At 44.6% G+C, this 64,306-nt stretch overlaps 6 long non-coding RNA genes and 1 pseudogene across 7 annotated transcripts; all 7 read right to left on the bottom strand.

Moving 5' to 3' along the window:
• Positions 1 to 5,472: 5,472 nt before the first annotated feature.
• Positions 5,473 to 7,044, bottom strand: LOC111946395 (annotated as a pseudogene).
• An 8,055-nt stretch (positions 7,045 to 15,099) lies between these two features.
• Positions 15,100 to 23,848, bottom strand: LOC105353794. Of its 2 annotated transcripts, XR_002872099.1 has the most exons (4): positions 23,806 to 23,848; positions 16,572 to 16,893; positions 16,261 to 16,350; positions 15,100 to 16,129 (listed from the first exon to the last, which is right to left on the bottom strand). It is a non-coding gene; the product is annotated as an uncharacterized LOC105353794 (long non-coding RNA). The 2 variants fall into 2 exon arrangements; XR_002872098.1 differs by lacking the exon at positions 23,806 to 23,848 and having other exon boundaries at positions 16,572 to 17,707.
• LOC111946396 lies at positions 18,318 to 23,511 on the bottom strand. The gene is made up of 3 exons (XR_002872096.1): positions 23,422 to 23,511; positions 23,051 to 23,198; positions 18,318 to 18,449 (listed from the first exon to the last, which is right to left on the bottom strand). It is a non-coding gene; the product is annotated as an uncharacterized LOC111946396 (long non-coding RNA).
• A 2,664-nt stretch (positions 23,849 to 26,512) lies between the features above and the next one.
• On the bottom strand, positions 26,513 to 26,957 carry LOC111946397. The gene is made up of 2 exons (XR_002872100.1): positions 26,873 to 26,957; positions 26,513 to 26,794 (listed from the first exon to the last, which is right to left on the bottom strand). It is a non-coding gene; the product is annotated as an uncharacterized LOC111946397 (long non-coding RNA).
• Positions 26,958 to 47,728: 20,771 nt separating this feature from the next.
• Positions 47,729 to 48,075, bottom strand: LOC111946398. Its single transcript, XR_002872101.1, has 2 exons — positions 47,981 to 48,075; positions 47,729 to 47,898 (listed from the first exon to the last, which is right to left on the bottom strand). It is a non-coding gene; the product is annotated as an uncharacterized LOC111946398 (long non-coding RNA).
• A 4,461-nt stretch (positions 48,076 to 52,536) lies between these two features.
• On the bottom strand, positions 52,537 to 52,934 carry LOC110014862. The gene is made up of 2 exons (XR_002289864.1): positions 52,789 to 52,934; positions 52,537 to 52,706 (listed from the first exon to the last, which is right to left on the bottom strand). It is a non-coding gene; the product is annotated as an uncharacterized LOC110014862 (long non-coding RNA).
• Positions 52,935 to 59,690: 6,756 nt separating this feature from the next.
• Positions 59,691 to 61,066, bottom strand: LOC105353793. Its single transcript, XR_002872097.1, has 3 exons — positions 60,987 to 61,066; positions 60,676 to 60,765; positions 59,691 to 60,545 (listed from the first exon to the last, which is right to left on the bottom strand). It is a non-coding gene; the product is annotated as an uncharacterized LOC105353793 (long non-coding RNA).
• Positions 61,067 to 64,306: the final 3,240 nt, after the last annotated feature.

The raw sequence follows: 64,306 nt of genomic DNA, 5'->3' as shown, positions 1-64,306 counted from the left end.
TAGCCTGAGGCCTATGCTTCACCTGAAGGCAAAGTGACATGACTCTCTCCTCCACCTGGGTGGACTCCAACACTTGAGGACTGTGTTTCAGAGTCCAGACTGTGCGTGGAGTAGAGTGACAGCAGTGGGGGCCATGTAACAGAATCTTGATGACACATACAGCGGGGAAAATAAGTATTGAACACATCAACATTTCTCTCAAAAAACACATTTCTAATCGAGCTATTGACACGAAATTTTCACCAGATGTCAGCATCAACCCAAGTAATGCACACATAGAAAGAAATCCAAACATTTATGTCCATAAATGAAGTTATGAATAATAAAGTGAAATGGGAATAAGTATTGAACACATAAAGAAAAGGAGGGGTAAAAAGGTCTGGCAAGCCAAGAAAGCAGCTGGAGTTTGTCAGTATTCAGAAGGTTAACCTGCCCCCTAATAGTACAAAGTAATATCAGCTGGTATAGTCTTGATTGATGCCTCTTAAAAAGGTTTCTCACCAGCAAGGTGTTAGACAGAGGAGTCAGAACAATCATCAGAAGGGTTCTCCAACAGCCCAGGACCACTCGTGGAGAGCTTCAGAAGGACCTGGAATCAGCAGGTACCGTTGTTTCAAAGAAAACAATAAGTAATGCACTCAACCGCCATGGCCTCCATGCACGCACACCACGCAAGACTCCATTTTTGAAGAAGAAGCATGTTGAAGCTCGTTTGGAGTTTGCGACACAACATTTGGATAAACCCATGACATTCTGGGAGAAGATACTCTGGTCAGATGAGACCAAAATTGAACTCTTCGGGTGTCATGAGACACAACATGTTTGGAGGAAAAATGGCACCGCACATCCCCCCCCAAAACACCATACCAACAGTCAAGTTTGGAGGTGGGAGCATCATGGCGTGGGGCTGTTTTTCAGCATGTGGTACTGGTAGACTTCATATCATTGAAGGAATAATGACTGGAGAAAAGTATGGAGACATTCTTGATCAGAATCTGCTGTCATCTGCCAGGCTGCTGAAGATGAAGAGAGGGTGGATCTTTCAGCAAGACAACCATCCCAAGCACACAGCCAAGGAAACACTCAACTGGTTGAAGAAAAAGAAAAGAAAGCTGCTAGAATGGCCCAGTCAATCACCAGACTTGAATCCTATTGAAAATCTTTGGAAAGAACTGAAGATCCGGGTTCACAGAAGAGACCCCCGAACCTTGAAGATTTGAAGGCAGTTTGTGTGGATGAATGGGCCAAAATCACACCTGAGCAATGTATTCCACTGGTTTCTCCATACAGGAGGCGTCTTGAGGCTGGAATCACCAACAAAGGTTTTTGCACTAAGTATTAAATGCATTTCAGTAAGCGTGTTCAATACTTATTCCCTGTGCCATTTCACTTTATTACACATAACTTCATTTATGGACATAAATGTTTGGATTTCTTTCTATGTGTGCGTTACTTGGGTTGATGCCGACATCTGGTGAAAATCTCGTGTCAATAGCTCGATTAGAAATATGTTTTTTGAGAGAAATGTTGACATGTTCAATACTTATTTTCCCCGCTGTACATAAAGAGAAGTTTGTGAGACATACATGAAGTCATCTGTGTTTTTGATTCACATGTTTCTTTGGTTTTTGCTCTCACACAACCCTCTGCATTTATCCAGACTTGGGACCGGCACAATTAACCACTGGGTTGTGCCCCCTTGTGGTTGCATTACTCATTCATTCTCTCATTCATTCATTTTTTTTAGAGCTTAAATGGCGTAAACTTAAATAGTGCGTTACAGTCACAGACCCATTCACTCATTCACACGCTGATGGCGCTGCTGAACACTGGCGCCAACCTTCCACCAGAGGCGAGGTGTCTTCAGAGTCTTGACCAAGGACAGTTTAAAATATGGGAATTGGACCAGCAATATTCCAATCAGAGGTTGACCGCCCTCCGCTGCGCCACAGTCGCCCCTTTATTCATTCATCCATTCATTTATTCCATCCTCTTTCGTTACTTTTTTCTATCTTCCCACTCTCTGACCCACCAGTATTTTTTAAGGGTGAACCTGAGCTCCATTAGGAAACCCGACTTTGGTTTAGTTCAAGTCTTAGTTTTTTAATCTTCTTGTATCCCTTGTGTTATCTTAGGCACTTTAACATTGGGAGTTGGGTCATCTAGACCCACTAGACAGTGCTCTGAACCTTTTTTCTTCAATGATTTGTGATCTTCACTGGTGTCCATGGATTACATGAAATCTTTCCACCTTTATCCACCTTTGTCATGGTAGGGAGAACATGTCAATGGAAGGGGGGGGTCATCTAAGATAGCACAAGGGTTACACTGGCGTTTTCTCCCTGGGGTGAGCGCCTTTTTAAATCTTCTCCACATGGAAATCTTCTGTCCACTTGTCTTCAGATTGATCAGAACACTTGACATATTCATCATCTGACATTTCTTCTTCATCAGCTGAAGTTTCCTCCTCTTCGTCATCAGACTTTTCTTCGTCTTCAGACATTTCCTCTTCAGCCAATCCAGACTCAGCAGACTGAGAGGCGAGCACTGAGTCTCTGTCTTGATCGTCCACAGATGGACTCTGAAGCAGATCTTCAGCTGCCTCTGAAATCTCTGGACAGCTTTGATCCGGGACGACCACAGGAGTCTCACTCTTGTTCTTCCTCCATCTTGCTGGTTTCAGAGCCTTTTTGAACCTTCTCCAGAGGGAGACCTTTGGCTTTTGGGGGGGGCTCTGATTGGCTGGAACTTTCCACTTCCTCATTCTCATTGTTGGATGGTTCAGTGTTCATTTGGGCTGGAACCTCCTCAGAGAAGTTCTCCAATGTTTGTGGAGGACGAGCATCTAATTCTGGCTCACTCTCTGGGTCGGTAGGAGGTGTGGTTATGCTGACTGTCATCCAGAGGTGGGCTGACCGGTTCACATCTTTTTATCAAATGAATTCTCTTCTCCAGAACCCTGGCATAGACTTACCCAGGTAGGCTGAGGAGTGTGATTCCCCGGTAGTTGGAACACACCCTCCGGCCCCCTTTCTAGAAAAGGGATGTGTCAGCCAGGAGACTCCCACAGCATCCAGAGACTTGAGGTACTCGGGGTAAAGCTTATCCAACCCACTGTCTTGAAAATCAGGGAGCTCTTTTACCGCCTTTATGGTTTCAGCTCAGGTATAGCCGACTCCTCATCCTCTTCTTCCTCATAAGCTTCAACCCTGTGTCAGCAGGATTGAAGAGAGCCTTGATGTATTCAAAGATTTCTGTGGCAGGTGGAGTGCCATTTAGTAAATTGGTTCTTCCTGTGTCCACCAGCTCCTCACCTGCAGAGGGTTTATAAAGGTGGTTTCCCTCTGGGAGTGTGAGGATCAGCATCGACCTGCTGCTTTTGGGTGGAACCGGCTAAGCCCAGCCCCAGGGGTGTGTATTGGCAAGAGTCTGGCAATACGATACGTATCCCGATAACGCGTCCCGTGGTACGATACGTATCCCGATATTTTACCGAAACATATTTTCTTTCTTTTTTTAATATTATTTTTGAATATCCAAAGGTTCTTTATTAGATAAAGATAGATGATGACTTTATTAATCCCACAATGGGGATATTTCATATATCTGTGGCAGCAAAAAACGACATTCAGAAAAAATCTATATTACATCAAAAAAGGACATAAAAAATGACATTCATATTAAATTAATTAAGAATATTAAATTACTAAGTATTATAATTACAATTATTATTGAAATCATTATCAAATGAGATTCATAATAAATAAATAAATACATAAATACATATTAAATACTACTACTACTACTACTACTACTACTACTACTACTACTAATAATAATAATAAAAGAGAGGAAAAATACAATTTCAGGGGAAAAAAATAAATTCTCATACATAAAGCACGTACAAAAAGAAAAAAAGATTTTGTTTTTCAATTTGTGGAGTAAAGCTGTGGAACAGAACCAGTAAACGCTTGAAACAATTTCCAAACATAAAGGAGTTTAAATATAAATACAGAAATATAATCATTGATAAATATGGTCATTCATTCATTTTGTATAATTTTGTCTTGTCTTGTCTACACTTGTTTTCACTTGTCCAAAAAAAAAATCAAATCAAATCAAATCAAATACAACATCACTGAATAGACTTAAGCGCCAAATGAAGGAATCCAGTCATTTATTGCATTTTCGGTCGCTATTGATGAAAGCACCCACATCACAAATGTATACAGCTGTGCATATTTGGTAGAGGTGGTGAAGAGATCGTCACAGCAGAGTTTCTAGAGTTGATGGACACAACAGCTGATGACATAGTCAGCTCTCTAGTTACTGCGCTGGAAAATCTTGAAGTGTACTAGTCCCGTGATGTCAGTCTGGTCACTCATGGCGCCAATTCAGGAAGCCAACCAGGAAAAGATTCTTGGACATTTCATTGTTTTACACACTTGAATGACAGTAAATGTGTTGCTGCACAGGATCTGAATCCTGATATTGATGGCCGGTTGAAGTTTCAGGAAAGAGAAAGGGAAATTAACACCAAATTCTTGTTATGTTCACAAATGTTTGAAAGTTTAATCTAGGTTATACCATGGTCCGGGTGAATACTATATTCTGATTGGCTGCTGGGAGTGCATTAAAAAGTGATAACGCACAGTGATAACCACACGCCCCAAAAAGAAGTTCCGGTCACCTAGCTTAAATGTTCTGTATCACTGCGTTGGCTTCCTTAAAACTAACTTTATCTTCATCATCTGGACAAAAACAAGCGGTAAGAGGTGAACTTTCTCTCTGAACTGATGCTTTATTCAACCCATCGGGACGATCAGCATAGATATATCCCAGAATCTTGACTGCAGCGGTGGTGTGGCGCCTTGTCACGTAGCGTGACAAAGCCTGGCACCACGTAAGAAATACTCCGCTTTTTGTGAAAAAAGCAATCCAAATCGGAAAAGAACCAGAATTAAGGACTAAAACTGGTTTGTGTTTATTTCTTTTGGAAATGACCATGGTCAGCATTAACGCTTCGCGTCAGACGGTTCAGGCTTCCACGCCGTGTCTTAAAAAGTGATAATGCATACTTTGTCGGCCATTTACTTTATATCCTGGCTTATCCAATGCATCCATAGCCAGACTGCAGCTGGTCCAAAATGTAGCAGCCAGATTTATTTGTGGGGCAAAGAAGTTTGACCACATAACACCGATCTTGGTCTCTTTGAACTGGCTGCCAGTGTAATATTTGTTTTTTATTCAAATTCTGGTCCTTACTTTTAGGTCCCTGGAAGGAACAGCACCTTCTTAGCCTTTCAGTCTGCTTTTAAGATATTCCCTCCTAAAGTCCTTACGTTCCTCCGAGCAGCTTGCGTTAACGGTCCCTGAACAAAACTTAAGTTTCGGGGGTATTGTGCGTTTGCTGTGTCGGCTCCTAAGCTGTGGAATCAGTTGCAACCAGCAATTAGAGAGGTCACACTCTGATTTGGTTGAGGTTTTTATTTTCCAAATCATACAGACTAGATGAGCACAAACAGTGATTTGACATGAACTGAAGGGCTTTTTCCAGCGTCCACACCAACAAGATTTACTGATAGAATGCCATTTCCAGAAGAGATGATGAGGACAACAGAAACATTGGATTCCAGTGACAATAACAGGAAAACCATCAGGAGTTTCTCAGTACAGCAGGAAAAATGACAGCAAATCCAAAAATCTGATGCAAACATTCAGAAAACTGCAGTAAAAGTCCAAAGAAAAAACCACAAACCAGATGAAGAAATCAAAGAGAAACCATCAAAGAGGTGATTGTCCCCATCAGCCACAGATGCAGCATGAACACATCTGTTCAAAGATGTCATCTGATTGTTTCAAAGAACCAAACCCTTTTCATGACAGCAGATATCATTAGCTGTTGTCTTTGTCTGGAGGCTAGAAGGTGAAATCATTTCTGTCAAACACATTGATTTCTGTTCTCATCAAGAAGCTGAACCCACACAGGTTGTTGTTTCACCATCTAGCCCTCTAGAACCGGTTCACTAAGAAACTTTGATGAACATGAACCCAAATGCATCAACTTCCCATCCTGACCTGCCCTGAACTCCAAAACACATTCCAGAGCCAACATCTACTGGTGTTGGCGTTATGGCAGACAGACCTCCAGACAGCATCACAGCCTCAAAACTTCGGCCCTTCGTTGTTTAGAATTTAATGGCACCCAGACGATTTTTGGCTTTGTTGGGCCAAAGAGTGAAAGAGGAAAAGAATTCTCCATCCTCAAAAGTGAAAGAGAACAATTTATCACCACCTCTCCCAAATGTCTTTTGAGCACCGTCAGACATCTGGACCGTTATACGTTTCACTTGTTCTGGTCCGACCCACACATCCAGCTTTTTAAGCACAGCTCCATTATGTGCAGAATCAAAACTGAACGGGTCTCCTCCTTGTCCACCAACAATGATGAGTGGTGCTACGTACGGCATGTTGTCGTTGACTTGAAGCCAAGTCTAAAACGGAAAAAAATGTATTTCTTAGAATGACAGTTAATGAAGATAAAGAAGCAGATATTTTGCTTTGTTCATTATAAAAACACAGCAGAACCAAATGACTTTTTCAAACTTGATCCATTTGACAAACCTGAGCTTGTTGCAAAAGGAGCAAAAGTTTCTTCCCTTAGACTTCTGGGAGAAGTTGTTTCCTCTGAAGACGGTCTGGAGCAGGACAAGACTAAAAAATATTAGAAAATCCAACAATCTTAACCAACTCCTAGCCTAAAACACACCAAGATCCTGACATTTGTCTGTAGAAAATACACAAAAACCAAGAACTTTCTAAAGAACTAAAACAGGACAAAGACCACAGCATCATTTGAAAGAAATGGAGACATTCTAGAAGAATGTTTGATGAAAAAATCAAATGAATGAAAGCAGGACATCAAGAAAACTCACCGGAGCAGCTGAAGCTGAAGTTCTGCTGGTTGAGGCTGAGTCTCATCCTTAAATCAGACTCAAAGTGGGCGGGGCTCACATAGAACTTTGTTCCATGTCTGCAGGGAACGCCTTCTTCTCATGACAGCCAAGAACATTTCATCACATATTAAGAGACAGTTGGAGACAAATGGAGCAGAGTTTGAGGTTTTTCATAAGCCACTTTACAACCAACAAGTTATCAGGTCCATTCTTTAAAACCAGTTTCTGTTTTTCTCAGTAAAACTAAATCTTTCTCAGACTCCTCACTGTTTTATGTTGTGCAATAACAAATCCAGAGGTTCCTCTTTCATCAGTTCCAAAGTAGACCATGACTCCTGGAGCCACGTGTAATGACCTGAACACCTTTGGGGTCAAACATGGTGTCTGTTCACGGACAAACCATGACGAGGTCCAACAAGAGAACGCAGCTCCGGTTCAGAGCAGGGAGGCCGTTCACATCACGTCCTTCTGGGCGCCACTGTTGTTCCCCACGTGAGCATTAAAGTCCACATGGTTGAACTGGGGCTGGAGAGTGAGACAACACAGACAGCTGCCTCACACCTTTGGAAACTCCAGAATGGTGGAAAATCCATCACATCTGGAGGGATTGAGTTCAAGAGCCCAGGATGTGGGTGGAGGAGACCTGACTGTACTGTACTAATGTGTGTGTGCGTAGGTTTTGGGGTTAATCCTGTGCTGAACCCTTAACACAATCAGGTAGACAAGTTGTAGGAATGAGAAAGACAGGTGGTGCACATGGACATCACTGAACAGCAGGTGTTTTATCTAATCTAAACTGCTTCCCATTTCCTCCCAGATTTCTTGAGAAGACTAAGGAGGAGCCTCTCTTTATAGCCGATTGATAAGGTCATCAGGAAGGTAGTCAAGAAGTGGTTGGCAATTTTGATAAGATCCTTATCATTCCACCTTAAAGAGGCACTAAGATGTTTCATGGAAATAATTTTCAATGGTCCAGAGGTCAGTGTTGTCATTCAGATAGAGATCAGGTCTGAGCTTCAACAGCAGATACAAGAAATGGAACTGAAATTTACTAAAAAGACAAATTAGTCTTTGGACTTTGGAGAAAATGTTGGAAAAATGTAGATTAAAAGTTAGGAAAGTATAAAAAACATGAACTGATTATAAGTTTAGAGGTGTGTGTGTGTTAGTGTGTGCGTGTACTACTCATTTATTTTTACTTTAGGATAAATGGAATTAAAGGAACAGAGGGGTGTCTCAGATCTTTTCTTCGTCTTTATTCTCCTTTTGGTTTCTTTCTTTTCTAGTCATTTATGATCTCAGCATGAAACTAATCAATAAAAGAGAAACAGATCCAGTGAAACCGTGTGTTTCTGGACCTCAGCTGTCTGCTGGGTTTCTCCTCAGACATCCACAGGAACATGGATCATGTTTCTGCCCTTTTTAGAAGGCGATGCTTCAAAGAACTGACTTAAATTCTGTGATGCCGTCGGAGCAGAAAAGGTCTGCAGATTCCAGCTGTTGGTCAGCTGATCGGAGCGTGGACGTCTGCTTCACGTCCAGATGTTTCTTCAAGAAGAACTTCAGCGTCTGTCTGCATGCACGAAGTCTGAAAGCTGCAGTGAGATGTTTAAAGATGAACATCAGGGAGGATCCTGTAGAAATGCGTCTTCTCATGTCTGGTTCTGTTCTCCCTGCAGACGTCCAGCAGATCCTGCCAGTCAAAGCAGAAGATCCTCATGAATGCAGCTCCAGTTTGGGCCAACAGGACCAGAACCCTGTCCTCATAAAGGAGGAGGTGGATGTTGTTCTAGTGAAGAGTGAAGAAGTTCTCAGCTGCAATCAAACTGAAGACAGCAGAGACGCAGGTCCTCCAAGCAGCAGCTCAGCTCAACAGATGAAACCGTCTGAAGAACCCGACCAGAACCCAGATCCAAGCCGTAGTTCCCAACCTGCTGGAAGAGAGTCGTTCTCCTCTGAGACTGATGTCAGTGATGGAGACCGGCAGGATTCTGGACCCGAGGCCGACGACAGCGAGACTCCAAAGTCTGGAGACTTGGGTTCTGTTTGTGTTAGCGGGTCAGGTCCAGAGGAACATCAGAACTCTTCGTACGGCTGCAACGTTTGTGGCAGAACTTTTACACGGCGTCAAAGTCTGAAGAAGCACCTGATGATGCTTCTTCTACTGGCTGCAGACTGCGCAAACTCTCCTGGCCTCCGTTTGCAGAAGCAGACAAGGTTTCAGTCTCTCCTGTTGTGACCTTCTTCACACGCTGCCATCCCAAAATGTTTTCCTTTAGAGAAAAAGTGGGCGGGGCATCATCAATTTGATTGGATAGACTTATATGTTGTTTTTCCAGCAGAGGTTAATCATCAAAATGTTTCATTTAAATGAGACGTTTAACCCTTTGAGGGGCCGCCTGCAGTTCAGGTACCTGTAGACGTGGTCTTCATCATCTTCATCACTGAAAAACACCCATAATGCACACAGAAAGATTGAGCTACTATGTCTTCTTTTGGTTTCTGCTTCTTTTCTGTTAGGTTGCTGCCTAATTGATGAAATAATCCTTTATTTCAGTGTTTGTATTAAAACTGTGGAGTTTGGTGAAATAAATGCATCAGTTGTTGCTTCTACTTTACTGTGTTTGGTGTTTCAAAGGGTTCATGTTCAGCTGACGTTTCTGCTGAATGACTGATTCTCTGCTCTCCTTAAACATGTGATGGACTCACAGTTTCCTGGAATACGCTCACCAGCCTTTCTGGACATGAACATTTAAAATGTACCAACTTGGAGTTCAGGTTTGGTTCAACCAAGAACAGAAAAACGATCCTTTGTTTCAAAAACGCAAAGTCTATATTCATTTAGAGAATATTTGTTCATGATTAAGACGTGTTTTGTTAATGTACAGTGTAGAAAACGCAGCTTTAGATTTTCATTTTTGTTATTTCTTGAGAAGAATCACGTGAAAAATCAGAGCTGCAAACTGTAATGACACAAACCGAACAGCAGAGGTCAGTGTTGGTCTCTGCCTCATTCACATGGAGATCAGGTCTGAGCAGTTTCAACAGCAGATCCTGGAAATGGAACTGAAATGTAATAAAAAGATAAATTAGTCTGTAAAAAAATCTTTTTTTAATCAGATGATAAAGTTTTAGGCTTCAACTCAAAGCAGGACTTTTAAAACTAACTTCATGAGGAATCCTTCAGGAACAGAAACTACAGAGAAAGATGGAGAGACTTCTAACTCAGGACAGAAATGTTCCTCAGACTTTGACTTCCTGATAAACCAAAACATCATGATATACTTTTGAAAAGTTGATGAACTGTTGAGATGTTTGTATCCAATGAAATAGATCCGTCTGCAGAATTTCCATCTTTGAGGCATCGCTTTAACTCATCTGTCCATTTTGCAGTGACTCTGATCAAATCTAGTTTAGTTTTAGTTTATACTTTTTGATCAACCAGTTTTCTTATCAATGCACTCGTGTTTTTGTTTGTAATGAGATTTTTGTTTTTTTTTCAACCAGACAAAAAGAAAAGCTAATGACTTCTGGAATTTCTGGATGTTAAAATATCCACAGGTTCCTGAAGAACCTCCAGAACTTTACAGCTCTATGGAAAGAACGGATCTATTTAAAACCCTTAAAGAACTGAAAGTGTCTGCTGCTGTCCTCACTCTATAACATTCCCCTTCCTCTTTTCCACCTGTGCAGAAAAAGGCGTAGTTTACCTGGACCTGGATGATTTGCCATCATCTCTCTGAGGTCCGGTGATGGTCCTTCTCCTTGGCCTCAATGAACTCCTTCCAGGACTGAGTCTTTGCTAGCAAAATAGCCTCAGCTGCAGCTCACTAAGACTGCCGGTGATCAGCCGCCAGGAGTTTTAGCACCCAGCCAGGCTTGCTAGAACTGCTTCTTTTGTATCCCTCTTTTTATTGTTTTTTTAACTTGTCCTGTCCAACAGCTGAGCAGACAGATGAGAGCTGAGGGCCTCTTGTGTTGGACATATTTTATTTTAACAAGAGGGGTTATGAATCTTCTGACAAACCAGAGGTATGTCTGAATAAACCCCTTTTGGAATCGAGGAAAAATTTATTTCTATATTTTTTGTCATATTTGAAAATCTTTTGTGTTGGACCGGACGGAAAAGGAAAGAAGGGAAGAAGAGAGAGGGATATGGGGGGGTAAAACCATGAAGCAGCATTAAGCAACAGGTTTCTGGATGGTTGTACTCTTTACAGTGATGTTCAGATGTAATTTAAGTCTATAGGGGCAGGGCCTGTCCACACACACTCAAATGTTATAAACACACCTGTTGGCTCAAAAAAATGTCCACATGTCAACATGTACACAACACAGATAGTGTTCACACACGCATACTTATGCCTTCAAACCAACTAGTGTGAAATCTTTCATTCATTCAATCATGCAAACTATTAGTGCAAAGGTGAGCTAACACCTGTGCTCAGGTGAGTGTTTATGTTCTTCTAAAATGGATGGTGGAACGTGAAAAGAAGGAGGAGGAAGTCACACTTTCATCTTTTGTTACCCTTAATTCTGGGATCCACCTCTGACTTTGGGGCTTCCCACCAGGGGCCCAACTACCTAATTTCATAGGAGTATGCAGCCACATTAACCCCCCCACACACACACACAGACATAAATGCACATAATAATACGCACACAACACCTTCATTGTTTAAATGTATACATCTCATTACTTCTACTGGATTTGACCCAGCAGAACATTTTTGTGATCTATTTTCTACCATGTTTTGTCTCATTGATTCCCCAAATTTGCATGGTGGAAGCCTTTGAGAAGTAATGCCTGGCCCCAGCCCTCTCCTCTGTACCTCTCTGTTCTTCTCCCTCTTCATCATCAGCTGATGGTCTCTCTTTCTCTCAGTCATCATCATCATCATCATCATCTGAATCTCTCTCTTCTCTGTTGGGACTGACTTGTCATGTCTGCACTTGTTTTCCTAAAATCAGTGAACAGGTGATGAGCAGAAGTTTAAACCAGAATGAAAATCTTGTTTTTTGTGATTTAAATATGTAAATTATTCCTCCCTGAATTCATCTCTGCTCTCTTTTCTATTAAATGCATCACCAACCTCACATCTGTCTGCTTCACCTCTTGTCTGTGTTCTTCTCCTCTAAATCAGAGGTGTCAAATATACGACCCGCGGGCCGTATCCGGCCCGCCAGATGGTTCAATCTGGCCCAGTCATGAAGAGTAAAAATTATAAGAATGTTTAAAAAAACAAGCACGTTTCTAATCCATTCCTGTGGCGAGTTATGATTTTTTAAAGAAATAACCGAAATGCGCAATTTCGCCACTAGGGGGGAGTAAAGGCTAAGAGAAACAGTTGAAAATGCTTATCTTTGCACGTGCCAAAAGTGAAACCCAACGGCTTTGTGTCTGAATAAGATGTAGTTTGGTTCCCCGCAAGCCCCCCTACTGTTACATTGTTGTAAGAATGATCAGTAGTGACACCCTAATGACCAAGAGGTTGCCAAAAAGAAAAAAAGGGTTGAAGTGGAGTGCTGAGCTTTCCATGAAAAATGGACAAAGTTTTATTTCTTTACGGAGCTGAATGCAAAACCTGCGTGTTTGTTATGTCATCAACAGGTGGCAGTGCTCAAAGAATATAATGTTCAGCACCACTATGAGACAATGAGGAAACTTTCACCATTTTCCAGTGTGTGAACGAGTGTGTGACTGTGTGTGTGCATGGGCCTTCAAAAGAAGGTAGAAAGCGCTATATAAGTATACGCCATTTACCATTTTCCATTACCATTAGCAGTTAAGAATTGAGAAGATTAACCAACACAAAGCTGGACTGGAAAAAAATGTCTGCATTTACTGCAGCGTGACGTCAGTGATGGAGCAGTGACAGACGCCTGATTGCAGACGAGTTGGAGCAAACATCCAAACCATTTTCAGATGCTGAACCTATTGAAAAATGCTGAAGGCCTCAGAAGTATTGTTCCCTAAAAAGCAGTCTGTCAAGGATTATGATTGCAGATCCAACATCTCTGAGGAGACTTGGGCGCCATATTAAGGAATCCAGTCATTGATTGTATTTTCGGTCACTATTAATGAAAGCACAGATACAGATATTTCACAACTGTGCAAATTTCTTAGAGGTGCTGAAGAGACCGTCATAGCGGAGTTCATGAGTTGATGGTCACAACAGCTGATGACATAGTCAGCTCTCTAGTTACTGTGCTGGACTATGTTGGAGTGAACTGGTCACATGGTGTCAGTCTGGTCACTGATGGCGCCCCATTAAAAGGTCAGGAAGAAGAAAGGTGTTGCCACAAAATTCAGGCAGAAACCAGGAAAAGATTCTTGGACATTTGATTGTGTCTTGCACACTTAAATGACAGCAGATATGTTTCTGCACAGGATGAAATGCATTTTATTTTACATCCATTAGCCTCTGTGAATGAATGTGTAATAATAAGTTATTAGGCTACCATGTTGGCTGAGGCATTTTCTCCAACCGAGTAAAAAAGAAAAGAAAAACTGTTTTTTGCCTTTATGTTACTGGTCCAGCCCACTTGCGATCAGACGCCTTGAATGCGACCCCCGAACAAAAATGAGTTTGACACCGCTGCTCTAAATCATATGACCAACAAACAATTATTTCAAATTTTAAATACATTAAACATCATGCTACTGCATGTTTTTTAAATTGAAAATACGGTTTAAAAATGACTGACTGGGTATGAACTGGCTTTGCCCTGAACCATCAGACCAACCTGATTCTTTCCTCCATCCCCACAGCTGAGGAGAGCTTTGATGGATTCAAAGATTTCTGTGGCAGGTGGAGTACCATTTAGTAAATTGGTTCTTCCTGTGTCCACCAGCTCCTCACCTGCAGAGGGTTTATAAAGGTGACTTCCCTCTGGCAGTCTGAGAATCTGCATCGACCTGCTGCTTTTGGGTGGAACCGGCTAAGCGCAGCCTCAGGCTGTTTTAGCTGAGTCCCGCCTCAAAAGTTGCTCAGCACAGTGAAGATTTGGTCGATTGCAGCCTCAGAAGCTGTGTGTGTAAGTTACATTAGTTATTTAGTATTTATTTAGTATTTTATCTGTTTTCAGATAAAACAGAGCCTGAAGTTTTCCCACACCGGACAACAGAAGGGCGTCAGCTTCTGTTGGTGGATGCCATGGGCATGGCCATTGGACTTGTTGCTGATCTGGGGAGCAAACACTGGAACTGTAGGAGGATGGTGTTCTGGCTTTGGCATGACCTATCATTTGTGGTGTTAGGGTTTGTGTCTTTCTGGGTCTTTTAACAATGGTATATTTATCATTAAATATTTGTGTTTTGTACATAACCTGGCTCAGCTTTCGGTGTGGGAGAGGCCTGCAATCAGTTTAGTTTTAGTTTTCTGGTGGCTCCGCTTTGCAGCAAGTAAAGGGGAAATCATAATGCAGCAATTGAACCTCAGGATGCAAAGAACTGGAATTGAAAAAGAACAGGTGTATTCAGGATGAAGTGGCCTCCACACAACCTTGGCTGAAGCTTCCTTTTGATGGCCGGTACCTGACAGCTCCCCTCTGGAGTCCTACAAGCCAGCCAGACTCGGTTGGACTCCTTCAGCTTGATGGCATCCATCAGGCCCAGTGTCCACCACCGGCTATGGGAATTGCCACTGCAACAGGAACCAGAGACCTCACAACCACAGCTCTGAACAGCAGCAGAGACAATATAGATGGAGACCATGGTCGACTCTGACTTAATGTCTCCAGCCTCCCTTGGTGATTGTTTAATGTTCTCCTGAATGTGGGGGGGGGGAGACCTCCCTGACAGACAGGTCAGCCAGAGGCGCCATTCATTCCCAGTCGTTCCCCAGATCAGCATGTGTGTGTGTACTAGTGTGTGTGTGTGTGTGCTTGTGTGTGTGTGTGTGTGTGTGTGTGTGTGTGGTTGTATTTCTTGAAAGACGTCTCTGTTGACCTCCTTATTGTTCTGGAGCTGTTGAGCTGCCGTCTCTTGTGATTGGTCGGCATCTGCATCATCCAGACGTGACATTGGTGTTGCCGTCACCTTCCTTGTGGGAGGGGTTTAACCCCCTACATCTTTAGGGATGCTCCCAAACTGGTATCAACATGTATTAGTGTTCAGTTTAAGAATTCATAGCACTCCTGATTTGGTTGAGGTTTTTATTTTCCAAATCATACAGACTAGATGAGCACAAACAGTGATTTGACATGAACTGAAGGGCTTTTTCCAGCGTCCACACCAACAAGATTTACTGATAGAATGCCATTTCCAGAAGAGATGATGAGGACAACAGAAACATTGGATTCCAGTGACAATAACAGGAAAACCATCAGGAGTTTCTCAGTACAGCAGGAAAAATGACAGCAAATCCAAAAATCTGATGGAAACATTCAGAAAACTGCAGTAAAAGTCCAAAGAAAAAACCACAAACCAGATGAAGAAATCAAAGAGAAACCATCAAAGAGGTGATTGTCCCCATCAGCCACAGATGCAGCATGAACACATCTGTTCAAAGATGTCATCTGATTGTTTCAAAGAACCAAACCCTTTTCATGACAGCAGATATCATTAGCTGTTGTCTTTGTCTGGAGGCTAGAAGGTGAAATCATTTCTGTCAAACACATTTATTTCTGTTCTCATCAAGAAGCTGAACCCACACAGGTTGTTGTTTCACCATCTAGCCCTCTAGAACCGGTTCACTAAGAAACTTTGATGAACATGAACCCAAGTGCATCAATTTCAGATCCTGACCTGCCCTGAACTCCAAAACACATTCCAGAGCCAACATCTACTGGTGTTGGTGACCTTGTAGGCTCTCCACTTGTCATACAGGCCTTAGAAATTCGACCTTTCGTTGTTTCAAATTTAATGGCACCCAGGTGATCTCCAGCATTGTTGGGCCAAAGAGTGAGAGAGGAAAAATAGTCTCCATTCTCAAAAGTGAAAGACACCATTTTATCCCCGCTTTTCTTTACGGTCCCATATGTCTTTTGAGCACCGTCAGACATCTGGAGCGTTATACATCTCACTTGGTTTGGTCCGACCCACACATCCAGCTTTTTAAGCAGAGCTCCAGTTTCTGCACCAATAAAACTGAATGGGAGTCCTCCTTCTCCACCAACAGTGATAACTGGTGCTAGGTATGACATGTTGTTGTTGACTTGAAGCCAAACGTCTAAAATAGAAAAAAAAAGCCTTTCTTAGAAAGACAGTTAATGAAGATAAAGAAGCAGATATTTTGCTTTGTTCATCATAAAAACACAGCAGAACCAAATGACTTTTTCAAACTTGATCCATTTGACAAACCTGAGCTTGTTGCAAAAGGAGGAAAAGTTTCTTCCCTCAGACTTCTGGGAGAAGTTGTTTCCTCTGAAGACGGTCTGGAGCAGGACCAGACTGAAGAAGATTTGAAAATCCAACAATCTTAACCAACTCCTAGCCTAAAACACACCAAGATCCTAACATTTGTCTGTAGAAAATACACAAAAACCAAGAACTTTCTAAAGAACTAAAGCAAGACAAAGACCACAGCATCATTTGAAAGAAATGGAGACATTCTAGAAGAACGTTTGATGAAAAAATCAAATGAATGAAAGCAGGACATCAAGAAAACTCACCAGAGCAGCTGAAGCTGAAGTTCTGCTGGTTGAGGCTGAGTCTCATCCTTAAATCAGACTCAAAGTGGGCGGGGCTCACAGAGAACTTTGTTCCATGTGTGAAGAACGCCTACAGAGATTGAGTTTTTTTTGTTTGTTTCTTTACAACCGTCAAGATATCAGGTCCGTTCTTTAAAACCAGTTTCTGTTTTTCCCAGTAAATCTAAATCTTTCTCAGACTCCTCACTGTCTTATGTTGTGCAATAACAAATCCAGAGGTTCCTCTTTCATCAGTTCCAAAGTAGACCATGACTCCTGGAGCCACGTGTAATGACCTGAACACCTTTGGGGTCAAACATGGTGTCTGTTCACGGACCAGACAAGAGAACGCAGCTTCGGTTCAGAGCAGGGAGGCCGTTCACATCACGTCCTTCTGGGCGCCACTGTTGTTCCCCCCATGGGCATTAAAGTCCACGGGGTTGAGCGGGGGCTGAACAGTAAGCCCCCACCAGACAGCTGCCTTGCACCTTCAGCAACTCCAGAATGGTGGAAAAACCAACCCGTGTGTGTTTGTTGTTTGTGTGTGTGTGTGTGTGTTTGTTGTTTGTGTGTGTGTGTGTGTGTGTGTGTGTGTGTGTGTGTGCGTGGTTGTCTTTTCTTGAAAGACATCTCTGTTGACCTCCTTATTGTTCTGGAGCTGTTGAGCTGCCGTCTCTTGTGATTGGTCGGCATCTGCATCATCCAGACGTGACATTGGTGTTGCCGTCACCTTCCTTGTGGGAGGGGCTTAACCCCCTACATCTTTAGGGATGCTCACAAACTGGTAGAAATGTTTCAACATGTATTTGTGTTCAGTCTAAGAATTCATAGCACTCCTGATTTGGTTGAGGTTTTTATTTTCCAAATCATACAGACTAGATGAGCACAAACAGTGATTTGACATGAACTGAAGGGCTTTTTCCAGCGTCCACACCAACAAGATTTACTGATAGAATGCCATTTCCAGAAGAGATGATGAGGACAACAGAAACATTGGATTCCAGTGACAATAACAGGAAAATCATCAGGAGTTTCTCAGTACAGCAGGAAAAATGACAGCAAATTCAAAAATCTGATGGAAACATTCAGAAAACTGCAGTAAAAGTCCAAGAAAAAAACACAAACCAGATGAAGAAATCAAAGAGAAACCATCAAAGAGGTGATTGTCCCCATCAGCCACAGATGCAGCATGAACACATCTGTTCAAAGATGTCATCTGATTGTTTCAAAGAACCAAACCCTTTTCATGACAGCAGATATCATTAGCTGTTGTCTTTGTCTGGAGGCTAGAAGGTGAAATCATTTCTGTCAAACACATTGATTTCTATCCTCATCAAGAAGCTGAACCCACACAGGTTGTTGTTTCACCATCTAGCCCTCCAGAACCGGTTCACTAAGAAACTTTGATGAACATGAACCCAAATGCATCAATTTCATATCCTGACCTGCCCTGAACTCCAAAACACATTCCAGAGCCAACATCTACTTTTGTCGGCGGTATTGAAGGCTTTCCACTCGTCATAAAAGCCTCAAAACTTCGGTTCTTGGATGTTGTGAATTTAATGCCACCCAAACGATTTCCAGCATTGTTGGGCCAAAGAGTCAGAGAGGAAAATTTTTCTCCATCCTCAAACATGAAAGAGAAACGATTATCACCGGCTCTCCCAAACATCCTTTCATTGCCGTCAGACATCTGGACCTTTATACATGTCACTTGGGTTGGTCCGGCCCACACATCCAGACGTTAAAGCACAGCTCCATTTTGTGCACCGTCAAAACTGAACGGGGCTCCTCCTTGTCCACCAACAACTTCAACCGGTGCTACGTACGGCATGTTGTCGTTGACTTGAAGCTAAACGTCTAAAATAAGAAAAAAATGTATTTTTTAGAATGACAGTTAATGAAGATAAAGAAGCAGATATTTTGCTTTGTTCATCATAAAAACACAGCAGAACCAAATGACTTTTTCAAACTTGATCCATTTGACAAACCTGAGCTTGTTGCAGAAGGAGCAAAAGTTTCTTCCCTTAGACTTCTGGGTAGGGATGGGTATCGTTAAGATTTTAACGTTACTACTACTCTTATCGATACTGCTTATCGATCCGGTATTTTAACGGTACTCTTATCGATACTTTATGAGGACGAAAAATAAGCAAATAAATAACAAATTAAGAACATAAACCGAGATGTGAACCGAGATGGCGGCGCGAACGCATCGCGAGGCTCAGCGTCTCTCCAGTTTTTGCAATTTTGCAGTATTATTCCTGCTCATTTCGGGTCTGTTCGTACTGAACAGCTTTGCTTTAACATCATACACTCGACACGAGCTTTTGGATATCGGTGAGGACTTTACCAGCAGCTTTATCACCAATCTTCGACTCATCCCTGAGATCGCTAGAACAACCGAGTCTTCGCACTCTACCCGGCCGGACGGAAGTGCTCGCAGGCGGCGTCGGGATCGTAAACAAAGGCGGGGGAAGCGCGGAGGCGTAAGAGCCAAGCTAAAGCTAACACCGCTCCGGCTCTCTTTACCCAGCATCTTCCTCGCTAATGTGCGGTCACTGGTGAACAAAATGGACGAGTTACGACTCCGCATCACCCACAGTAAGAGACTTATGGACTGCAATGTCATGGTTTTCACAGAAACATGGCTACACAACGACGTACCCAACAATGCTATTGAGCTAGCAGGACGCTACATGCTCCGGGCAGATAGAACAGCAGATGACTCCGGCAAGACAAGAGGTGGTGGATTGTGCATTTATGTCAACAAAGCTTGGTGTACAGACACTGTCATTGTTGGAAAACACTGCTCAGCTAACCTAGAGTTTCTCATGGTTAAATGTAGACCTTTTTATCTGCCACGGGAGTTCACTTCCACCATAATAACTGCAGTCTATATTGCACCGGATGCTAATGCCAAGCTTGCTTTGAACGAACTTCATGCAGCCATTAGTAAACAACAGACTGCTCACCCAGAGGCTGCTTTTATTGTTGCGGGTGATTTTAATCACTGCAAATTAAAAAGAGTACTCCCCAAATTTCACCAGCATGTTTCCTGCCACACCAGAGGAGACAAAACTTTGGATCATGTTTATACAAATATCAATGGAGCTTACATCGCGAACCCCCTCACCCACCTCGGACAGTCTGATCACCTTTCTTTGTTTCTCACCCCTAAGTATTCACCCCTCATCAACCGTGTGAAGCCATCAGAGAAGACCATCAAAGTGTGGCCAACTGGAGCAGACACTGTACTTCAAGACAGGTTTCAACACACTGACTGGAGCATGTTTGCTTCACAGGCTGCCTGTGGCTCTCACACGGACATTGATATCTACACCTCCTCTGTACTGGATTACATCAACTCCACCATTGACAGTGTAACAACAGAAAAACAGATAACAACGTACCCTAATCAGAAGCCATGGATGAACAAGGAGGTTCGACTCCTGCTGAAAGACCGCAACGCTGCCTTCAGGTCAGACGACGCTCAGGCCTACAGTAAACCCAGGGCTAACCTGAAAAGGGGCATCAAAAAGGCCAAGTACTGCTACAAGCTGAAGGTAGAGGAACACTTTTCCAACTCTGACCCCCGACGCATGTGGCAGGGCATCCAGATCATCAGTGACTACAAGTCAAGCAACTGCACACCAACAGTCATGGACGTCTCCTTCCTTAACGAGCTAAATGACTTTTATGCTCGCTTCAACAGCGACAGCAAGGGGACGGCCACCAAAATCTCACCCTCAGCAGACCACCAACCCCTTAAACTCACCCCCTCAAATGTCCAAACTGCACTGAGCCGGACCAACGCACGCAAGGCTGCTGGCCCGTATGGCATTCCTGGACATGTGCTTAGGGCATGTGCAGAGCAGCTTGCAGGGGTCTTCACAGACATTTTCAACCTGTCCCTCTCCCAGGCAACTGTGCCAACATGTTTTAAGTCCACATCCATTGTGCCAGTACCGAAACACTCCTCCCCAACGTGCCTGAATGACTATCGCCCCGTGGCACTCACACCCATCATTATGAAGTGCTTCGAGCGACTGGTCCTAGCACACCTCAAAGACTGCCTCCCACCCACACTGGACCCACACCAATTTGCCTACCGCAGAAATAGGAGCACAGAGGATGCAGTATGCACAGTGCTGCACTCTGCACTCACACACCTGGACAATAACAACACATATGTTAGGATGTTGTTTGTTGACTTCAGCTCAGCATTTAACACCGTCATTCCCTCCAAGCTGACCACAAAACTTTGAGACCTGGAAATCAACACCTCCCTCTGCAACTGGATTATGGACTTTCTGACCAACAGGCCTCAGCATGTTCGGTCAGGTCACACCCACTCCACCACCATCACACTTAATACTGGCGTACCACAGGGCTGTGTGCTGAGCATATTCCTCTACCCCCTTTACACCCACGACTGCAAGCCCGTGCATGGATCCAACTCCATCATTAAGTTTGCAGATGACACCACGGTGATTGGCCTCATCAGTGACAACGATGAGACTGCCTACAGGGAAGAGGTACAGCACCTGGCCACATGGTGCGCTGACAATAACCTGCTCCTCAACACCAACAAGACCAAGGAGCTCATTGTGGACTTCAGGAAGAAGAATGGAAGCACTCATGACCCCATCCACATTAACGGGATGGTTGTTGAACGTGTTTCCAGCTTCAAGTTCCTGGGAACCACCATCTCGGAGGAACTGTCCTGGGCCACAAACACCTCCAGCCTGGTCAAGAAGGCTCACCAGCGCCTTTTCTTCCTCGGGACACTGAAGAAGAACCAGCTGTCTTCATACATTCTGGTGAACTTTTACCGGTGTGCGATCGAGAGCATCCTAACGAGTTGCATCTCAGTCTGGTATGGGAACTGCTCAGTGGCTGACCGCAAGGCACTGCAGAGGGTGGTGAAAACTGCGCAGCGCATCACAGGGACACCACTTCCTGCTCTTGAGGACATCCAGAGGAAATGCTGTCTACGTCGAGCTCGCAGCATTCTCAAGGGCTCCTCTCACCCTGACCACGGACTGTTTAACCTCCTCCCCTCCGGGAGGCGTTTCAGGAGCCTCCGGACAAGGACCACAAGATTCAGGAACAGCTTTTTCCCTAAAGCTGTCTCCTTGCTGAACTCTTCCCTCTGACACCCCTAAAACACCCCCCCACACACCACCATAGACTCCTCCCCCCTCTTCAACACTCTGAATCATTTATTTATTCACAACAAGCAAAAACAGTAACTTGTTATTACTTGCACTACTGTCTGTTCATCCAGGAACACTGTATAATCCATCTGCACATTGTAATATTTTCTATGCACTTTACTGTCCATTGCAATACTGTAAATTATGTTCATAGTTCTGCCTATAGTGTTCATACCCTTTTACATAGCCCATCTGTATAGTATATTCATAGTACACCTATCTGTATATCGTGCTTATAGTATTAATATCTGTAAATTCTGTCCATAATACTAACCTGTATAGTTATTGTACATACTATAGAACTTTATTCTGTACTTACTGCTTATTGCACTTCTGGTTAGATGCTAACTGCATTTCGCTGCCTTGTACCTACATGTGCAGTGACAATAAAGTTGAATCTAATCTAATCTAATCTAATCTAAAGTGTTTTATTTCCTCATTATGCAACAACACTGTTTTTTGACAAACAAAATTTACTTTATACATGAGAATGTTCCAGACAGGATATTTATTTAATTATTTAATCTAATTATTTTTATTATTTATGAGTGTGATGTTTCCTTTGATCTTTTGTCCATTTTCCACAACCTTGAATAGACTTTTCTGTCTGTCAAACACCAGAGTTAGGATTGAGTGAGATGATGGAAACAAATTCACTTTGATGCAGACTCCTTTCTATTTATTTATTTTTGTTTAAATCCAGTTAATCCAATAAATTATATTAATTTTACGGATGACAACTATCATTAGTCATTAGTATTAGGAATTAGCTGATAGTGTCTCACGGGTCTGGAATCATAAGTGGTGAATTTAAGCCCCGCCTCTCTACCTGTTTGTTTTGTGTAGAACGCGCCGCCCCAGCGTGTTCTACACAAACAGCGCAACATGCGGTCATCGTAGCAGGAAGGTGACAGGATGGTCGGGGCTGCTTGATGCAAACTTCATTAATTTTACACAGAAACGGGTGTTCTTAGTCTAGGGCGCTCACGTGTCCCCTACGAGATCGCCACTGACGGTGTGTGCGCTGCCTTGTCTTGTGTGTGTGCGCGCGCGGCGCGTGCTGTCTGAACAACAGCCCCGCCTCCCGTGCACACAAATAGACAGACAGAGCTCTCCGCTTCAACGAGAATACCGAAATTAATATCATTATTGATTAACGGAAAGTTGACTGACTTGGTGAGTTAAATATGGCAGATAACGCTTGTGGGACACACAAAAAAGAAAAAGTAACTTCTCCAGTACTGATAGCAGAACCGTTCAGGTCAGATCTTAACGATACTGCGGTCTTGAAGAACGTGGCCCCGGGGCTGCTTCAATACCGGGGCACGGTACTCATCCCTACTTCTGGGAGAAGTTGTTTCCTCTGAAGACGGTCTGGAGCAGGACCAGACTGAAAAAGATTAGAAAATCCAACAATCTTAACCAACTCATAGCCTAAAACACACCAAGATCCTAACATTTGTCTGTAGAAAATACACAAAAACCAAGAACTTTCTAAAGAACTAAAACAGGACAAAGACCACGGCATCATTTGAAAGAAATGGAGACATTCTAGAAGAACGTTTGATGACAAAAAATCAAATAAATGAAAGCAGGACATCAAGAAAACTCACCAGAGCAGCTGAAGCTGAAGTTCTGCTGGTTGAGGCTGAGTCTCATCCTTAAATCAGACTAAAAGTGGGCGGGGCTCACATAGAACTTTGTTCCATGTCTGTAGGGAACGCCTTCATCTCGTGACAGCCAAGAACATTTCATCACATATTAAGAGACAGTTGGAGGCCAATGGGGCGGAGTTTGAGTTTTTTCATAAGCCACTTTACAACCGTCAAGTTATCAGGTTCATTCTTTAAAACCAGTTTCTGTTTTTCTCAGTAAAACAAAATCTTTCTCAGACTCCTCACTGTTTTATGTTGTGCAATAACAAATCCAGAGGTTCCTCTTTCATCAGTTCCAAAGTAGACCATGACTCCTGGAGCCACCTGTAATGACCTGAACACCTTTGGGGTTAGGGCTGCACGATATGAGGAAAACTCGCGATATGCGATATTGGTGATTAATATTGCGATAACGATATAAATTGCGGTATATAAACAAATAGCAAAACAACCAAAAACATCATGTCCATTTCACTGCAATAGTTTAAAAATTATACTCCAAATGACCCTCGTCGACATAGGAGGCAAACATCAAACATAAAAGGGCTCATCTGATTGATCAACAATGTAAACGGGTCCTTCCGATTGGTTAAATGCATAAAGGGATTTATTTCATTTGTTCAATATTTCAAGCTGCCATGAGATTGTTTTAGCACATTTAAGGTAACCATTTATTGCGATTTTCGCCGTCTTTTGCGGTATGCATATTGCACAGCTTAATGTCGCGATAACGATAAATTTGCGGTATATTGTGCAGGGCTATTTGGGGTCAAACATGGTGTCTGTTCACGGACAAACCATGACGAGGTCCAACAAGAGAACGCAGCTCCGGTTCAGAGCAGGGAGGCTGTTCACATCACGTCCTTCTGGGCGCCACTGTTGTTCCCCCCATGGGCATTAAAGTCCACATGGTTGAACTGGGGTTGGACAGTAAGCCCCCATCAGACAGCTGCCTCACACCTTCGGCAACTCCAGAATGGTGGAAAATCCATCCCCTCATTCATTCATTTATTAGTCTTCTTCTTCCTTTTTGTCCATTTCGGGGGTCACGGGGCTGCTGGAGCCTATCCAGGTCTCTTGTGGGTGAAGGCAGGGGACACCCTGAACAGGTCACCAGGTCACAATCACTCAGACAATTTAGGGTAACCAATTATTAATTAAGCAATTGAAGCCAGAGAAAACCCACACAAACTCCACACAGAAAAGTCCCACATTGGTGTTCTGGTTCAGGCCCCCTGCCGGGACTTGAACCGGAGGCCTTGCTGTGAGACAAGAGTGCTAACCACTGTGCCACCGTGCAGCCCCAAATAATTACTTCCTTCAGGGAAATACAAATAAATGAATATGAATTCTTTAAAGTTATTTTCTGGAGTTTTGTTTTGATAATTTGTCTCTCCATGTTAGAATACATCTACTATTAAAAGTATAGAATGATCATGTCAGTATTAGTGAGCAAACCAACTAAATCAGCAAGTGATCAAACACTTTTTATTCTCACTGTGTAGTTAATTTTTCAAGATGTTTCATGAGAACATTTGGAAGAAGTCCGAGTGGCTCCAACCTCTTTCCAACCTTCAGGGCATCAGAAACATTTTATAACCAGTTTCTATTGTTTTTCTGATGCACAAAAACTTTTTCATGTTTCAACGTGATTCTGTTTTAAGGTTGTGAAATGAATAGATATCCGACTCTCTTATTAGCTCCAGAGAAGACCAAACGTCTGACACAAACCCAAACTACAGTACTGTGACGTCAGGGGGGGGGGGGGTTCAAGAAGAGAGGTCCTTTCTGATTCACCTTTCTCCTGTTTCCTTCCTTGTTTTCCTGAAGAAAGTCACCTGTTTGCAGGAATTGTTTGATTTTTACCTTCTGGTTAACAAGCAAAAGTTTTTGACTGAGAGTTTTTGGAGTTTCAGTTGAAGTCTTTGTCGTGTCTCTAGAATAGACCAACTGACAGAAACCTTTAAAAACACAAAGATTCATTGTTTTGTCTTCTAAAATGGGGTTTAAGGTCTGAAAAGAGTCTACTTTGTGTCTCTGGAATCATTAGGAATCATCAGTGAGATCCTGCTGACTGTGTATAACACAATCTCAGTGCTTCTATGGTGTCTGTCCAGACAGAAAGGCTGCTACGCCACCAATGAGACCGACGAAGACGAGGACCAAGACCACAACCAGTCTGTGGATTCCGACTCTGAGCTTCAGTCCCAGAAGCCCTGGAAGCTGAAGATGAGGCCTGAAAGGAGAGGAAGATGTGGGAAACCAGATCCAGGACTGAAGAGAGTTGAAGTGAACAGTGGCAGTGGCTCAGGTGGTTGAGCAAATGATCGAGAGGTCAGTGGTTTGATCCCCGCTCCCCCTAGCCAACTGTTATGTCCTTGGGCAAGACACTTCACCCTTGCCTTTAGTTCAGCTCCCCTGGTGCGTGAATGAATGATTCCAGTGATGGTCAGAGGGACCATAGGCTCTGTCAGTCTGCCCCGGGGCAGCTGTGGCTACATCAGTAGCTACCATCACCAAGTATGAATGAGGAGTGAATGAATAATGGACACAATGTAAGAACTTTGAGTGTCTGGAAAAGCGCAGATAAATCTAATCCATTATTATTATTTGAACAAATTAGGGATAAACTTTCACTAATGAAGCATCAAGCAGCAACAGAACTTGGTTTGACAGAAATCCTACTTCAGCAAATGTTAAAAAAAACATATTTAGGTCCTGAAATAATAAATAATTTTTAAAGTTGTCCTTTTTCTAAAGTTTCATTGACTTTTCAACATCAAAAATATTCTTACAATTTGTCTTTAAGGTCTTTTGGGATGTCGTCATCATCTGTATGAAAATGGACTCTTTAGGACTTTATTTATTTAATTTTATTATTACGAGTCATTGACACGTTTTTTAAGAAGAAAACATTTAAATATGGATTCACAGATTCTTTTCAATTAAAAACAGAATCAACTCTATTTCAGCAATAACAGCAATAGTGTCATGGCTAACTAACTTGGCAGACCCAGTTGCTGGAACCCGAAAGAGGACAGGAGGTGAATGGAAGTAAGTAAATAAGTTTAATTGTTCCAGAAAGGTGACGTAGTTTGCTGTGGCAGGAGGGCGGCGAAGCTGGGGGGACGTCGAAGTTCCGAAGCGAGACGTGGAAGTGCGGCTGCGGCTCTTGGCGTGGCTTCGGCTCGGCTGTGGCTCTTTGGCTTGGCTGGAGGTTCGGCTATGGCTTTGGACGTGACTGAGACTCCGTGACGAGGTAGGTGGCTTCTGGTGATGTTCTGCTCGGTTGTCTCTTGATTCGAGGTGTCCACTCGTGGGCATGAAGGTCCTGGAGACAGGAAAACGTACGTGAGGCATGGACGAGATACTAGACATGAAAAGACAGAGAGGAAAACCAGACTAGCACCATCAGGGGTAACGATCTGGCGATGAATCCTGGTCTTGAGGCTCCTTAAGTAGGTCGGTAAGGTGATGAGATGAGTGGACGCAGCTGGGATGAATCAGAGGCCAAGCAGAGAGGGGAGGGGGAAGAGAGCTGACAGAGGCACCATGACAAATAGGTTTATTATGGCCCGCAGCACTCACAGACTGCAAGGACCATATTGTAACTGCTACGAGCGAACACTCAAAAAGGTCCAAAACGTCAAAAAAACGCGTCAAAACGCCAAAAAAATGAGGTTAAAAGTCGCCCAAAGCACAAAACAACACGACAATTGTGTAACGCAACAAAAATACACACACACGCACAACACCATCGCACAAATGTCAAAATTGTAGTCGCAAAAATGACGACAAAAAAACAAAAAAGCCCCAAAAAGCCCTTAAAAGACGGGTTTAAAGCCAAAAAAACATGCCCAGCCTATAGTAAAAGACAGAAAAATTGAAATACATAGGCCACCTGACCAGAAAATTTTCTATATTTCATCAGCTTCGTTTATTATTATTCCCGTTTCTAACGGATCCGTTGATCGCAGATTTGACCCCCGCAAGATAGCCGAAAAGTCACCGAAATTGGCACACACCTAGGATAAATTGAAAATGAATTTTCGGCAAAGAGAACGTCACCCCCCTAGGTTGATGACATCACGGCGAGCGTTCCCGTAAAAAAAATGAATGGGCCGAAAATTGCTTATGGGGCCAAAAAAAATATTTCGAAGTACAGTTATGAAACCAAAACACGCGTGTTGGAGATATCCCAAAGAAGTTTTGAAATCATTATTGGATGGCCACACGACCTACGGCTTGGCGGCCATTCTGTGGCAAACTCTGAGAATTGGCGATTTACGTTTTTTTTGACAATGTGGGAAAACAAAACCTTTTTTTTTGAGCGATTTTCACAAAATTGCACACACATGCCAAGACCTTGATTCTACAATAACCAAAGAAGTTTCGTTGACCTTTGACCTTGGGAAGAGGCGGCCATCTTGAATTTTCATAAAAAAGCACCTTTAGTAACGGATACAAACGAAAACTCGTCCTAGGGATTTTTATCGATCTTCTTGAAACTTCTCGGGCATCAATGGCAAGCTACTGTGGACAAAATTTTGGAATTAGAAGTTGTAAATTTTGAAAGGCGTGCGAGTGGCGAATTCGCAACTGTTGAGGTTTTAGCTAGCTCGCACATATTTTAACGGAATGTCCTGAAACTGAAATATGCGATTCTCTGGCCCACACTGAACAAAACAATGTAACATACGACAAAATCGTTAAAGGAATGTGGCCGTGGTAAACAAAACACGATCGCAAAAAAAAGTGCTGACTCGGCTAAAAAAAAAATTTTTTTTTTTTTAAGAATAGGCTAACGAAACCCAGATAACTTTGTCAGGTATATCTAATCAATGTTTTCAAATCATTACGTGATGACGACACCACCTACGGGGCCAAAATCTGCCATTTAGAGATTTTCGCGTTTTTACACAACATTAGAAAATGAACTTTTTTTTTTCCACGAAATTTGACTCACATGTCCCTGGCGTAAGTCTACAATCACTTCTGGAGATTCATCGACCTTTGACCTCGGAAAAAGGCCGCCATCTTGAATTTTCTATAAAAACACCTTTGCCCCCGGATTCAAAGCTAAACTTGTTGTTAGTATTTTCATCGATCGTCTTAAAACTTTTTGGGCATCAATGGCAAGCTACTGTAGAAAAAATGTTGAAATTAGAAGTTGTAGATTTTGAACGCCGTGCGAGTGGCGAGCTAGCAAAGTGGCGCATTGTTATAACTCCTATGTTTTTCAAAGGACTACTGTGAAATTTGAATGCATGCATTCATGCCTAAATCTGAATACATTGAAAAACACTGGATATGGACATATAAGGAATGTGGGAGCGTGGTTAGCATAAAAACACTGTTGCTAAGGACAACAAAAAGTTAACTTTTTCCGATTCGTCTGAAACTGACATCGATCTGTTCGTCATCAAAAGGCGACCAAAACACAAAATGGTTGCTATGGAGATAGAATCAACAGAAAAGCCGCCATTTTGAAAAAGTTTTTTTTTTATCAACTTATTACATATACCTCTCACCAATGGAGCAATGTGTTTTTCTGAGTCAGTTGATGATGCTGATCACTATGCTAGCACTTTTAGCCACATTAGCATAACTAGCATAGTTGTCATAATTAGTATCTTGAGGAATGTGTTTTTCTGAGTCAGTTGATTATGCTGATCGCTATGCTAGCACTTTTAGCCAAATTAGCATAGTTAGCATAATTAGCATATGTAGCATTGACTAGCCTTGATCAAAGGTGGGCGGTGAGGGTGGTGAGGGCGTGGAAGGCGGGTTGCATCTGCGGGCCATACAACGCCGCTTGCGACTTTAATTGAAGCTTTACTTCACTAGAACAAACAAGAGAAAAGAAAAAAAATCACCAACTACTGAGCACTGAAAGCCATTTTAAAAAGGAACGTTTTAAATTGACATTCAAAGCTGTTAAGGTCAAATATCAGGTGCAGTTCTGCAGAAATGTTATTCCTGGTGATGACAAAGCTCTCCTGAATGGCGCCTCCGGGGATGGGGCCCCTGGGCTGGGTGGACCTGGCCCCTATGCTGGGGGGGGGGGGGGGGGGGGGGGTGCTGGAGGACAGCTGGGGGACAGCCGGGGGTGTAATGTAATGAAGAAGGGGGCTCATACCTGGGGTTGGGGCGGGGGGTGCCCGGAACTCCTGGGTGGTGCTCGTCTGGGGGCTGTGGCCGCCCTTCTCCGGTGGGGCCCTGCGTTGGGCCCTTCCGGGGCTGCTCTCCTGGTTGGGCTGGGGCGGCGCTCTCTTTCCCCCCATGCCTCCCTGCTCTCTGACTCTGGGGGCCTTGTGGCGGTCCTGCTGGCCCTGGCCTGGCTTGGTCACCCGGGGAGCAGTTGTGCCCTGCCTGCTCTGGTGTGGCGTGGGGGGGGGTTCCAGCTGCCGCTGCTGCTGCAGCGGGGGTCTTGGGGTGGGGGTGGCTGGGCGCTCCTCCTCCTTCTTTACACATTCCACCATCAGTTTTAGAAGAACATAAACACTCACCTGAGCACAGGTGTTAGCTCACCTTTGCACTAATAGTTTGCATAATAGAATGACTGAAATATTTCACACTAGTTGGTTTAAAGGCATAGGTATGCGTGTGTGAACACTATCTGTTTTGTGTACATGCTGACATGTGGACATTTTTGCAGCTAGCAGGTATGTTGAGAACATTTCAGTGTGTGTGTGGACAGGCCCCGCCCTTTTTGTATTACATTTGAACCTTACCGTAATGATAAACAACCAGTAAACCTGTCTGCTTTATGCTGCTTCATGGTCTTATGCCCCCCTCCTTTTATCACCCTCTTACCCCCGCCTTCTTTCTAACATCCCTCTCTCTTCTTCCCTTCTTTCCTTTTCCGTCCGGTCCAACACCAAAGATTTTCAAACATGGTTGAAATTAATAAAGTTTGGCCTCAATTACAAAAGGGGTTTATTCAGACATACCTTTGGTTTGTCTGAAGATTAATAACCCCTATTGTTAAAGTAAAATATGTCCAACAAAAGAGTCCCTCAGCTCTTATCTGCCTGCCCAGCTGTTGGACAAAAAAAAAAAGGAAAGGCTCTCCTGAAGTATGCAAATGATCACCTCAAAGATGCACAAAGTGATTGGGTGAAGGTTCTGTGGTCAGACGAGACCAAAACCCAACTAGGTCCATGGATCTGAATCCAAGATGGCAGCAAGTTCTTTTTGTCTGTTGAGTGTCTGTCTGTGTTTTTGATGTTTTTAAAAATAAATTCTTTGTTATTGTATTATTTTAATCTTTTTAAACCTGGCTGTCAATATTTTTATGGATTGAATGATAAACATCTGGGTCTAAGTGCTGTTGGATTTTGACAACTGCATCCTCCTGGAACTACCTTGCTGTGTAATGAACTAACAGGTCTGGTTCTGCAACATTCTCCTGGAACTAACAGGTCTGGACCTGCCTTTCATTCTGAGGTCTGTACTCTTCACTTGTGATAAGTGTTTTCATTTGTGGATGATGGTAGACTGACAGTTTAATTTATATTCTTATTTATTTTGAATTTCACCAAATCCTGATAATTTTTCATATATATTTTAAGAAATGTTCATATTGTTTATAATCAGGATGTGTATATATTTTGAGACATGAGTGCAAATATCTGTACTATCACTTTAAGAGAACTTTCTAGTTTTTGTGCGCCACCCCCATTTCTCTCAGTTCGCGCTGAGACGGCTGAGAGGAATTAATGTTTGTTGTCTGCTTTCATTTTGAATTTAGCTTGTTGTTTACTGCTGAAAATGCAACAGAAAATGGTGGTGAAGTGAAATTGTTACTTTGTATGGTGAATGTTGTTTCAGTCCACTGCAAACTTTGCAGATATGTTATAAGTTTGTAGAAGACACATGTGGAAAGTTTCCCGGTTTTCTGTTCAACAGGATACTGCGACCCCATGTGTTGAACCAGAGAACTACATGTCACCAAGTTATCTGTTTTGTTTGATGCACAGGTATGGACCCTGTTTCATGTGTTTTTGTGTTATTGATGGTAATGCTGGTTGTCCTGAATATTATTTTAAGTTGCATGTATTTTAATATTTTGAGAACTAATAATTATTTTGATTATAAATTATTTTGAAATCTGGAAAAGAAATGCTTTAAGTTATTATTATTTTGTGAAAGTTGCCTCTGAGTTCGCGCTGAGACGGATGAGAGGAGGATACTGCGACCCCATGTGTTAAACCAGAGAACTACATGTCACCAAGTTATCTGTTTTGTTTGATGTACAGATCCCGCTGTGGTGATCAATAAACGGGCAGCAACCAGCAGATACTTGGGTCCAGACTCTCCTCATTTGTCCAGCAACACAAAAAGAACACAACGCAGATTGATTGGGTCAACGGACGCGCATTTCGAGCTGGATTGCAGCCAGACAGATACGCGCCCGTTACAATGGCATTACTTATTTCATTTATAGGCCTATTGCCTTTTGGTATCCTGAGATGAGTCGTTATTTCTGGGCCTGTAGCAGGGGAACTGAAAATCCCCCTGATCTATTTGCTACCAGTTCACATGCTCTGTAGCTTTTCTGAGTTCAGAACTGTCACTGACTCTGTTGGATTCTGGTATAAACTTGATGCCAGCTTGCCCAGAGACCTGACAAACTTCAGTGGATCCTTGCTCTGTATAATGATGTCACTTGTTCACTCAGTGGAGGACTCTGTCTTACTTCTCCATGTCAAATAACTGATTCAAAACTGATTTTTCCACTGATTGGTCTGGTTTTGAACAGCTCAGGAATAAGTGTCCTTCTGTTATAAAAAAGGCCAAATCAGAATACTTTTTAGTCCGTCACTAATGAGAACCTTAACTACCCACAGAAATTCTGGAAAGCGATCAAGTCTATCTCTGGGTCTGAAGTGACTCAACCCCTTCCTCAAGCATTTTTTATCATCAGGTTCCTGGTTTAATTCTGCAGGAATGTCCTCAACAAACTCTTGCACAGAATCCCCCATGTTTTCTGGGAACCCATTTAACTTTGTATCTTTTACTGTGCATGAAGTGCATGATGCTTTAAAGGCATTGGATCACAGAAAACCTCCTGCCAGACTCAATGGAGCCTTACTTTTTGAAACTGGCAGCAGATTTTATTGCAGAACCACTCACAATTCTTTTTAATCTTTCAATCAAAACTAAGGAAATTCCATCCTTTTGGAAATCAGCTTTTGTTTTGCCTTTATTAAAAATGAGATGATCCATCCGTGCTGATATCAAATGTATGTGTTAATCCAAAATTCTGGAATCTATAGTCTGTGACCTGTTGAAAGAGTTCTTTTACTCTAACAAGATTGTTTCTAAATTTCGATTGGGTTTTAGACAAAAGCCCAGTACCAACAACCACTACTATAAAGGTGATAAATGACATCATTATGACATTTGATGAAAATCTGTACTGTGCATCACTTATAATAGATTTGTCTAAAGTTTATGACACCATTGACCATGCTGTTTTAAAAAGCAGATTACTCAGCTTTAAGGCCCGTTCACACCGGGACGAATTTCGCCAGCGATATTCGCCGACGTTTAACGCCTTGTGACTAAACAAAGGGCACCAATGTGTGCACACCGACGCGAAAAAACGCCACGCGTCAAAGCGTCAAAAAAAAAACGCCTCGGGTTGGTTTTTTTCTTTTGACGCGTCGCGTCGAAATCTATTCGACCAATGAGAATGGCGCTTTTGCACACGTGTCTGGAGCTCCTGAAGTTACAGTAAAACACCACTTGGGGGCGCTCAAACACAAAACTACCTTGCTGAGCACACATACCAGCGAAGAAGATAGACGCCAAGTAGCGTCTACATTGCCGCGAAGAAATAATGACGGACATTCTAAAATATTCCCGAACCAAGCACCAGTTGGAGCAACCGGTGCTTGAAATATTCATGTTTTCTTTGTTTGATTCTGACAAGCGCGTAAATACCTGCTCTCTTCTTCTGAGTGAAAAGCGACTTTAAGAAGCGTAAAGTTGCGCGGCGCCACCTTGTGTACAAGAGTATTTCTGTTTACATTAAGCGCCATCTAACGTCAGGGAATGAAATTGCATGTTCACTCGGCTCATCGTCAGCAAAAATCGCCTGGGTGTGAACACAAAAAACGTGGCGAAAAACGCTGGCGAATAACGCCTGGTGAATATTCGTCCCGATGTGTACGGACCTTTAGATTGTCACAGCGTGCTGTTACAGGGTCCTTAAATTACCTGAATTACAGGACCTAATGCAATAAACATGAAGGTTTCTGTTCTAAGTTTGTTACAGTCCACAGAGGGGTGCCACAGGGCTCAGTTCTGGGCTCCCAACTATATATTTTGTGCATGGTAAATGGTGTATACTTGTATAGGATTTTCTACCGTCTTTCAAAGGCCCAAAGCGCTTTACAGTCACAAACCCATTCACCCTTCCACACACACATTCACACACTGATGGCGGCTGTGCTGCCAAACACTGGCACCAACCTCCCACCAGAGGCAAGGTGGGGTTCAGTGTCTTGGCCAAGGACACTTCGACACATGGGCGTGCTGGAATCGAACCTGCAATCTTGCGATCATGGGTCTACCGCCCTACTGCTGCACCATGGCCGCCCAAATCAATGCCATGGGTCAAAACGTCTCTGATGCTAATCTGCATTTTTATGCTGATGACACAGTTATTTACTGTTATGGATGAACTCTTGCTCAGGCGATTGAAACCCAGCAGAAAGCTGTTGTTGCTGTCCAGCATTCACTTATTTGGGTAAAATGACTTCTCAATGCTGACAAGACTAAGCAAATGTTGTTTTCAAACTAAAAGAAGGTCCTTGGAACAATTCCAATGGTGTCCACCTTAGATGAAAAAGTCATAGAGTTGGTTTATGTGATGTGAACGGCCTCCCTGCTCTGAACCGGAGCTGCGTTCTCTTGTTGGACCTCGTCATGGTTTGTCCGTGAACAGACACCATGTTTGACCCCAAAGGTGTTCAGGTCATTACACGTTACTCCAGGAGTCATGGTCTACTTTGGAACTGATGAAAGAGGAACATCTGGATTTGTTATTGCACAACATGAAACAGTGAGGAGTGTCATGGCTAACATAACGGACAGACCCAGACGCTGGAACCCGGAAGAAACACAGGTGAGTTTGTGGGTGAGAAAAAGAGGTTTTAATATTGATTCTTGGTTAGTAGATGGGTCCTGGCGGAGCTATGGCGTCCCTGGGGGAAACTGATGGCAGAGATGGTTCGGTTCTGCGGCCTGTGGCGTCACTGGTGGAAACGACCATAAGGAGGCAGATGCTCGTGGTGAGACATGAGCTTTTCTGTGGCTTGGATCCGAGGGGAGGATGACTGCTGCAACCATTCGTGTTGAATGAATCCTGGAGACAACGGAGAGCAAGGCTTAGAGAAGAGCAAAACAAGGACTGGCTATGAACGTGGCGGCCATGCTATGCACCATAGAGGAGCAACGAACTGGCGATGAATCCTGGTCCTGGATCTCCTTATGAAGGCCAGCGGAAGATGAGCTGAGTGGAAGCAGGAGCTGCTCTAATCCGGAGCCAAGCAGATAGGGGAAGGGGAGGAGTCTGACAGAGGCACCATGACAAGGAGTCTGAACAAGATTTTGTTTAGGTCCCTCTGTGTGGGGGGTGGAAGTCTCAAAGCGGGTGTAGAATGCAATTAGGTCATCTGGCAGTCTGTCTGGGCTACTGCTGTTACTGGATCTGCTGCTGTAGTCCATGATGTGCTGCAAAACACAGGATTTACTATCAGAAAAGTTGAAGAGAACATCACAATGTCACACTGGTCTGCAGTCAGTCCAGAACGCAGCAACACCACTCTTAACTGGAACATCCAGAAGGCATCCCTCCAGGACTCATTTTAATAACTTCCAGTTCATTTCAGAATTCAATAGAAACTTTTTCTGGGGGGGTTTAAGCTCTTCATGGCCTCACCCCAGTTTATTTGTAACTGTCTGCAGCCATTCTAGAGTTTGAAGGTCTGCTAATCAAAATCTGCTGCATGTGTTGAGGTCACGACAGAAAGACTGGGATGACCTGCATTTCCATCACCGACCTTCAGTTCTGGAATAACATTCCTGCAGAACTCTGCCTGATATCTGACCTTACCAGCTTAAATGTCAATTTAAAACTTTCCTTTTTAGAATGGCTTTCAGTACTCAGTAGTCGGTGATTTTTTTACTTTCTAGTATTTGTTATATTGTTTTTTTCTGTCTTTTTTTGCTGACAGCTTTTTTCATTTTTATATTTTAATTTTGTTTTTAATTTACCTATTTTTTAAAAATTTATTCTGTCTTTTATTGTGAAGCACTTTGGTTCACCTAAAGTTTTTGAGTAATAGAAAAATAAAGCTGCATTAATTCACAAGATTAAATTATATTTGGATACATTACAAGTATCTTTCAGGTTTTTTCATCCGTCAGATGTTCCATCCATCCATCCATCCATCCATCCATTCATCCATCCATCCATCTTCCTCCACTCATCCAGGACAGGGTTGTGGGAGCAGACTTTCCTCGCCTCAGCCACTTCCTCCAGCTCTTCTGGGGGCTTCCTCCGCCGTCGGCAGTGTGGGCCATGTAACAGAATCTTGATGACACGTACATAAAGAGAAGTTTGTGAGACATACATGAAGTCATCTGTGTTTGTGATTCACATGTTTCTTTGGTTTTTGCTCTCACACAACCCTCTGCATGTATCCAGACTTGGTCCGGCACAAGAGAATACTGGGTGGTGCCCCCTTGTGGTTGCATTACTCATTCATTCTCTCATTCATTCATTTTTTAAAGCTTAAATGGCGTAAACTTAAAGAGTGCACTACAGTCACAGACCCATTCACTCATTGACACACTGATGGCGCTGCTGAACACTGGCGCCAACCGTCCACCAGAGGCGAGGTGTCTTCAGTGTCTCGCCCAAGGACACTTCGACATATGGGAATCGAACCTGCAATATTCCAGAGGTCGATAAAAAGGTAAAGACAAAATTTTGTTTTTTTTTTAAAGGTGAACCTGAGCACCAGGAGAAACCCCACAAGAAAAAAACTACAATTTCTCGTCCATCCATTCATTCCATCTCCCTTCATTACATTGTTTCTATCTTCCCACTCTGGGACCAATCTAAAATAATCTGTTTTATCCTCAAAGGATTTTTTTAAGGATGAACCTGAGCACCAGGAGAAAACCTGAATCTGGTTTAGTTCAAGTCTTAGTTCTTTAATCTTCTTTTGAACTGGCGTTTGCTCGCTGGCGTGAGCAACTTTTTAAATCTTTTCCACAAGGAAATCTTCTGTCCACTTGTGTCTTCAGATTGATCAGAACACTTGACATCTTCATCAACTGATGTTTCCTCTTCATCATCTGATGTTTCCTCGTCTTCATCATCTGATGTTTCCTCTTCTTCGTCATCAGACTTTTCTTCGTCTTCAGACATTTCCTCTTCAGCCAATCCAGATTCAGCAGACTGAGAGGCGAGTGTTGAGTCTTTGTCTTGATCGTCCACAGATGGACTCTGAAGCAGATCTTCAGCTGCCTCTGAAATCTCTGGACAGCTTTGATCCAGGACGACCACAGGAGTCTCACTTTTGTACTTCCTCCATCTTGCTGGTGTCAGAGCCTTTTTGAACCTTCTCCAGAGGGAGACCTTTGGCTTTTTGGGGGCCTCTGATTGGCTGGAACAGTTGGTTTCTTCTCCCAGAAGTTGGAACACGACTGCTTCATGAGAAATGTCCCAACTTTCCACTTCCTCCCTCTCATTGTTGGATAGTTCAGTGTTCATTTGGGCTGGAACCTCCTCAGAGATGTTCTCCAATGTTTGTGAAGGAGAAGCATCTAATTCTGGCTCACTCTCTGGGTCGGAAGGAGGTGTGGTTATAATGACTGGATTCGGAAGTGAAGCTTCAGTTTTGTCTGATGTCCTCTGACTAAGTATTGCGTTGACTTCTGCTCTCCGTCTGGCCAGACGTGTCCTTATGGGGACTGGTTTGCAGATCCTCAGTTGACGGAAATGACGTCCCTTCCTGTGAAGTCATTTCCGAGTGAGCTTTTCCAGTGTTAGTCGTGTTTGACTGCTGCTTTCTTGTTTGGCATTAGCCTGACTACTATTGCTTACTCTAAGGGTTATCTGGTTTAATATTCACATCTAGCACCTTTTATTAGCGAATACACTACTGTTAAACCGCTTGCTGTTCACTTTTCTCATTTTGCTAAATAAACCACTTCTCTTTACCTAAACACCGCTAGCCTTAGCTTAGAACCTAGCATGGCCACCACTCTTTCCGCCTCTCCTCCTTTCTCCTGCCCCATGTGCCATATGTTTAGTGATGATCCTGCCTCCTTTAGTGAAGATAGCGGTAGGTGTGTTAAGTGTAGTCTTGTGTTAGACTTGGAGGCCAGGCTGGAGCAGTTAGAAGCGCGGCTCCGCACAGTGGAAGCTAAGCCGGCTAGCCAGGTCGTTACTCGTAGTGCAGGCCGCGCTTCCAGGGCTAACTTAGTTAGCACCCCAGCGCCCTCCCAACAGCCGGGAGACAGTCAGGGGTTTGTACCGGTTGGGAGGAAACATAGTGCTAAACGCAAAAACTTAGAGCACCCGAGACTCCACGTTAATAATAGGTTCTCCCCCCTCAGCGACACACCCGCTGAACACTCAACTCTGGTTATAGGCTCTTCTGAAGTTAGAAACGTGGAGCTCCCAGCGGCTACAGTCAGGTGTTATCCGGGGGCCAGAGTTGGTGACATCGAAGGGAACCTTAGGATGTTAGCTCAGAGTAAGTCCAGGTTCCGTCGAGTCGTGATTCACGCAGGCGGTAATGATGCCCGACGGAGACAATCAAAGGTGGTTAAGTTAAACGTAGTTTCGGTTGTGTAAACTGGCTAAGACGATGTCCGACACTGTAATTTTCTCTGGTCCCCTGCCGAACTTAGTCAGTGATGAAATGTACAGCCGCTGTTCATCATCATTTCTGCTAGCCGTAGTCTGTCAACCTGACAATCCAGAGACGAGACCCGGGCGCAGAGCAGCAGTGTAAAACGCTCCTCTGAGCCTCCCTTATATGGAGTCCTATACTGTTCATAATTAAATAAATAAATATTTAATTAAATAAATAAATTTGGCCTCATGAAAATACACAATAAACCAATAAATCTCTTATAAATATATAAAAAGATCATGAAATTGTGAAAAACCTGCACACTGATTTTAAATGAGCCATTATATTATTCAATATATTTCATTTTGCTTTAAAAACCTGTTTATTATTTTAAAACAACATGTTAAAATATTCATTTTTAATCATGTGGAATATTATTATAATTCTGTCTTTTTTCAGAAGCTCGTATTTCAAAATCAATATTTTCCAAAGTAGCTTTGTTTTTATTTCATGTTGCTGTTTTTCACAATGGCTTATTTATTTCATGAAGAGCTTTTTCAGGAGGAAACATAGTGCTAAACGCAAAAACTTAGAGCACCCGAGACTCCACGTTAGTAATAGGTTCTCCCCCCTCAGCGACACACCCGCTGAACCCTCAACTCTGGTTATAGGCTTTTCTGAAGTTAGAAACGTGGAGCTCCCAACGGCTACTGTCAGGTGTTATCCGGGGGCCAGAGTTGGTGACATCGAGGGGAACCTTAGGATGTTAGCTCAGAATAAGTCCAGGTTCCGTCGAGTCGTGACTCACGGAGGCGGTAATGATGTTGACGGAGACAATCGGAGGTGGTTAAGTTAAACGTAGTTTCGGTTGTGCAAACTGGCTAAGACGATGTCCGACACTGTAATTTTCTCTGGTCCCCTGCCGAACTTAGTCAGTGATGAAATGTACAGCCGCTTTTCATCATTTCATCATCATCATCATCATCATGGCTTTCTAGATGGTGCCCAGAAAACGGCGTTGGTGGAAGCCCGGTCTCATGCGGAGAGACGGCGTCCATCCCACCCGGGACGGTGCCGCTCTTCTCTCTAGAAACATTTGTGCTAGCCTTAGTCTGTTAACCTGACAATCCAGAGACGAGACCCGGGCGCAGAGCAGCAGTGTAAAACGCTCCTCTGAGCCTCCCTTAGGGTTAGTGCCGGTGCAAAACCCATGCAGGGAAAGTCAAGCAGGTCCTAGCTTTAGCTTATGTGCTGAAAGACAAATGAAAGGAGCGCGTCATAGAAACCTTAAAGTGACAGACAGCAGTTCTCACAAGCAGAATTATGATGTAATTAAATGCGGTTTATTAAACATTCGATCCATTTCCTCCAAGTCCCTCTTAGTCAACGAGTTAATTACTGATAAAAACCTTAGTCTTTTAGCCTTAACAGAAACTTGGCTCCAACAGGATGACTATGTTAGATTGAATGAAGCAACCCCCCCCACTTATGCTAACTATCAGAAATCCAGGATTTCAGGGAAAGGAGGTGGTTTGGCAGTAATATCACAGTCTAGCTTACTTCTCAGCCCTAAAGTTAAAAATGCTTATAATTCATTTGAAAGCATCATATTGTCTTTAAGTCACCCTAACAGGAAAACTCGAAAACCTGTTTTACTCATAATTATTTATCGCCCCCCCGGCCCATATTCAGAATTTTTAACTGAGTTTTCCGACTTCCTATCGACTATTGTCTTAGATTCTGATCAAACTATAATATTAGGGGATTTTAATATTCATGTTGATGACCCCAGTGACTGCCTAGGAACGGCTTTTGCAGCTTTATTAGATGATGTTGGTTTCACCCAAAGTGTGAATGAACCCACTCACTGTCATAAGCACACCCTGGACCTTGTTCTAACCCATGGGATAGAGATCAGCCAGCTGACTGTCCTTCCTCTTAACCCCATCATTTCTGATCACTTTATGATTACCTTCCAGTTTACACTGGAACATCCTTCTGTCCCAGTGAATAAGAAACAGCTTAAAAGAACCTTAACTGACCGTTCTGTGTCTGAGTTTAAACACACAGTTCAGCCAGTACTTAGTGATATTCTGAGAAAATACTCTGAGTCCAGCTCCCATAGCATCAGTCCTAGTATAAATGACCACTTTGTTAATGATGCCTTACAAGCCCTCAGGAGTACACTCGATGTTGTTGCCCCCTTGAAACCTAAGTTCGTCAGACAAAACCGAGTAGCACCGTGGTTTAACGCTGAAACTCGTTCTCTTAAACGAGAAACCCGTAAGTTGGAAAGAGAATGGCGCCGCTCCGGTTCAGAGCAGTCTCTGGATATCTGGAAACATAGCCTATTAAATTATAAAAAAGCTCTGCGTAGAGCTAGAAGCCAGTACTATTCAACCTTAATATCAGAGAATGGAAACAATCCAAGATTTCTTTTTAGCACTATTGCTAAATTAACTCGCAGTCAGAGCTCAGTAGAACCACATGTTCCTGTTTCTCTCAGCTCTGATGATTTTCTTACATTTTTTGATAGTAAAATCTCAAATATTAGACATAAGTTAAATCAAGTTATTCCTACTATCAGCCCAGAGCAGGCTGAAGCGGTAGAAATGGAGGCATCCATAGAAACCTCTGTAACATTAGACTGCTTCACTGCTGTGGATCAAGCGGAAATAACATCAATTATTACGTCCTCCAAATCCTCAACGTGTCTGTTAGACCCAATTCCCACTAGACTTTTTAAAGAAACTTTTCCCCTAATTAATGATCCCATATTAACAATGATAAATGCCTCTCTGGAAACGGGTTACGTGCCACAGTCTTTTAAATATGCAGTTGTTAAACCTCTTCTGAAAAAACCCAGTTTGGATCCTAGCATGTTGGCCAACTATAGACCAATATCAAACCTGCCCTTTATTTCTAAAATCCTAGAAATAGTTGTAGTTAAGCAGCTTTACTGCCACCTACAGGACAACAGCCACTTTGAAGACTTTCAGTCGGGGTTTAGACCCCGCCACAGTACGGAAACTGCACTATTTAGAGTCTCTAATGACTTGTTATTGGCCTCAGGAAAGGGTCTACTTTCTATTCTGGTCCTGTTGGACCTCAGTGCAGCCTTTGACACTATCGACCACGGTATTTTACTCCATAGACTAGAGCAGGACATAGGGATCAGAGGATCTGCTCTCCAGTGGTTTAAATCCTATCTGTCCGATAGGTATCAGTTTGTTTATGTAAATGGCCATTCCTCTCAGTGCACTCGAGTCAACTATGGAGTCCCACAGGGCTCAGTCTTGGGACCGATCCTGTTTACGCTTTATATGCTACCCCTAGGAAACATAATCAGGAAACACAGCATTAATTTTCATTGTTATGCCGATGATACGCAGTTGTATTTATCCATGAAGCCTGACCAGAATGACCAGATGGAGAAACTGAACGCCTGCATCAGTGACATCAAGACCTGGATGACAATTAATGACCTCCTCTTGAACCCAGAAAAACTGAGGTCATTATACTTGGACCTAAAAACCTCAGAGATGCTCTGTCTGCTCAGATAGTCTCCCTGGATGGCATAAGTATAGCCTCCAATTCCACAGTTAGAAACCTTGGGGTTTTATTTGACCAGGATTTATCATTTAAGGCTCACATATCTCAGGCGTGTAGAACTGCCTTTTTTCACCTGCGGAATATTGCTAAGATCAGAAATATACTTTCTAAGAGTGATGCTGAAAAACTCATCCATGCATTTGTTACGTCGAGGCTGGATTACTGTAACTCCTTGTTAGCAGCGTGTCCTAAGAGTTCCTTAAGAAATCTCCAGCTTGTTCAGAACGCAGCAGCTAGATTGTTAGCAGGAATTAGCAGAAGAGATCACATCACTCCTGTGTTAGTTTCGCTCCATTGGCTCCCAGTTGATTCTAGAATCAAGTTCAAGATCCTCCTGTTAACCTATAAGGCCTTACATGGAATGGCCCCGTCCTATATTAAGGACCTCATAGTCCCTTACCAACCAATCAGAATACTTCGCTCGCAAAATGCAGGACTGCTTGTGGTTCCTAGAATTAGTAAAAGTACGGTTGGAGGTAGAGTGTTTAGTCACCAAGCCCCTGTCTTATGGAATAAACTCCCAGCTCATGGAAGAGAGGCCGATTCAGTTTCTACATTCAAAGTTAGACTGAAAACATTCCTCTTTGGACAGGCTTATTGTCAGACTAGTTAGTATTCAGAGATTATTTAACTTAATGTTAGTTTGTTTAAATTAAACTTAATAATAACTATTTCTTTTAAAAGGCTGCTAGAAGTTGAAGCTGGGGTAACTATGGTGCACTGGGGTTCTGTCCTCTTTCCTGTTTTTACTTCTACCCTTCCTCTCCTCTATTCTTGATCATAATTTATCATTTAGTTCTCCATGTCTCTGTTTGGTGCAGTGCGATTCATGTATTGTCCCTCTTTTCCTCTCCCCTCCTGGGGAGTGGGAGTGCTTCCAGACTCCAGTTGGCTCATCCGTGCTCCAGTTCCTGACCGTTTACCTCGCCTTTGCTCCTGCTCCTACACCTGGCTGTGGATCCTGCCTCTGGCTCATCTCTGGCTCGTCTCTGCTCTGTACCTGACCGAGTACCTCGCCTCTGCTCCTGCTCCTACACCTGGCTGTGGTTCCTGTCTCCGGCTCGACTCGCGCCTTTGACTGTCCCCACAACCACGGCTGGATGAAGCTCGTCTGCTGGACTTTATACATGTAGTTGTAGATTTAGTTAAGTTAATTCTTCTCTAAGAAAGCTGGTAAATCCCCTGTCCGTCCTGGGGGAGGATCCCTCCTTTATGTGGAAACCCCTGAGGTTTCTTCGTTTTTTCCGGAATCCGTTTTTTTTGGGGAGTTTTTCCTTACCGTGAAGGGGGGTCTAAGGGCAGGGATGCCAGTATAGCTTAGTCAGTTTGTTAGTTCATTTTTGTATTTTCCTATTGAACTCTTTGTACTCATGATCCTTTTGAGTTCATGTTTTACTTCGAAGCCCATCAAGACGACTGTTGTTGTGATTTTGGGCTATACAAATAAAATTGAATTGAATTGAATTGAACTTTATCTATCAATCAATTGTTTTAGTCTCTCAGTCAGGAAGAAAATTATTTCACATCTGATTAACCCGACTCTAGATTATGGTGACATAATTTATCAAAACACTACTCTCACTAACCTCCGACCACTGAATGTTATTTATAATAGCTTGTGTAGGTTTATTCCAATGAGTTCTATCACTAGAGGAGACATCACCTGGTTCCTCATGGGAGGAGAGCACCACCATCTTGGTGAGTTCATGTTACTGCTGCAGTTCATGCATGTGAACACATTTTTTGCATAATACCAGTTCATTGTGCGGGTTTCAACTGCCAAAATCAGAGAAATGAGTCCATGAAGGAGGAAGGTATATCATTTCACAGGTAAGTACTGGAATTTTTATCTTTTAATGCTGCAGGGGCTTCATTAATAGAACACATGTTGACATGCATGATGCTGCAGGGCTGTTATCAACATGCTGCATGATGTACGGATAATTTGCTGTCGACATAAATGTACATTTTATTTTGCTAAACCTGTATACAGCGAACTAGGCTATTATAGTAATATAGATTTATACATTTCTGACTCAGTGACTGAACTTTTCTTGCAGGTTTCCAATGGATTCAGACTTCAGGTAAAAGTGGATCTTAGCAATAAAAAGAGCTAACCCAGATGGATCACTGTGGTACCAACTAGCAATACAGTCTGGATATGTTAGAAACATTTGTGGAAACACATTTAGATAAGAGGCCAGACTGTTTGCTTGAAACCCGACACCATAACGTCTGTGTTACACAAACTGATCACTAACATGAATAAGTATAAAGCTATTGGTTTTCTTTGTTGTTCTTGTTGTTTTATTTTTAGGGTAAATCTATTGTTCACTTTTGGACTTCTTTTGATTATTTATTTTATTATTATTATTATTATTATTATTATTATTGTTGTTGTTGGGTTTTCTAAATAAGTTAAATTACATGTCAAAGATGTCTAAAACTTGTAATGTTAAGAAATTCTTTGTAATAATTTTTTTATTTGTAAGAAGTCCTGCAATGATGCACTTTCATTAAAGTTTGAGCTTATAAGGCTGACTGTTTCTCTTCTTTAACAACAACAAATGATGTATCTATATATATATTATATATATAAATATAATATATTTACATATATGTATAAATATATATAAATATAAAATATATATTGTATATAAAAGCTATTTAGACACCACTTAAAGCAATAGAAATCATTGTCATGTGGGCGTCATCAACCTCACCAAGATGGCGTCGCGCTCCGCCACCGTCGGCCAGGCTTCTAAAGCGGGCGTGTCTCCTCTAGTGATATAACTCATTGGTTTATTCTTCGTTGTCCGTTTAGAACTCACCACTGTCTAATGTTTCAGCAACTGTCCTGGCTTCCCCTCTCCTCCCGACGTCAACTTCACTGGCTATTGTACATTTTCAAATGTATTAACCTCAGTTACCCAGAATATCTCAAAGAATATCTAATTCCTTTTCAGTGTTCTTATAATTTACGTCATGCAGATCAAATCTTTTTTGTTGTTCCAAGAGTTAAAAAAGAAATCGGAAAATATTCATTTAATTACAAGGCACCCTCTGACTGGAACAATCTTCCTCCATTCATTCGCTCTTTAACCTCATTCTTTGCATTTAAAAATGCCTGTTTAGTATATCTCCAACAATCATGTAACTGTTTTTGATTTAATTTGATTTCTTTTCTGCTTTTTATTTATTATGTTTGTTTCCTTACCTTAAACTTATTGCTAGTAAGTGCATTAAATGTCAATGTTTGTGTGTGTGTGTGTGTGTGTGTGGGTGGGTGTGTGTGTGCCTGCTCGTTGTCTTGTAAATTTTAAGTTTTTCTTTGTTTTGACATATATAAAGTTTGCTCAACTGTATCTGTCGGTATTTGCTTGTTTTGTTGTATGTTGAGGACCCCCTTGAAAATGAGATCTCACATCTCAAGGGGCTTATCCTCCAAACAAATAAATTGAAATTGAAATAATCAGGAAACACAGCATTAATTTTCATTGTTATGCCGACGATACGCAGTTGTATTTATCCATGAAACCTGACCAGAATGACCAGATAGAGAAACTGAACGCCTGCATCAGTGACATCAAGACCTGGATGACAATTAATGACCTCCTCCTGAACCCAGAAAAAACTGAGGTCATTATACTTGGTCCTAAAAACCTCAGAGATGCTCTGTCTGCTCAGATAGTCTCCCTGGATGGCATAAGTATAGCCTCCAATTCCACAGTTAGAAACCTTGGGGTTTTACTTGACCAGGATTTATCATTTAAGGCTCACATATCTCAGGCGTGTAGAACTGCCTTTTTTCACCTGTGGAATATTGCTAAGATCAGAAATATACTTTCTAAGAGTGATGCTGAAAAACTCATCCATGCATTTGTTACGTCGAGGCTGGATTACTGTAACTCCTTGTTAGCAGCGTGTCCTAAGAGTTCCTAAAGAAGTCTCCAGCTTGTTCAGAACGCAGCAGCTAGATTGTTAGCTGGAACTAGCAGAAGAGATCACATCACTCCTGTGTTAGTTTCGCTCCATTGGCTCCCAGTTGATTCTAGAATCAAGTTCAAGATCCTCCTGTTAACCTATAAGGCCTTACATGGAATGGCCCTGGTTCCTCTGCATCATCGAATGATCATGATGATGCAGAGACGGGGGCAGAGACATAAAGGAGTCTCTTTTCAGACCATTTCAGAAGAAAAAAACAATGAATCTTTTTGTTCTTAAACGTCTCTGTTAGTTGGTCTATTCCAAAACTATTTAAAACAATTTAGTGTTTTAACTAGAAAAAAGGAAGCATTTAGCTTCATGCAGTTCTCCAAAAGTTCTTATCACAAATGATCTGTGACAAAATAAAACCAGAGAAGCTTTGAAAAACCTATTGTTGTCATTTCTGTAATAGAGATGCAGCAGCATGACTGTTTCCGTTAAACAACACCAAAAGGTTAGTTAGAAACTGGTTTTAAATACAACTAGGGCATCAGGCAAATTTTAAAACATGTTTCTATTGTTTTGTTTCTATTGTTTTGATGCCCTAGTTGATATTTCATTATGTTTCATGAGAACATTTGGAAGAAATAAGAGTGGCTCCACAATATCCCACGTTTTCCCACAAACCTCTTTCAAACCTTCAGGGCATCAGAAACATTTTGAAAACCAGTTTCTATTGTTTCTATCAGCAGTTAATACTCGCTGTAACGACGGGAAGCAATCTGATTTGCACACGGTCAGGTCAACTCCGGAGCTGGCGCTTTGTTTTTGACCCAAGAAAAGCAGGAAAAATATAAAAAAAATTCCACAAACAGAAACTGGTGAGAAAATGTAGCTTTAAATAAATGCAGAAGACTGGATGTGTCTGTTTAAAACCGGTGTAGGTACAAAAACTGTTCAGCCTGCAATAAGTGTTCGTGGCCGGCGACTAATAATGACGTCACGATGGCGTGTAAGATAGTGATTAGCCCGGACAAATGGCAATACAACCGTTGAAGAAGAAATTATGAGGTCTGTTGTAAACAGACAGAGCTCCGACATAGAGACAGATGATCTTCTAAACGGGCTTTTATTATTCTTATGATTATTATTAAGTGGATGTTGCTTATGGCTTCTTAAATCCATGCAGCCAGTGCTTCATCTTTGGCAGAACGGACCCAGAAGAAGGGTTATGGTCAGGTTAATACGTGATGAAAACATTATGTCGCAGATTCATTTCAACTGGAATAACATCAGCCGTTATTTTGTCTGGACCTGACTAGAAACCCAAATTCACATGATTGTTTATTTTATTTTATTTTTTTAACTTGTCCTGTCCAACAGCTGAGCAGACAGATGAGAGCTGAAAGCCTCTTGTGTTGGACAGATTTTACTGTTACCCCAGGGGTTATGAATCTTTTGAGGTATATTTGAAATAATGCCTTTTGTCATTTATACCAAACTTCATTTATCTTGCTTATATTTTTCTGTTCAACCGGACGGAAAAGAAAAGGAGGGAAAAAGAAAGAGGGATGTTAGAGATGGGCGCTCTCTTTCCCTCCGTGCGTCCCTGGGCTCTGGGGGCCTTGCGGCGGCCCTGCTGGCCCTGGCCTGGGTGGCGGGCTTGGTCGCCCGGGCGGCGGTTGTTCCCTGCCGGTTCCCGTGTGGCGTTGGGGGGATTCCGGCTGCCGCTGCTGCTGCGGTGGGGGTCTTGGGGTGGGGATGGCTGGGCACTCTCCCTCTGTCATGATTTCAAGGCAGGGCGAACCCAGATGCTGGAACCCAGTAAGAGGTCCGGGACGTGGCAGGTAAGAAGGATTTATTATTTTCTTTGAGGCTGGCAAAGAGGGTTGGCGAGAGGTGATCCAGATGGATAGTCTGTGGCACGGCTGGAGGTGCGGACGCGGCAGTTCACTGATCCTTCCCGACAGCAGGCTGGAGACTGTGCTGACGTCACTCTTGGACCGGTTTCCTGGGACAAGGAAACAAGATTTAGTGCTAGAACTAGAAATTCAACAAGATGTGCTACAGCTAGACGAGACCAGGCTAGTCACCAAAATGGGCAACGATCTGGCGCTGATTATTGGCATTGGGTCTCCTTTTAAGCAGCAGAGGTTGATGAGTTGAGTGACGGCAGCTGGAGAATAATCAGGAGCAGATTGGAGCCAAGCTGGAGGGGGAGGAGTCTGACAGAGGCACCATGACAGTACCCCCCCCTCAACGACCGCCTCCAGGCGGTCCCGGACGCCGATCCGGGTGGGCACGATAAAAGTCAGAGATCAGGGAAGGGTCCAGGATGAGGGAACGGGAGACCCAGGAGCGTTCCTCTGGACCGTAACCCTCCCAATCCACCAGGAACTGGTGGCCACGACCCCGGCGCCGGATGTCCAGAATGCGGCTGACCGTATAGGCAGGCGCACCATCAATGAGCCGGGCGGGTGGTGGGGATGCGGAAGGCAGGCAAAGTGTGCTGTCCTGAACAGGCTTGAGCTGAGACACATGGAATGAACGGTGAATCTTGAGAGCCGCAGGTAATCGTAGCCGGACACAGGAGGGACTGATGACCTTCTCGATGGTGTAGGGACCAATATAACGAGGAGCAAGCTTCCGAGAGGTGGCATGAATGGGTATGTTCCGCGAGGACAACCAAACCCTCTGACCTGGCTGGTAGGTAGGGCCCACCACCCTGCGACGATTGGCTGTACGGCAGTTGCTCTCCTTGGTGCGGAGGAGAGCAGCCCTGGTTAGATGCCAGATGTCTTGGCATCTCTTGAGGTGGTCCTGAACCGAGGGCACTGCCAAGTCCAGTTCATGAGAGGGAAACAGCGGTGGTGGGTACCCGAGGGCAGCCTCAAACGGAGACAGACCTGTGGCGGAGGAAGGGTGAGTATTATGTGCATATTCAGCCCAAACCAAGTACCTTGACCAGTCCGTAGAATTGCAGTCAACGAGGCAGCGAAGGGAGGCCTCGAGCTCCTGATTGACACGCTCAGCCTGCCCGTTAGATTGGGGATGGTATCCGGAAGTAAGGCTGATGGTGGCGCCCAAGGCTGTGCAGAAGGCCTTCCAGACTTGAGACACGAACTGGGGTCCGCGGTCTGAGACGATGTCCGATGGCAGCCCGTGATGGCGAAACATGTTGTGAACCAGAGTGTCAGCAGTTTCAGTGGCTGTAGGCAACTGAGGGAGGGGAATGAAATGCACGAACTTGGAGAAACGATCAATGACAGTCAAGATTACAGTGTTACCCTGAGAGACGGGAAGGCCAGTGACAAAGTCGACAGCTATGTGAGACCAAGGACGGCTGGGAGTCGACAGTGGATGGAGCAAACCGGATGGAGGACGGTTGGAAGTTTTGGAGCGGGCGCAGGTCGAACAGGCAGCCACGTACTCTTTGACGTCTTTGGCCATCGAAGGCCAGTAGAAGCGTCGACGGAGAAGATGTAGAGTTCTGGCTACACCACCATGACAGGCGATGCGAGACGCATGAGCCCAGGTAATAGCGTCGGACCTTAAAGATCGAGGCACATACAAGGTACCAGGAGGAGGATCAGGATGGTCGGTGTCCTCACCTTGAGCCTGAATGACTTTAGTCTTGATGTCCCAGGTGAGTGCCCCAATTATGCATGTGGAGGGGATGATGTTGGTAGCGGAGTCAGGATCGTCGGAGGAGCTGTATTGGCGGGAAAGGGCGTCTGGTTTTATGTTGCGACTGCCTAGTCTGTAGGTAATGGAAAAATTAAAACGGTCAAAAAACAAACACCAGCGGGCTTGACGAGAGTTCAATCTTTTAGCAGTACGGAGGTATGCAAGGTTCTTGTGATCCGTCCAGACTATAAATGGTTGTGCCGCTCCCTCCAGCCAGTGCCGCCACTCCTCCAGAGCAAGTTTGATGGCGAGTAGTTCACGGTTTCCCACGTCGTAATTTCTTTCTGTGGGGGTGAGTTTCTTAGAATAAAAAGCACAGGGTTTGAGCTTCCCGGTTTTCTCCTCCCGCTGGGAAAGGACCGCCCCAACCCCAGTGTCCGAAGCGTCGACCTCTACCACAAACTGGCTGGTAGGATCAGGTTGTATTAGGATGGGAGCAGACACAAAAAGTTTTTTGAGGGTGTCAAAAGCATGCTGGGCCATGGTGTTCCATTGAAAAGATCTGGTGGTAGATGTGAGCTGGGTGAGTGGAGCGGCGATACTACTATAATTCCTAATGAAACGACGGTAAAAGTTTGCGAATCCGAGAAATTGCTGTAGTTTTCTGCGTGTGGTGGGGGGTTCCCACTGGGAAACTGCTTCGATCTTAGCTGGATATGGACGGATACCGCCTGCCTCGAAAATATACCCTAAAAAAGGGATGACGGATGAGTGGAACTGGCATTTTTCGGCCTTGACGAATAGCTGATTCTCTAAGAGCCTTTGCAAAACCTGACGAACATGAGCTGGGTGTTGACTGGGGTCTTTGGAGTAGATGAGAATGTCATCGAGATAGACAAACACGAAACGGTTGATAAAGTCGGAGAACGTCATTGACAAGACGCTGAAAAACTGCAGGGGCGTTAGTAAGGCCAAAGGGCATGACAAGATATTCAAAATGACCCAGGGGAGTACTAAACGCGGTTTTCCATTCGTCCCCCTCCTTAATCCGGACCAGATGATAAGCGTTACGTAAGTCAAGTTTGGAAAAGATGCGGGCCTCCTGGATGGAGTCGAAAACGGAACTAATGAGAGGGAGAGAGTACTTGTCTTTGATGGTTATTTGATTAAGTCCGCGATAGTCGATACAGGGCCTGAGAGATTTCTCTTTTTTCTGTACGAAAAAAAACCCGGCACCGACGGGGGAAGATGAGGGACGAATGTGACCGGAGGTGAGGGCCTCCTGTATGTAACTCTCCATGGCGGCCTTTTCGGGCCCGGAAATATTAAATAGTCGACCCTTATGAAGGGGGGCGCCTTCCAGTAAGTTGATGGTACAGTCATACGGCCTGTGGGGGGGGAAGCGAACTGGCTTTGGATTTGTTAAAGACAGTGCGTAAATCGTGGTAACATTCAGGGACGTTAGAAAGATCAATCTGCTCAGGAGTAATCACCGGGGTGACGTCCACTGAAGGAATGGCAGAGAGCATACAGTTAGCGAGGCAGAATTTGCTCCAATCAGTAAGCCGGTGATTACTCCAATCCAACTGAGGATTATGACGTTGTAACCACGAAAACCCCAATACGACTGGGTTCTGAGGGGAGTGGGTAACAAAAAACCGGGTGGAATCACGATGGTTGCCGGAGGTGACGAGAAGAACGGGTTTGGTACGGTGAGTGATGATAGACAGATGCTGACCCCCCAAACCAGCGGTTTTGACCGGGACTTGAAGTTCTTCTGTGGGCAGAGACAGCCGAGAAACAAGGCTTTGGTCTATGAGACTCTGTTCAGCTCCAGAGTCAATGAGGGCCTGGGACTCAACAATCTTGGATGCATGACATAACTTGACAGGAACATAGAGGAAGTGCTTGGAAACAGGGGATCTATCACCCGCCCGCGGCCTGTCGTCTAGCGGGGGGCTGCAAAGTTTAAACGTACTACACACTGATTGACAAGATGTCCAGTTTTACCGCAATAGAAGCACGCACCTTCAGCTCGACGTCTCTGCCGCTCCTCGGAAGAGAGCTTGGAGTGCCCGATCTGCATGGGTTCCTCAGGAGAACTGCTGGAATGTTCAGACGTGTGAGCAGGTGAAGAGTGCGGCGCATTACCTTGGGCTGAACGCACGGGACTTTTGCGGGGATGTGTAGTCCGTTCATGACGTCTCTCTTTTAGGCGGGTGTCTGAGCGCAGGGCAGCGGTGACGAGATCCTCAAACGAGTGGGTCTCCGGTTGCGTACATAGATGGTCCTTAATGTCATCATTCAGGGATTGAAAGAACACTCCTCGTAACGCGGGATCGGTCCATCCTGCCTCCACTGCCAGGATCCTGAAATCTATGACATGGTCGCTGACTGACTGGTTACGTTGTTTCAGGGTTAGCAGCTTACGTGTGGCCTCCTCCTGCTTTTTAGGATGATCAAACACCAGCTGAAACTCCCGTATGAAATGTTCAAAAGAGAGATGAGAAGTTGGGTTGACTGCTAAGAACGCCTGAGCCCACTGTAAGGCTTTGTTGCGAAGAGAATTAACAACCAAGGTTATTTTGCTAAGGTCGGACTGATAATAATTAGGAGCTTGTTGGAATAACAAACGACACTGGAGTAGGAAGCCACCACATGCCTCAACGTCGCCGAAGAATGGCTCAGGTTGCAACCGGAAGTTTTCCGGGCTTGGAGAGGAAACGGAAGTGACGGCGTTACTAGGAGCCGGAAGCGTAGCCGTAGCAGCGGGGCTAGCTACCCGACCAGATAAATCCATTAAAGTCTGTGTTAAACTATCCAGGCGCTGAAATAGTTCCTGCTGGGCGGACGCAACTTGAGAAAGTGCGTCGGCTTGACGCCCTAACGCGATACCTTGTTGACTGACCGCGTAGCGGAGTCCCTCCGGGTCAGCTGGGTCCGGGGTTGGGCCAGATCGTTCTGTCATGATTTCAAGGCAGGGCGAACCCAGATGCTGGAACCCAGTAAGAGGTCCGGGACGTGGCAGGTAAGAAGGATTTATTATTTTCTTTGAGGCTGGCAAAGAGGGTTGGCGAGAGGTGATCCAGATGGATAGTCTGTGGCACGGCTGGAGGTGCGGACGCGGCAGTTCACTGATCCTTCCCGACAGCAGGCTGGAGACTGTGCTGACGTCACTCTTGGACCGGTTTCCTGGGACAAGGAAACAAGATTTAGTGCTAGAACTAGAAATTCAACAAGATGTGCTACAGCTAGACGAGTCCAGGCTAGTCACCAAAATGGGCAACGATCTGGCGCTGATTATTGGCATTGGGTCTCCTTTTAAGCAGCAGAGGTTGATGAGTTGAGTGACGGCAGCTGGAGAATAATCAGGAGCAGAGTGGAGCCAAGCTGGAGGGGGAGGAGTCTGACAGAGGCACCATGACACCCTCCTTCTTTTCACGTTCCACCATCCATTTTAGAAGAACATAAACACTCACCTGAGCACTGGTGTTAACTCACCTTTGCACTAACAGTTTGCATGACTGAATGACTGAAATATTTCACACTAGTTGGTTTTAAGGCATAAGTATGCGTGTGAACACTATCTGTTTTGTGTACATGTCGAAAGGTGGACATTTTTGCAGCTAGCAGGTGTGTTTATAACATTTGAGTGTGTGTGTGGACAGGCTCCGCCCCTTTTTTTTCTTTTTTTTTTCTACATTTGAACCTTACCATAATGATTAACAACCAGTAAACTTGTTGCTTTATGCTGCTTCATGGTCTTATCCCCCTTCCCCTCCTATTATCACCCCCTACCCCCCCCTCTCTCTAACATCCCTCTCTCTTCTTCCCTTCTTTCCTTTTCCGTCCGGTCCAACACCAAAGATTTTCAGACATGATTGAAATTAATAAAGTTTGGCCTCAATTACAAAAGGGGTTTATTCAGACATACCTTTGGTTTGTCTGAAGATTAATAACCCCTTTTGTGAAAGCAAAATATGTCCAACACAAGAGGCCCTCAGCTCTCATCTGCCTGCCCAGCTGTTGGACAGGACAAGTTAAAAAATCAAAATAAAAAAAGAGATGGGTGACTCAGAGGAGAACGACTCTCTGCCAGCAGGTTGGGAACAACGGCTTGGATCTGGGTTCAGAACCCTTCTTCATCAACAACGTAGAGCTGAATGTTCCCTCACCAGGAAGGCTCAGGATACCTGGAAGTCCTGTCAAGACAGTTTCATCTGTCAGTGGAGAAGACGGAGACCCTTTCCTCCGTCCTTCATCAAACGTCTGCACAGAGATTCTTCACTCTGCAGGGACGATGCTCGGCTGCACTTCCATTTTCCATGAGCTTCTTGTTTGCCAAAAGACAGTTGAAGCTTCTTGAAGAAACATCTGGACGTGAAGCAGACGTCCACGCTCCGATCAGCTGACCAACAGTTGCAATCTGCAGACCTTTTCTGCTCCGACCGTGCCACAGAATTTAAGTCAGTTCTTTGAAGCATCGCCTTATTAAAAGGACAGAAACATGATCCATGTTCCTGTTGACGTCTGAGGAGAAACCCAGCAGACAGCTGAGGTCCAGAAGCACACGGTTTCACTGGATCTGTTTCTCTTTTATTGATTGGTTTCATGCTGAGATAATAAATGACTAGAAATGAAAGAAACCAAAAGGAGAATAAAAACGAAGAAAAGATCTGAGACACCCCTTCTGTTCCTTTAATTCCATTTATCCTAAAGGAAAAATAAATGATCATCTGTTTTCTCAAACTCACTGACGGTCAGAGCGAAACAGAAAAACACATCAGACGGTTTGGCAGAAACCCTCTGGGATTTCTCCTCCTTCATTTCTGCAGTCAGATGCTTCCGTAGCTTTGCTTCCCAGAGATTCCTCTTTCCAGCGGTTAAGTCCTAAATCAGAGTTTTAGACACATTTAGTTCTTTTTAGATCATCAAACTGCTCAGATCTTCTTTAGATGTTTGGAGGTTGACAGTTGAGGAGAGTTTTAGTTCTTTCAGGAAGAACGTTTGAAATTGTCATTGAGGCTTCCTCTGGTGTCTTTGTGAGAGTTTGTGTTTGACTCTGCTGGACTGGACTGGTTCAGTAGCTAGGATAGGCCCCAGCGACCCTAAACAGGACAAAGTCTATTCACAAAATTGATGTTATTTATGTACAGACTCTGTCACAGCTGGTCTGAGGTCTGCCCCTCCTCAATCCTTGACTGTCAAAGACACACGGCAGAATGTCATTTGAAAGAACTTCAAAGTCTCTCATCGATCTGTGTTGTTGTACCAAATGTTTATGGACACTGGTGTGTTTGAACATGATGTTTGTTTGGGACAAACCACAACCCAAGACCTGTCCCGCGCCTAAAGGCGAAGGGACATGATCTTCCCGTCAACCAGGGTGAACTCCAACACTTGGGGGCTGCGCTGCGGGTTCAGGAGTTAGCCCCACTAACCTGCCTGTTCCCACCAGGAGCAGCTCCAGAATGGTAGAGTCCAACCCGTCTTGAGGGGCTGAGTTTCTGAGCCAAGACTGTTCGTGGAGTGGATCCAACTATGTGAGATGACTTTTCCCAAAAGCAACGTTCCATCGCGGGGGGTTTGGGCCAAGGCTGGGTAGTCATAACTGCTGTCTAGGCCTGCAGACCAAAACCATAGCCTGAGGCCTATGCTTCACCTGAAGGCAAAGTGACATGACTCTCTCATCCACCTGGGTGGACTCCAACACTTGAGGACTGAGTTTCAGAGCCCAGGGTGTGCGTGGAGTAGAGTGACGGCAGTGCAGCCATGTAACAGAATCTTGATGACACGTACATACAGAGAAGTTTGTGAGACATACATGAAGTCATCTGTGTTTGTGATTCACATGTTTCTTTGGTTTTTGCTCTCACACAACCCTCTGCATTTATCCAGACTTGGGACCGGCACAAGAGAGCACTGGGTGGTGCCCCTTTGTGGTTGCATTACTCATTCATTCTCTCATTCATTCATTTTTCAAAGCTTAAATGGCATAAACTGATATAGCACGTTACAGTCACAGACCCATTCACTTATTCACACGCTGATGGCGCTGCTGAACACTGGGGCCAACCGTCCACCAGAGGCGAGGTGTCTTCAGTGTCTCGCCCAACAACACTTCGACATATGGAAATTGAACCTGCAATATTCCAATCAGAGGTCGACCGCCCTTCCGCTGCTCCACAGTCGCCCCTTTATTCATTCATCCATGCATTCATTTATTCCATCCTCTTTCATGACTTTTTTCTATCTTTCCACTTTGGGATCAATCTAAAATTGTCCGTTTTATCTTCAAAGGATTTTTTTAAGGGGTGAACCTGAGCACCAGGAGAAAACCCAAACAGATTCAACATTTAAAAAAATGTAAATGTTATTTAATAAAAGATAATGAAAATTTCAAAAAACATTTTAAATAATTAATTAAAAATATAAAAAAATATTTTTATATATATATTTTTATTTTTTTAAGGGCGAACCTGAGCACAAGGAGAAAACCCGACTTTGGTTTAGTTCAAGTCTTAGTTCTTCAATCTTTTTTTAGATTGGCGTTTGCTGGCGTTTGCTCGCTGGCGTGAGCACCTTTTTAAATCTTCTCAACAAGGAAATCTTCTGTCCACTTGTGTCTTCAGATTGATCACAACACTTGACATCTTCATCAGCTGACGTTTCATCTTCATCAGCTGATATTTCCTCCTCTTCTTCATCATCTGATGTTTCCTGCTCTTCGTCATCAGACTTTTCTTTGTCGTCAGACATTTCCTCTTCAGCCAATCCAGACTCAGCAGACTGAGAGTCAAGCACTGAGTCTTTGTCTTGATCGTCCACAGATGGACTCTGAAGCAGATCTTCAGCTGCCTCTTAAATCTCTGGACAGCTTTGATCCGGGACGACCACAGGAGTGTCACTCTTGTACTTCTTGGTGTCAGAGCCTTTTTGAACCTACTCCAGAGGCAGACCTTTGGCTTTTTGGGGGGCTCTGATTGGCTGGAACAGTTGGTTTCTTCTCCCAGAAGTTGGAACACGACTGCTTCATTAGAAATGTCCCAACTTTCCACTTCCTCCCTCTCATTGGTGGATGGTTCAGTGTTCATTTGGACTGGAACCTCCTCAGAGATGTTCTCCAATGTTTGTGAAGGAGAAGCATCTAATTCTGGCTCACTCTCTGGGTCGGTAGGAGGTGTGGTTATGCTGACTGGATTTGGAAGTGAAGCTTCAGTTTCAGGCTCACTGTCAGTGAAGGTCCATGGAAGTTCTAAGCCAGTTTTGTCTGATGTCCTCTGACTAAGTCTTGCGTTGACTTCCGCTATGCGTCTGGCCAGACGTGTCCTTATGGGGACTGGTTTGCAGATCCTCAGTTGTTTAGAGGGAGGAGATTCTGTGGTGTCCATCTCCACAGGTCTCTTGTGTCTTTTGGGAGGATTTGCAGTGGGTTGTTTTTCTGAGGCCCGCTCTGGCTCTGACTCTTCAGTTTGGGCTGATGCCTCCTCAAACACATTCTCCAAAGAATCTGGTAGTGAAGCTTTGGCTTCAGTCTCTTCAGGAAAGGTCTCTGTCTCTGCTGAGTCCGTTGAGTCACAGCTTTCTGGTTCCTCTGGGGCAGGGAATGCCTTGGCTTTCTTGTTCTTACGTTTCGTGCACTTTTTGGAAGGCTCTGGAACTTCTTGTTGTCCAGAACCCAGCTGTGGTTCTGAAACTCTGTCCACTCGTGCCTCTTCAGTGACGTCTGCAGACTCCACAGGTGGGACGAATGCTTGCAGCGTTGTTGTGACCTAAGAAAGCTCTGCTGCCTGAGACTCCAGTTTTTCTGCCAGTTTGATCTTCAGCTGCAGTTTTGTGCTGAGTTGATGTTCCAGGTTGGCCTGTTCCTCCAGGTCCTGCTGGACTTTTTTAGCCTTTGCCTGGACCAACTGCTGACATCTCTGCAGTTCTTTTTCACACGTCTTTCTGAGTCGGCTCTCTTCCTCCAAGGCCACTTCCATGTCTTGCAGCAGCTCCCAGTGCAAAACACAGCTCTCCTCAGATAATTGCTCATTTCTGATGAAGAGTTTTTCCAGTAAAAGGTCCCGTTTTCTTTTCAGGGCAGACAAATTCTTCTGAACAGCCTGAATTTGCATGTGCATGTACACACCGGAGAAAAGCCATACGCCTGCGACCTCTGTGAGAAGAGCTTCAGCCAGGGCAGCCACCATACAGTAAGGCTCTCTGGACCCCGTACTCCCAGAGCGCCCTCCACAGGACACCAGAGGGGACACGGCTGAATGTTTTCTCCAGATCCACCAAACACATAGCCCCAGCACACCAGCCCCCTTCTTGAAAAGGGATATGTCAGCCAGGAGACTCCCACAGCAACCAGAGACTTGAGGTACTCGGGGTAGAGCTTATCCCACCCCCCCACCTTGAAACTCAGGAGCTCTTTTACTGCCTTAGTGGTTAAAGATCAGGTGACAGATAGCCCGTCTCCAAAGTCCTCATCCTCTTCTTCCTCAAAAGAGTTAATTCAGTGTCAGCAGGCTTGAGGAGAGCCTTGATGGATTCAAAGATTTGTGTGGCAGGTGGAGTACCGTTTAGTAAATTGATTCGTCCTGTGTCCACCAGCTCCTCACCTGCAGAGGGTTTATAAAGGTGACTTCCCTCTGGCAGTGCGAGAATCTGCATCGACCTGCTGCTTTTGGGTGGAACTGGCTAAGCGCAGCCTCAGGCTGGTTTTGCTGAGTCCCGCCTCAAAAGTTGCTCAGCACAGTGAAGATTTGGTTGATTGCAGCCCCAGAAGCTGTGTGTGTAAGTTACATTTATTATTTAGTATTTCATCTGTTTTCTTTGTAGGAGCCGCTGTCTTGTGTGCCATTGTAGTCCCCGTTGTTCTTTGGCTCCAGTGTTTGATGCTACGGTTTACATCACTGCTTGGGTGTTGGCGATGGCTGCTGCTGCTGGCGTTGTTTTCCATGGCTGCACCATGCTCTTGTAGCTGCTGTGGTGCAGCTGGCTGCCATCTGCCCTCGCACTCGGCTGACTGACATGGCACATTTGCACTATGGAGCCACCTGGGGATTTCTCCTCACTCGTCCATCAATAACTCACCAGATGCCTCTGGAGCCTGAAGTTTTCCCACACCGGACAACAGAAGGGCATCAGCTTCTGCTGGTGGACGCCATGGGCATGGCCAACAGGACTTGTTGCTGAATCTGGGGAGCAAACACTGGAACTGTAGGAGGATGGTGTTCTGGCTCTGGTATGACCTATCATTTGTGGTGTTAGGGTTTGTGTCTTTCTGGGTCTTTTAACAATGGTATTTTTATAATAAAATATTTGTGTTTTGTACATAACCTGTCTCAGCTTTCAGTGTGGGAGAGGCCTGAATTCAGTTTAGTTTTAGTTTTCTGGTGGCTTCACTTTGCAGCAAGTAAAGGGGAAATCATAATGCAGCAATTGAGCCTCAGGATGCAAAGAACTGGAATTGAAAAAGAACAGGTGTATTCAGGATGAAGTGGCCTCCACACAACCTTGGCTGAAGCTTCCTTTTGATGGCCAGTACCTGACAGCTCCCTCTGGAGTCCTACAAGCCAGCCAGACTCGGCTGGACTCCTTCAGCTTGATGGCATCCATCAGGTCCAGTGTCCACCACCGGCTATGGGAATTGCCACTGCAACAGGAACCAGAGACCTCACAACCACAGCTCTGAACAGCAGCAGAGAATATAGATGGAGAACATGGTCGACTCTGACTTAATGTCTCCAGCTTCCCTTGGTGATTGTTTAATGTTCTCCTGAATGTGGGGGGGGGAAGACCTCCCTGACAGACAGTTCAGCCAGGGACGCCATTCATTCCCAGTGGTTCCCCACATCAGCATGTGTGTGTGTGTGTGTGTACTAGTGCTTGTGTGTGTGTGTGTGTGTGTGTGTGTGCTTGTGTGTGTGTGTGTGTGTGTGTGTGTGTGTGTGTGTGGTTCTCTTTCTTGAAAGACGTCTCTGTTGACCTCCTTATTGTTCTGGAGCTGTTGAGCTGCCGTCTCTTGTGATTGGTCGGCATCGGCATCATCCAGACGTGACATTGGTGTTGCCGTCACCTTCCTTGTGGGAGGGGCTTAAACCCCTACATCTTTAGGGATGCTCACAAACTGGTAGAAATGTTTCAACATGTATTTGTGTTCAGTCTAAGAATTCATAGCACTCCTGATTTGGTTGAGGTTTTTATTTTCCAAATCATACAGACTAGATGAGCACAAACAGTGATTTGACATGAACTGAAGGGCTTTTTCCAGCGTCCACACCAACAAGATTTACTGATAGAATGCCATTTCCAGAAGAGATGATGAGGACAACAGAAACATTGGATTCCAGTGACAATAACAGGAAAACCATCAGGAGTTTCTCAGTACAGCAGGAAAAATGACAGCAAATCCAAAAATCTGATGGAAACATTCAGAAAACTGCAGTAAAAGTCCAAAGAAAAAAACACAAACCAGATGAAGAAATCAAAGAGAAGAAGCTGAACCCACACAGGTTGTTGTTTCACCATCTAGCCCTCTAGAACCGGTTCACTTAGTAACTTTGATGAACAGGAACCCAAATGCATCAATTTCGGTTCCTGACCTGCCCTGAACTCCAAAACACAATCCAGAGCCAACATCTACTGGTGTTGGTGGTACCATAGCCTCCTCGTCAGACTGGCTGTCAGACTGCCTACCAGTGTCAAATGCTCGGTTCTTCGATGTTGTGAATTTAATGTCACCCAGACGAGTTTTAGTATTGTTGGGCCAAAGACTGAGAGAGGAAAAAAATTCGTCATCCTCAAAAGTGAAGGACACCATTTTATCACCGGCTACCCTGGCTGTCCCATATGTCTTTTGAACACCGTCAAACATATAGACCGTTATACATCTCACTTGGGTTGGTCCGACCCACACATCCAGCTTTTTAAGCAGAGATCCAGTTTCTGCACCATTAAAACTGAACGGGTATCCTCCTTGTCCACCAACAATGATGAGTGGTGCTTCGTATGACATGTTGTCGTTGACTTGAAGCTAAACCTCTAAAACAGAAAAAATGTCTTTTTTAGAATGACAGTTAATGAAGATAAAGAAGCAGATATTTTTGCTTTGTTCATTATAAAAACACAGCAGAACCAAATGACTTTTTCAAACTTGATCCATTTGACAAACCTGAGCTTGTTGCAAAAGGAGCAAAAGTTTCTTCCCTTAGACTTCTGGGAGAAGTTGTTTCCTCTGAAGACGGTCTGGAGCAGGACCAGACTGAAAAAGATTAGAAAATCCAACAATCTTAACCAACTCCTAGCCTAAAACACACCAAGATCCTAACATTTGTCTGTAGAAAATACACAAAAACCAAGAACTTTCTAAAGAACTAAAACAGGACAAAGACCACAGCATCATTTGAAAGAAATGGAGACATTCTAGAAGAACGTTTGATGAAAAAATCAAATGAATGAAAGCAGGACATCAAGAAAACTCACCAGAGCAGCTGAAGCTGAAGTTCTGCTGGTTGAGGCTGAGTCTCATCCTTAAATCAGACTCAAAGTGGGCGGGGCTCACAGAGAACTTTGTTCCATGTCTGTAGGGAACGCCTTCATCTCATGACAGCCAAGGACATTTCATTTTTTTTTTTTTTTTTTTTTAACTTGTCCTGTCCAACAGCTGGGCAGACAGACGAGAGCTGAGGGCCTCTTGTGTTGGACATATTTTGCTTTAACAAGAGGGGTTATTAATCTTCTGACAAACCAAAGGTATGTCTGAATAAACCCCTTTTGTAATTGAGGCCAAACTTTATTAATTTCAATCATGTCTGAAAATCTTTGGTGTTGGACCGGACGGAAAAGGAAAGAGGGGAAGAAGAGAGAGGGACGCTAGAGAGAGGGGGGGGTAGGGGGTGATAATAGGAGGGGAAGGGGGATAAGACCATGAAGCAGCATACAGCAACAAGTTTACTGGTTGTTAATCATTATGGTAAGGTTCAAATGCAGTACAAAAAGGGCGGGGCCTGTCCACACACACACTCAAATGTTATAAACACACCTGCTAGCTGCAAAAATGTCCACCTGTCGACATGTACACAAAACAGATAGTGTTCACACGCATACTTATGCCTGATAACCAACTAGTGTGAAATATTTCAGTCATTCAGTCATGCAAGCTATTAGTGCAAAGGTGAGCTAACACCAGTGCTCAGGTGAGGTTTTATGTTCTTCTAAAATGGATGGTGGAACGTGAAAAGAAGGAGGGAGAGTGCCCAGCCATCCCCACCCCAAGACCCCCACCGCAGCAGCAGCGGCAGCCGGAATCCCCCCAACGCCACACGGGAACCGGCAGGGAACAACCGCCGCCCGGGCGACCAAGCCCGCCACCCAGTCCAGGGCCAGCAGGGCCGCCGCAAGGCCCCCAGAGCCAGAGGCCAGGGAAGCACGGAGGGAAAGAGAGCGCCGCCCCAGCCCAACCAGGAGAGCAGCCCCCCCGCCGCGCCGGGAGAACCCAACGCAGAGCCCCACCGGAGAAGGACGCCCACAGCCCCAAACGAGCACCCCACCACCACCCAGGAGTTCCGGGCATCCCCCCGCCCCAACCCCAGGTACGAGCCAGGACCCCCCAAGGGAGACCCGCTCCGCACTCCAGGCAACCATCCGCCCGGCCCACGGTTGGTCCAGGGAGGAGCGAGGCAGGGGGCCCGCCGCCCCCGCCCAGGAGGGGGGAACCCCGGGGAAAAAAAGAAGGCCCACAAGGGGTGTTATAAATATGGCCCGACCAGGCTCGGCCACAGTTGGAAATTTGGCGGGGCCCAGCACTCAGGAGCAAGGACCAGAACCCACCCCCCAGGGACCAGACACCCCCGGCTCAGATGTAATGTGAACTCCCCCACCGCGCGGAGAGAGCACCGCCGGGCCCAGGAAGCCGGCACCCCGGGGACACGGCCGCCGTTGCAAAGGAGGGCCCGCACCCCCCACCAGGGAAGAGGCAGGGGACAGATGGACCCAGGTCCCACCTTCCTTGCAAATTGTGTGTGCGTGTATGTGTGTTTGAGATGGTGTGTGTGTGCATGTGTGTGTGTTTATGTTGGGATGTATATATTGAGGGGGGAGGGGTGTGTGTGCAGTTAAAATTGGCGGGTAGGGCACTAAGGGGACATCTCCTGATTACTCACAGTGACGTCCCCTCACCCTCCCCACCAAGGGGCCCTAAATGTCTAAGGTGCGGTTAAAATTGGCGGGTAGGGTGCTAGGAGGACATCCGCTGCTTGCTGGCAGTGATGTCCAAGCACCCCCCCTACCAAGGGCCCTACATGTCTAAGGTGCAAATAAAACCGAAAAAGGGGGGGCCCACTCCATACGGCAACCATAGGAGGGGGGCCACTGCCTAGTAAACCCCCCCCCAGGCCCACCCAGCCCAGGGGCCCCACCCCCGGAGGCGCCGACACCCCAGGCCCAGCACCACCCCCCCCACACAGAGAGAGAGGAGCCAGAAAGCGCCGGCCCCCCCCGGAGCAAGCCCAGGCCCCCACCCCCAAACGCCGGCCCTAGAAGAGCTCTGGTCAGGCCTCGACGGGGCCGAGGCAGCCAACCGGCCGGGGAAACCGCCGATGGCCTCAGCGGAGACCCCGACCCGTCAACCCCCCCTGCCCCGTACCAATAGTGGACCCCCCCCCCTCCCCCAGAATGCCCCCCCACAGGTCAGGGCCGACAAGACCCCCCACCCCACCCCCCCCAGACCCCGCAGCCGAAGCGGAGGACACCCAGAGCGACCGGGGGCCCCAAGAGGGTTGTCCCGTCCCGCCCCAGAGCCAGGGAAGGGCCGATCCCAGACCCAGGCGTAGATGGGAAGCCCATCCAGTGCCGCTGCCCCCCCCCCCCCCCAGCAGCGCCCCCCGCCGACCCCCCCCAGCACAGGCAAAGGGACCACCCCCCCAAGCCAGGCCAGACCACCACCCCACCCCCCCACCACGCACCCCCACACCCAAGCCCAAAGGACCACGCAGCGCCCCAGCCCGCCCCACCCAGGCGCCGGACCCGACCCCCCGACCAACGGAGCCCCCAACAACCCCCGCCAGGCACCGGAGGCCCCGACCCCCACCCCGGCCCACGGCAGAAGGGCAAGGAGCAGCGACGACCAGGCCCCCCCCCACCCCCTAAGTCACGGAGTTAGCTATGGGAGACCAGAGAGACCGAATTCTTTCGAAGTTACTTGAACTTTGGGCTGACATTTTTTCCAAGCTGATATGATCAGGCAGCAGATTTCTGTGTTGACTTATATTTATATTTTTTTTGCTTTTCCAATTTATTAGAATAGTTTTTTTAGCAATGCAAAGAGTTATGAAAATGATAGATGCTAATCCTCCTTCTACATCGATGGCACTCATGTCACCAAGCACACAAAGTGACGGTGAAGCTGTGATTGAAACCTTAAGCCAGACTGATAGATCGGCACATACCTGCCGCCAGAGAGCCTGGACAGGCGTGCAGAACCACAGTGCATGCATGTAATTGTCGGGTAGATTACTGTCACAGTGCTGACAAATGTCTGAGTTACTGAGACCCATCTTGAACATCCTCTGTCCAGTGTAGTAAATTCTGTGAAGAGTTTTGAAATGGATTAGCTGCAGATTTGGACTTTTTGTCATTTTAAAGGTGTTTAGACAAAGTTCTGACCAAAAACTTTCATCTGTGCTGATGCTTAAATCCGCATCCCATTTTGTTGTCGGAAGTGAAATATTGTTATCTAAATTGCATAAAAGTTTGTATATTTTGGAGAGAGTTTTATTCATTGAGAAATTGATCAGAGTGGTAAC

This window comes from Oryzias latipes, chromosome 19, assembly GCF_002234675.1.
Source record: "Oryzias latipes chromosome 19, ASM223467v1".
NCBI lineage: Eukaryota > Metazoa > Chordata > Actinopteri > Beloniformes > Adrianichthyidae > Oryzias > Oryzias latipes.
This window is presented reverse-complemented; position numbering and strand designations above follow the sequence as displayed.